Raw genomic sequence first — 67,561 nt, forward strand, 5'->3', positions numbered from 1 at the left:
TAATCGAGTCTGCACCGCATCCTTTCAGAAAGAACGAGAGTTCGTTTATTTTTCGAGTTTGTTGCCCTCGTATTCGCATCTAACGCCCACAATTCACGATAACTTCATAAAAAATAATCATATTATTATATTATTGCTTATGTAGGATAAATCATAAATACCGATTGTATGCAAACGTTGTTGTTGAACCTACTTAATACGTGTATGTTAAAGCTATAGAACCATAAATCCCCATTGCATCGGAAGCTCATTGATTCATTCAAGTCGACAATCGCAGACGTTGTAAATACCTGGATTTATAACAAATATTGTCAAACTTGGTTCAATAAATTCATATTATCTTTTGAAATGTGCTGAATTTTCTACATCCCTGGAAATATTTACAATATAAATAAGCAATAAATTACATAAATTACCAATGAAATATAACTCACATAGAAATTATATAAGAATAGGAATTACTAAAAATTAATTTTATTATTTCTATTAGAAAATAAAACCAACTTATTATTTTATTATGACATTTCATTATTTGATCAATAAATATTATACATTAAATATAATATTTTCTATTGAATGATTATTTTTATACTTAAATAATTTTTAAAAATAATTAAAGAAGTTACTAAAATTTCTTTTTCAAAGACTAGCACATAATAGTAGATATATCTAATGCATGTATGCGTACCAATATTTCACATTTGACAGTGAACTATGAATCAACTTTTACTAACAAACATAACTCATTTATAATTTTATAAAACACCTTTGTGGTTTTTAAACTTTTTAAAAAGGATTTTACCGCACTTGTTACATATTCTTTATAAAAAAACCAAAAGATTACGTGTTCATCGAAAATCCAATAGGAAATATAATCTGTGGTTTCAGTTTTACATTTATTTTTATTTTTTACATTGTTTCCAAATATTCGAAAATATAAAAAAGTATAAGTAATTCTTTTGTAGCCATAAAGCCTTTTTTCTTAGTTTTTCAACCAAAAAATTACTTATTTTAGTACCTACAACCGCACAAAATGATTAGATACCAACAATTATGTACTGTAAAAATGAACAATAGAGTTCGAAGATAATTTAAGTGGTAGTAGAAAGTGCAGCATAACATGCTCATTTGTATATAAAATTTAAATAGGTTTATTCAAAATTTACTCTTGTTGAAATAACATTTAAGCTGTATTTATAAATAAAAATCAACTGATTTCCTTTATTGCTTCTAATCTTATTTCATAATAGTTATATTAATAACAATACTTTGTTTATAAAAATGTAGTTTTATTATAATATGGATGATTTGATATATTTTTAAGGATTACTTATGTAAACAAAGTGAATTTATAAATCTTAAATTTATATTTTTGCTGCGCTTACCTGTTTTTTTATACTCACAAGTATTTAATAATATTTAGCACCATAGTATAATAAATCAAAAATAATTAATTGGATTTAATGATGAATAAGTACAAGGTTGAAATTTCAAAAGTGTAAACTCGAAAGAGAGCCGAAGATTAATTTCCAGTATACGATATCACTTTATTGCAAATTAAAACGTTAAATTTACAATATTTTTATGGTTGTATCTGGTCGTTGAAAACCTAAATCATAAATCGTTAGCATTTCATTAAAAAAAAGTAAAACTACAAATTTCGAGAACAATGTTGAAAAACGACTTCTGGTCGGCTTTCAATAAAACAAAATTTAAGCGCATAAGCACGGGCATCCGGGACTGTATATTTTTATGACATGTTTATTGTAATATGGGACTGTTGTAAAATAAAAAGAAGTAATAATATTTCAAAGAATCTGCGTGCGTTTTGGTAGCTACCTCGTTAAAACATTATTATATTTAGTAAAAACACCGGGAGATTTGGGAGATTGCTGGATGGACTCTGAGTGCCTATAAACGTGTCACTTAAACTGGTGCTAATATAATTATCATAGACTGTGGATTTCAATCCTGTAGGTATATCATTCACTATGGATAACATGTAGAAATATATTATGTAATTTAGACGTCATATTGAGAAGAAGCTACCATTTGGCCGTATTTAATATTTTTATTTAATAAAAACCATTAGACAGGTAAATGGTTAGTCAAATTTGACCAGGGTGGTCTAGACTGTGTAACAGACTTTGACAATTGTTTACGACTCTATAGGTACTCTTAATGTTTAAAAATGAACTACAGTAGCAAAACCGTTCATCTTCACAATTTAAAGAGATGTAGTATTTTTGAACTCTAATGTTAACCTGAAAGCATTCTGAATTTATCACTCATATTAGATACGTAATAGAGATGAAAGTATTCTAGAAATAAATTATTGTTCTTGCACATTTTAAATGGCTGTTTTGAAAAACATCATTGTTAAAAATATCTCATACGCAGCTATATAAAATACTTTGTATAGCCCGAAAACGATTTTGTAATAAAAAAAATATCTATAAAAACGGTACAAATATGTTTATTCTTTGATTGTGCATTTCGTACACATAAGTGGCGTTTAATCATTGATCGATTATGAATAAAGGGATAAATTAGTAGTCATTAATTTTGTAAGACATTTGTTAATAATACTGTCACAATTGTGCGTACGGAGCATACTTGAGTGCTTTTATACAATACACTCTCACACGAATTATTATGCGTTTTAATCAACATTCCAACGTGATTTAACATTTTTTCTTCCACCTTCGCCCCTTATTCTTTTTTTCTATTCTTTAAAATATTCATTGGATATTAAACGGATAACAGTAGACAAAAAGGGCTCAGGTGGCGGTAGCCACTTTTAAGAGCACACTCGGTCGATCATTAAGCACGGCGGGGTGCACGTTCATTAGTTCGTTTTCTCCTTCAGGACAGAAACTGCCGCAAACTTAACATGAAAACGTGCTGTTTGTTTTTACGTCTACGTATTTTTATTTTATTTATTATTAAATATTAGCTCGGGGCACATCTTCACTTGGTTTCAGATACAGTTGATGTTTATTATACAATGCGATTTAATATAAGAATAATTATAATATTTTTTTGAAAGACATCATAGTAACTCAAACCTAAAAATAATGACTGTAATATGATTATAAATTTATGTGGCTTATTATAAATTTTACATAACGCATTTTTCAACTGAATATTTCTGTCGATAAACATTTATTCACCTTATTCGTCTTTTTAACCTTTTTTTTTTATTTTTTTACTCACTCCATATAGACATTATTCTTACACGTATCCTCGTAAACTAATATTCTAGATATATTTAAGACATCGCATCATTACTATTGATTTAGAAGTAAAGCTCTCATTGGTTCAAAAAATAATTATTTATAAAAGTCCAAAATCAAATGAAATGATTATTGCTCCGTGTGATAACATTAAACTATTTAAATTCCGAAAACAATTTTGCAAACTAAAATATTTAAAACGGTTAATTAACATATTTTAAAAACTAATTTTCTTACTTTTTATAAGTTATTAAAAATTACTTATTATATAATATCATATGTAATGATGAATATTTCTCAAAAATTAAAACTTGTACAACAGTTTTTCCAAAAGTTCCCAAATATTCAATAGTAATTTTTTGAAAGCATTTATACAATGTTTGCATCGGCCGTGTGTATTCAAACCTCATAAGTCACAAAAATTACATTTTGGGATTATGTGTAAAAAAACATTGTTATCTATCAGCTATTTAATAATGATATGTTTGTTATAAAAGTAAGGAAGGTTTTTTGAACTTCGAAAATGTTCATTTGCATTAGATACTTTATTTTTACTCTCATGACAATTGTCAAAGTTGATATATTTTATGTTTGCATATTGTATTCAAGATCTATTTGTGTTCTCTCTAAAAATTTTTACTTTCATCATGTCAATACGAAAAATGTAAATTTTTAGATTTTTTAATGCGCTTATAAGTTAGATGTAACTTTTTTATTGAATCTAGTCTTTTATGTTATTCGATATTTCGATTGAAGTTGGAAACTTTAGAAAGCCATAATAATTCATAAAAATTAAAAAGCCATAGATATGAAATAAATAGAGAAGCTATAAAAATTAAGAAGCCTTAGAAATGCATTAAGTAGAGAAACCATAGAAATGCATAGAATTAGGAAGCCATATCTATGTATTAAATAAAGAAGCCATAGAAATTTATAAAAATTAAGAAACCTTAGAAATGCATAAAAATTTAGAAGTCTTAGAAATGCATAGAATTAGGAAGCCATAGATATGCATTAAATAAAGAAGCCATAGAAATTTATAAAAATTAAGAAGCCTTAAAAATGCATTAAATAGAGAAGCCATAGAAATGCATAACAATTAAGAAGCCATAGAAATGTATAGAACTAGGAAGCCATAAATATGCATAAAATTAAGAGGCCTTAGAAATGCATACAATTAAAAAATCATAGAAATTGATAAGCCCGTAGTAAATAAAAAAAATAAGATTTCATATTTATGAAAAAGTACCACACAAATTAATCTTTTATATTAAAACTTTGATCTAGTTTTATTACGTATAAATATATTATAAACATTATTGGATAGGTGTCATATTTTGAAATGATCATTACCATGGGAGTTATAATAAAAATGTGCCAAATTAAAAAAAAAATTATTATTACCTATTAAGCTTATTTATACAAGTTACACATTTCATGTTTTGGTGTTAGCTATTTTACGAAAGAAGCGCAATGTCTAATACTGCAGTGTTATCTAATAATATATATGTTTTTTTGAATCATATCATTCAGCATACTATTCGAAAGTATGATTAATTCAGTGTTTTTCAAAATCAACCACCACGGGCCTCAGGTATTGCCTTCAATTTAAGAATGTATTTATATATTTTGATAATTTCGAGTTGTTTTATTATATTTTATTTTTCATTGTACTGAAGTATTAATACAAAATACTTAACGTTGTTATTATTTTCACAGCATAAACAATTTAAAAATTCTTCGTAATCATAATATTACAACGGTTACCACAGTAGATCGTGGGAATGACGAGTTCTTACGGATGCCAAAGTGTCATATTTATCTCCCTTTCGTAACAATAATAATAATTTTATTTCATTTTTTCTCCATTCGGGTCAATTGACTTATGGAACACAGTACGCCCAGGGGCTGAAGAATCAAAGCGTACTGAAGCGTATTCGCCCGTGTAGATAATGTTGCACAGAAACAATGTAAACCGGAGCCTTGTGATAAATCACGAGTTTTTCGAACAGATACACGATTAAAATAAAAAAATATTCATAATGTATATTATAAATGTACACACACACACGTATTATACGAGTATGTAGTGTTTCAGTGGCCTCGGGCTTTTCGAAAAGGCCCCCCCGGTGAGCTTGTAACCGACGATCCGAATAATTGGAAAATGGTATAATGAACACGGTAATTTATGAGTCTACCGGACAGTCGATACGCAATTGTACTCGTGTTCAGTCAGATATCATTTTGCATGTGCAACAAAATTAATGGTATTAATTGTTTTTTGAATGAATTTGTTTTTTTTTTTTTTTGAAAACCTACTAAAATCCTTTTGATTACTATTAGGCTGTGACACTCTTGTCCATTAAAACAGAACGAATTTGTAATGTGCAATTTCCTAAGAGCTGTTGGGAAAAATGTCTCGCAATTGGATGAGTCACACATTCTTTGTTCAACACTTTACTGATAATCGCTAATAATAGTACCGATATCATCACCTAAATAAACGGGTGGTTGATGTCGAAAATTATGAACCTAAACAGACTAATGTACTACTACTACGTTCAAGATTAATTATTGTAACTGCGTACACTCCATGTAACAGGGGTTAAAAATTGTGAACCCGTCTAGTACATAATGTTTCTTTTTTGTACAAGTCAGCTAGCCCGCTGTTTGTTCCTTATCATTTTCTTTTTACACGCGTATTATACACTACTATAGCTCGACGAACTATTATTATTATTGTTATTACACGCACCTTGATCGATCGCTTATCAAAACAATCAGAAATTAGTGGTCCCATTGTGTCGACTACGGCGGCAGCCAGCGTACTCGTGTATACGTCCCGTGCAAGATAAATGAAAACAAGGTAAAACGATGGGCGGCTGGTCGCCTTTCCCATCTCAACAGCCCAACGATGGAAACGTCATCCATCGGTGGCGGATTTTTTCCTTTATTGCGTTTCGTCGACGACATATGGTTTTCGAGTGCTGCCGTACCAACCGCGTGTAGATTGATTTTTAATGCAATGTCAGACGAGTTACCACCATATTAGCATAATGTTAATCGATACATTCGATTTGAACGCCACGTGTGCCAGAACGTGAACGAATTTAGCACTATGAAGTTTTGTAAAAAGGAGGCATTTGTATGAGTAATGACGACGATGAGCGCCGAGGCGGGTAATGTTTTCGAGCAAATGTTTCTTTGATAGTTGAAGAAATTGCTTCTCTTTTTTTTTTTTTGCGAGAGAACAGAAAAGAAACCTAATTAGAAAACCAGCGGGGAGTATATAACCAGGTGACCACAGGGGTCTAGTTTCTTAGGACCTTTCGTCTGTCCGCGGACACGCCCTGCTACTGTAGAAGCACATTCGCCGATCACAAACGTCTTTGCGACGTGGTTCTGAGGGATCTCTGTGTTTAACAGAACTAATAAACCGTCTACTAATATCTCCTCAATGATGCGATAAAAAGTATTCTTTGTCGGCGGGTGGCAAAACTATTTGTAGGCATTTCAATGATTAAACGATTTATTTTTCGTCTGGTCGTGGAATCCCTTAATAGTAAAGGTAAGACTAAACATGATTTCTCATAACTACAATTGATTTTCACACAGAATAACGAAACATACTCCTGGTGTTATTGAAACTAACCGTTTAAACGGCAGTTTAAACCACAATTTTATTGATTACTCTCAACAAAACGCTATTTTTACGATAACGACACAGTCTGGCGATAAGTCAATGTCATCATCAAAAACATTTTATGCTCGTCAAACAGCTCGTCTAAAAACGACGATAATGAAAGGGTAGAGAGAGGCATCGTGTTAAAAGGAGTATTTTTTCTATAATATCGTATAACACTAATATGTAATATAATACAATTCATAGTTAAGTTTAAATAAAAAAACAAAGATATAATATCGTAGGAAAATAATTAACCGTACCGGAAACTCAAGTTCTGTTAAACAAATGGCGCTTACAAACATCTATAGCTCCACTGTAATTTAATATTAAGTACGACATTGACAGTTATATTAATATTTCAATAAATCTAACGGTTTTTTAATTGCATCCGAGATCAGTACATTTGCATATGGTTAAACAACACGAAACACTTCGGTATTCATCCACTCAAGCAGTGTCGTGCACGCGTTTATGTATCTGCTCTGACCAGTGTACCGGCTCAGTAATATACGTCGCGTGTGCCGGCCTTCGGTGAGTGGGACGATAATCCCATCAGAAGCGGCGACTGCGGCGTCCCGCGTGGCCCTTTCCGGTAGCCTTGTGCACATTATTTGCGTACATGTGTACATTATAATGTCGTACATAGTAACAACAATGTGGAACGACAGAGTTCGTGACGGTGGCCAATAAAAATCCGGGTGACCGCGAACCCGCGACATTTTCCCTTCAGGCACGCGATCTAAATATTTAGACAACACGAAAGCATATGAATTATGGCGTCTCGGCAGCTGTAGGCCATACAGATATGCATGTGGCCCGGTTGATTTAAAACTGTACGACAGCATTAAACAGTTGCCAAGTCAGTAATGCCCACACGAGTGCGGCCGATACATGTAATTTCATATTAAACACACAAACCAACGGCATTTCTGTTCGCGTGGTAGTACAGAAAAACGAATAATAAAATAATAAAAAACGAACATTCGCAAATGCAGCGAACAAGACACTTTAATGACGACCGTATAAACACGATGTACACGGGAAAAACTGTTAAAATTCGCGTTCGATCACATCCAGTACACGTTATATTACCATATAATAGCAATAATTGTACAGACGTGCGGTGTTAGCTAGACTGGAATGCAGTAAACTTATTATTATAATATCATTTTATGTCTTCTGTGCGCCACAACTTGTGCAAAGCCGTTTGACAGCCGTTTGTCACGTACCAGTGCTACAAAAAATGTACGCGTATGTAATAGATGCTGTAAAAAAAAAAAAAAAAAAGAAAGCCATCGTCACCAATCGCACGTTGGATCTTTATTGGGCCGCTATTAAAAATTTACAGCGATGTGAATGGGAAGGCAACAGAATTGCACAAATCTGCTGAAAGTTTAAAAAAAATTGTCGTTAAACTGCAATTGTAAATCCAAACGTTTTCCTTAAGTTCTACCCGATGCCGCACAAAGCATCAACATAAAAGTATTATTTGAGTGGAATACGGCGGACTTATCTACGTTTGTTTAATGTCAGCAAACTGGAAATCAATATTTGCCCTTAACGTCGTAAAACCTATTATTTTTTTTTCTTCAAAATGAACAGCAATAACGTGTTAATTTTGTCTTCTCGGCGACAGTTCCCACGGACAGAGGTGTTGTGTTTACAAAACCGAGCTCACCAATCCTGTGTACACAGACGTGCAGAGTAACGACAATTACCTAAATTGCCGGTTAGACTTCAAAAACTATATCTCCTAGTAAATCCTCGAGAATAATAAACAATAAAAGTAAAAATTCGTCGCATAAATAAGTGAAACGTAATTTGTTACTAGTATTTTTTTAATTTCTCAATCTATTGCGAGGCAATAGATTGTGATCACAGTTTTGAATTTCCACACACCGCTCGATCGAAAAATTCTAATTAAATCATTCTCGGCTTGACTCGATGCGTGAGAAAAGAATATTTTTGTTTCTTTTCACTTCAGCGACAACAATATCATACCGCGTAAATCGAAATCACAACTGACAAGTTGAACTGCACCGAGTGTATTATACTTACATTACATCCAATGTCCATGTAAGAAAATATCTAGACCGTGAATTGTTTTTCTTTTTAGTCCACTATATCATTGGTACTGTAGTATATTGACATGAAGTCATGGGCTGTCCGGCACGAGAATGCTGTCCGTTGGAATGCGCGGACGTTATTAATATTTGACCGCGTACAATAATAATAACATTTTAATACCTCGATAGGATCTGACATATGAAAAATGATGCGCGAAGCTGTGCGTTGTGTGCGCCACGGCGGAGTAGGGGAAGAAAAACCGAAAAATTCGTTCGTTCATTGTTCTTACCGAATTTATTTTTTAACCTGTGTACGATTGCATTATTAAAAAACCCGGTTGACGTCATGTGGAGAGCGACAATATTGTGTTCAGTAGGACCGTTTCATAAGCACCGACCAATAAATCTTGACACGCCAGAGGTCTCCGTTTTGTGAGGCGCGGGTTTCTTTATTTTTTTTTCATTTTTTAGCTGCTGACGGCGTATAATCGATTCGGACATAATGTACCAACTGCAACGGCAGCACCAGCAGCTTGGCCACGACAAAAGGCACCACAATAATCCGCAGTTAATAACGCGGACACGTATCTCGTCAAAAAGTGTACTTCGACGCACTCGTGTGATTAATCGTGTGTCCGCAGACGCCGCCGACGGGGTGAGTTGTGAACGATGGAAGAAAAAGGTGAAAATGAAAAATAACGCACCTTAATCAGGGGCTGGTGTGGAACCATCGGACGCTTCTTCGGCCGATTAAGCAATTTCCACGTGGTCTATTGTTTAAACATTTAACGTGGTATTAAAAACCAGTTATGAAAAAACTCATACGGACGTGATATTTAATGGCACAACACCTTACATTTTTTTACTCGACTACTCGCACCTTTTACTGTACACGGTGCATCAACAATTTTTCTTTGAAAATCAATTGACGTCCACCTTCAGTCTACACGACTCTCACTAATGAACAGTATACATGTAAACTAGACGCACGTAATCTATTTGTTAACGTCTTTTTTCCGCTATGTTTCCAGTTTTATCTCTTAAAAAATGATAATATTTAGACGAAAACGATTAGTATCTGTAATGATAAGTTGCGGAACACACACCGCGTGTATGTTGTGCTCGTAGTCGTACAGAAACAAATGGAAATCCAAAAGGGTGTTGACAACGTTTCATAAAGACTACAATATTATTTTGACGTGAGCCACTCCTACTGGTAATCAATTCTACAACTGGTAGCCGTTATTTAGTTATTTTTGAAGACGTTCAAAATCAAAATCATTTTTCAACCGGTCATTTTGTTTCATTAATCATGACCCAACCGACGACACTGTTAAAACAAAACATAATGTTTATTTATTCAATAACCATGTGGATCTGAAAATCGGATGTTCACTTATTGTCTTACCAAATGACAATATTTAATTAAAAGTAAAATTTATAATAATTCAAGATTTTCTACATCATGGAAAAATCGAGTTAAGAGCAATCTAACTGACGAGTTTAAACTATTAAAACGGTTCATCTTGAATTTCTATAGCCAGTAATGTTTTTTTACGTATTTTAACGTGACGAATAATACAAACGAGTTACGACGAGTTAAACAGTTTGATATTTACAAAAAATTTTGTTTGATAACAATATACCTCAGACCTAACTGACAACACTTATAACTCGAGACACAATTATCATTTTGTTGAAATTTGTTTTATTTTCAACAATTATTGCCTTCGTAAACTACGTTTAAAGCATTTATTTTTTATCACTAATAAGAAAAAATAAAAATATTGTATTTTATATTCTTTCAAGATTTCAAAATAGCAATTTTTCAGCTCCTTTATACAGTTTATAGGTTGATAACAACCTTAGAACAAGTACTCATTGAGTTATAAGTGTTTTAATACAAAAAGAGGGTGTAAAGTGAAGGTTGGTGCAGCTCGTACTATTGGTGGGTATACTTCGCCCTCGTTCTATGCACACTCTATGTATTAAAATGCTTGTAACTCAATGAGTACTTGTCTTAAAATTGTTATTGACCCATAAAAATGTTTCGCTAGAAAAAAAAGTTCTCAAAAATGGCCATTTTAAAACGTTGAAAAAAAATATAAAAATTTTTCTTATTAGTGATGAATAATAAAAAATATGTTTTAACGTAGTTTAAAAACGTAATAATTTTGTTCTGCTTTTATGTTTGTAAAATATAATGTAGAACGAGTGTAAAGTATACGGTTATGATTAAGATTGAAGTACTAATACAATCAAATCAAATAACTGTTGAAGAAGAATTGACCTTGTGAGTTATTGTTATTGTTAATAGAACAAATGACTTCCGGTTTATTTCATTCTAGAGTTGTTTAAACTCGTGGTGATTTGCCGATGTCAAAATACCGATTTGACTTAAAATCTGAAAAAAATACCAAGTGAAGGATAGTAAAAGGGTAGAACACTCCAGAGTAGATATACACGCAATGTGTAAATCACCTACACGTATGATTCATCCGTTTATATCACGTTGCCAGTGCTGTGTACTCTTTATACGGTTAGTAAGATATTAAATTACTCCTAGTTGTACATTTTACATACACAGAGTGTTGATTTATCGTTTTCTTAAATAATAATAATTTCGAATTTTTTTTTTTTCTTATTTAAGTGTTATTTATTTCTCAAATTGAAAAATTAATAATACTAACCAAAAAAAAAAAAAATGTTTTCAATATTATTATTATTCTAGGAGAAATTTAGTGGTCAACGATAAATTAACCTCAGGTCCGAATTACACCCATTTGAGGCCACGGAGCCAGATTTTTTAATGGACCCCAGACATATTGTTTGCATTGAAACTTAAACAATGTTTTTATTACAAGACTAATTAAAAACTGTGGGTGATGTAGTAATAATAATATAACTTTGAATTTTTTTAAATTTACCAATTGTTAAAATTATAAGATCATGTTATTTTTCTTTGTAGATCCTATTACTAGGGCCTGATGTCTCTGTTTAATATTATTATACTTCATAAATGACAAGGCCCATCCGGGAGCCTCCCCAATGGGTTATGTCAGTGGAATAATCGTGCAGAGCAAGTATTTAAGCAATTAATCTTCGGGCCCATGCAGAACGTGATCAACCAAGTCGCTATGCCACCGAACCGTTCGACAACAAGAGAACGTTTGTACAGTCTGTTTATAGACACATAAAAATCATGATTTATTATTTTTCGCAAATATTAAATTTATTTAAAACGTTGTACAAACACCAAATCACAATAAAATTTAACTACGATCAAGGTTGTAAATTTCCAACTGAATAAAGAAATTTGTTTTTAACAATTCATAAAAATAAAATTTAGTTCATTGGATTTGATAATCAGAAAATAAAATTTTAACATGAAAATTGTGTATAATTTATTGTTTATATAAATGTAATTTTTAAATATTCATGATGCTTAGTGTAACATCACCAGTGTATGTACACCACCGAATTTCTAACTAAAAAATTCTAATCTGATTGTAACAAATTGCTATTAGTAGTTTTTATAACAAAGAAAATATCTAAATTAAATTCTACTTAAATATCACAATTTTAAATAAAATTACATTAACTGTATATTCACTGGAAAATTCCAATTTCCAATACAAAAAAATTAATTGAATTTTTTTGTCGGTTAATTATAAATATTCTTACATCAACTATTATAATAGAGAATATTCTAGAGAAAAAATATTTATTACGTGGTTAAACCATATATTTAAAACTTTTTTTATTTTTTAAATCATTAAAATTGAATTTAAATGTCATTTTCAAAAAAAAAAACTGGACTTTCGATTATAACTTTATTGGATTAACTTACAATTATGAAACTTTATCAAACAAATAAATGAATTTATAAGGATTTAAAAAATATTAACTTTATGCATTTTGAGTAGATATAAATAAAAAAATTGCTGTTAATACAAAAAATACAAGAACATCTTAAAAATTCGCAACAAATACTGTTTTTTTTATATACTTTTCCAGTATTGTTTTATTTTTTAAAGTAATTGAGTAATAATATAATACAATCTTACATATTTTATATTTAAAATGTACAAATTTAATATTTTTTAAATTTTTATAAAATAATCTATTTGTTTAATTAAGTTAAACCAAAAATGTCATAGTCCAACGTTTAGCTTTCTTTTTTAAATGGCACTTAAACTCAACTTTTGTAATTCAGAAATTGGATGGACAGTCGAAAATTTTAAACAACTCTTTTTAAACATCATAAAATCAGTGTCGAAATCCCATATAGAATTCAAATAAAATTAACAAGAAAATGACTGTTGTCCTATGTTATTTAAAACTTATATAATAAACATTACAAATTATAATATTTTATATTCAGTAATATATAAAACTTGGTTGTGCTAGAACAGATCCCTTCAATCATTTAAGTCAATGTATGCCGAAGAAAATTAATAGCCTTTAGACTCTCTGACGTTAAGTAAAGACACAATAAGGCGAGTCGTGATAAGAGAAGAAGAGGCCTAGTCCGGACGTTTTGCTAATAAATCGTAGTGTGCCTACAATGAGTAGAAAGAGTGCGACTCTTGTTTCCGTGTACGTACCATACTAAACCGTGTACAACAGAGATCACTTATTGATATTTGAATTGGCGGCGGTTACTTTGGTCGAACGAGCCGCGAGATGACTATACGCACAGAAAATAGTTGTGTTGTCGATGCTTTATGAATAACACAACTGCGAAAGGAGAATAATATATTACCATTATAGTCTACCGTACATGCACTTGATGTAATCGATGGCATACCTACACCTTAGAACGTAATAAAAAGAAGACAAGGATATTTATCCCTTCTTTAATTAAGAAATCAAAAAAACCAAAAATGGCTATGACTAGTGACAATGATTATTTACAGAGAATACCTAATGAAAAAATACGCCTCAAATAAAAATAGTAAATCTGCCAACCATAATAGAAAAAAAAATTGCTCCTAACTAGTTGACTACCATAAAAAATTCATATATAATATATCCAAGTTTTCAATTAAATAACACATTAAATGTGTTAATAAATTTTATTAGAAGGAAAAAAACGTCCTATTTACTTTTGGCTTAGAATATTTTATATTTTATAAATAAGTAAATATTCATACTTATAGTTGATGGTTTTAAGTTATGATTTATGACTAAAAATATATTCTTTTCAAATATTTTACATAATTTCTCTGATGAACGAATTAAACTGATTTATCATAAGGTATAAAGATTGTCTCGCCATATTTTGACATCTTTAATGACTTTTGATCTAGTAAATATTTTACGATACTTTTTTATAATTGTTATTTACAGTTTTGGACGATATTAACAGCATACTTATATTATCTGTCTTTAATAATAAAAAACAATTTTCTATTTTTATTTTAAAATAGCTTTATTTTTGGTCTTTTTCTTATAAAAAATTTCGATAAGTCGATAACAACTTTAAGATAAGTACTTATTGAGTTATAAGCATTTTAATACATAGTGTGGGTATGTGCACAGGTACAGTTTGAATATTATACAGCTGATGTATATTTATAGTGCATATAGTGCGTTACATAGAAACTCTATGTATTAAAATACTTATATTTTAATAAGTACTTATCCTAAAGCTGTTATGAATCCATCAAAATTATTTGTATGAAAAGAGCTAAAAAATAGCTATTTTGAAATTAAAAAAAAAATGTATTTTTTATTTTTAGAGACAAATAATAGAATACATGCTTTTAATGTAGTCCAAAACTGTAAATATTAATTTTAAAAAAGTAATGAAAATTATTTGCTGGATGAAAAGTTTTTAAATAAGTCATAACCTGTTAGAACACTTTGAATAATTCACCCTTAACTCTACTATTATAGTACGATTGTACTATATTTTAAGATTTATATTGACTTTAAATATATGTAACATTAGAACGTAATCAAATTTTTATTTGTGCTGTTAATATATTATAATTAGATATTCGTTCTTTTTAAATCTTCTTCGGTGTTATGAAATATATAATTTAATATCAAATATTATTAACCTTTAATTGTAATGAAATTATTAAAAACGACCAAATGAATACATATTTTTAAAGCCACATATGGCGTGATATGCCAAAATTGCTCCAAAAAATGGTTATACCCGTAGGTTCTGTTTTAGAGAATAGAATCCACCTGTCGATATCAGTAATACTTGAGTATATTTACAGAGAAGTGAAGCCTTTACAATATCTGACGGTATAGTTCGTGATGATGATCCCTAAATGTTTCTTATGGGAACGCTCGTTTGAATTTCTAACTAGCAATTACCCTCTAGCAATAAATGACACAAGATGTTGTTAGCTTTTAGGAAAAAAAACTATTAGAACAATTGATGTATTTTTTATTGTTATTATATAAGTCATACATATTGCTATTCTTTAATTACCTCTAAATTGCGTTTGATTTATAAAAATGATCAAAGGGAAATATATTTATGATTCTTTTGTAAAAATTAGTGATAATTATCATCATCTTTTTAGAATCTATACCAGCTGTTTGCGATTGACTCTACAGCGATTTATTAATATTAGTCATATATTACATGAAAATGCACAGTGTACCTGACTTCATATTTAAAATAAATTCTAATTCAACTTTTAAGTGCTTAGAAATCACACCTGTTTTTTTAGACAAGTGTGATTCTAAAATAAAACTATGCTAATAAATATATTAGCTTCGATGCGAAGCTGAGATGGTATTGGTTTTTTTTTTGTGCCTGTTACCACTTTTTCTTCGCTATCACTGAACCGATTTCTTTCAACGATACGTCAAAAGATCACAAATCGTATCTAGTCGAAGACATTATCCTCAAAAATTGAAAAAAATTCCTTTGTTCCCCGTAAATGAGGAAACCTCCAAAAAAATTACAAATTTAAAAATCGCTAATTTTCGAAATTTTTTCAATTTTTTTTTATTAAAATGTGCCGTAACTTTTTCAAAAATGAACATATCAATATAATTTTTTTTTTTATAGATGCTTGATGTCTTTACCTATCATTTGATATATATTTTTTGTAAATATGAACCTTTATTCAATTGTTCACAATTTATATCTTGTTGAAGATATTACCCTTAAAAATTGAAAAAAATGTTATCAATTAAAATGTTACTTGTCTAACATTCTCCATATAAATAATTAAAATCATTAATTTTTAATGCTTTTAAAGAATATATTGTCGAATTAGGTTTGATATTAATACGCTCAATTGAGTAGATCTTCTCAACAACTTTTTGTTATGAAAGTAAAAAAAAAATATGATAAATCGTTCAATGTTTCTAACATCACAGACAGGTCATCGGGACAAATTTCTTTTTTTTAATTTATAGTACATAATGTACTAAAAATATAATATAAAATATAGTTTTGTACATAATGTACAAAACTTTAATTAAATATATATTTAAAGGAATAATACGGAAAATTTTCATAAGTCAAGTTGAAAAAGTTTTACTTTTTATACACATGTGTTCAAGTTATGAACGCCCTCTGTATAAGAGGAAATTAACCGATTTAAAAGAAAGTATGTCGGATGAAAGAAAAATATATAATGTATTTAGAAAAAAGAATTTGTGTTGATCTATACATTTTTCAAAAATGTATAGCAATATAAAGTTGAAAATTTAAAATAAGGTAATAATTTGTATTTCATTGTATTTAATTGAATTTAATATCAGATTGCTTATCGACTAATTTTGACGTATAATTGAAGTTAAGAAGGAGCTAGATTAATGTAGCCACAGATGAACAAAAGAGAAAAAAAACACATAACAAAATTAATATCTTCACAGCTTTGCGTCAAATCTAAAAATATTAATAGTATTTTTAAAGTACAACACAAAACTTTATTTTTAATAAATACGATATTTTGCATCTATATCTTTTTTAATATAACAAGACTAAGTGTACCATGATACAGAAAATGTCGACCAAGTCAGTTCTTGCCACCTTGCGTTTAAACTGTGCAAAGTCGGTGGATTTGAACTCGTATTATATCTGCAATCGTATTTCTACGAATTGTAGAATATATGAGACCTTACGAGGGGAGATATATCCGATAAAACTCACCAATATGGACATTCTTTTTAATAGTTCATTAGTTTTTATTAAAAAAAATCGTAACTACAATTAACAATGAAATAACATCACAACTTTTTTTCCTATCCAAAAGTGTGTAGTACGAATTGAAATTTTTTTAACTCTTATGGAAAAAAATTAAAAATATATTATAAACAGCCTAATTGTGTATACAAATTATCAATTTATGAAAAATCGTACGTTTAGATTTTTTTAGTTTTTTTCACATTTTAAAGAAAATCTTTCGGACTCTAATCTAATCATGATCCATAAGTATCAAAATATTCATTTGCTTATAGTACTTTCCAAAAGGAAAATTAAAAAAAAATGTTTTTGTTAGTTACAAAGAGGGAAATTATGAAATTTTTAATTTTCGATTTACTATTACTACGTCAATTATTCGAGTGAGATGGAAAAAATTTTGGATGATTTCTTAGCTTCTAAGTTAGTTTCTTGATTAAACGTTCAACAATTCTCTAAAACTGCATTACGTTGTTGAACACGTTTACCAGCTTTCTCCTAATTGTGGTGATTATAATGAAATGTGTGAACGATTTTACCGAGATATCTAACGATCTGAAAAACTATATTCAACAAAAATTATAGCTGATTATTGTTAGACGCTTAAACAAGAAACTAACTTGGATGCTAAAAGATAGTCCAATGTTTTTTTACATCTTACTTAAATAATTGACTTTGCTATAGTTAATTAAAATCAATAAATATAAATTATAATCAATAAATAAGATTGTTTAATAGATAATTTTTTTTACGCTTTTATAATCCATTAAGGGCTATAGCGGCCTTCCCCAAAGGAGGAGGGTTCTTAACCATTTTATACTCCGGGATGGGTGGTTAGACCGTCGTCGGGGAGTGGGATGGCGACTCCAATTACCGAACTGATCTCTCGTTCGGTAAATGAAGTCGCCCGTGACCGAGTTTCGAACCTGAGAGAGTGCCCGCCAAGCACTGCTGTATTACCGACTCGGCCACACCGTTCTACTGTATAAATAATTAAGAATAATAACTCATCTTTTTCAGTAAAATTTTTGTCACTTATAATATTAGAGAATTGAATAAAAATAAATATATTAAAAATTTAATTGCGGCTAATATTATTATAATTGAGAATAAAAAATATAATTATAATAAATATATATATATATATATATATATAAATAAATAATAAACAGCCTTAAACTATATATTTTTTTTACTTTTGGAATTTTCAGCATCGAAATTCTGACCTATACAAGTAGCACACAAATGGCAATCGTCCAACGCTGGTCGATACATACATTGTGAACAAAAATCTAAATTAATTAAATAATAAAAAAATTGAATAATATCAAATTTAAACTTAAGTCTATGTTCTTTAGCTCTAAATGGGCTTAAGTCTATGTATACAATATTATTAATTGTAATAATTAATGCAATATTAGTTCTCTTACTATAGTTAGAATTTCCAGCTGTGCCCGGTATGTCCACTGTGAAATAAATATGATTTTTTTATTGTTATTAATTGTTAATATTATGAGTATTGATTAAAAATAATATCTCATCGTTTTCAGTAAAATTTTTGTTATTAATAATATTATAAATAAATTAAATAATAATAAATATATAACACATTTAATATTATCATTCATTTATAAACTATAGCAACTATTAAGTTTATTGTACCTAAATTAAATATTTTGTTTACAAAGTGTTCATATGTATTATAGACATAAGAAAAAAAATGTAGTTGAAGAACCTTTCAATACTCATAACCTTATGTATTGTTACAACAAAACCCCATACATGTTACAAAGGAACCTGCTCACTCTAGATTTTCGCTCAATTGTTTTTTTTTAGATTTCCATAATTATTCTTATTTTAAGAGAAATTGAATGTATTATTATGGACAAATCATTCAGTATGTCAGTAAATTTATTATATACTATACGTTTTCTCACTATTATTAGACGTCCCAGCTGCTGCAGATATATCCACTGTAAAATATATAGATTTTAATATTTATAAAATATTATCAAGAATTAAAATTTCTATTAATCACGATTAGTTTAAGTACAACTGTATATAAGTTCTAAAATTTTAGAACAAAAATCAGGAAAAAAATATATTAAATCCTTTGTAAATCTTTATAAAAAAAAACAGAGCTTAATCATTAAAACTTTTCATATAATCATGATTATAACAAATGTTATAATAAATCAATGATTATAATAAATGTGATACAAAGACACAGTTTGTACTAAATAAAAAACCTCAAACATATTAATATCATTTATATTTACTTTTGGAAGGTTTGAAAGAACCGTATAGCTCATCATAACGACATTTAACACACATAGAAAAATCCTCAATAGCTTCATTCATCGTACATTTTGAACACATCTCTAGAATCGAGAGTTATATATTAAAATTTGTATAGTAATTGTAAGTATTTTACTATACTACTAATTTTTGATATGAAAAAAATATAATATATTTCTACTTTTAAGATAATACGATTAAATTCATATGTAATCAATCATTCTATATTTACAGAGTGATGATGCATGCCAATATATAAATATGTATTTTAACTAGTTATATACATTATATATGACAAAATAATATTATGTGTATACATCAAAGGTGTAATTAAACAAACACAAATACAGACCGGATAGTGCTTCAGTAAAATAAAAATTTTGTTAATCACAATTAGTTTAAGTACAACTGTATATAAGTTCTAAAATTTTAGAACAAAAATCAGAAAAAAAATATATTAAATCCTTTGTAAATCTTTATAAAAAAAAACAGAGCTTAATCATTAAAACTTTTCATATAATCATGATTATAACAAATGTTATAATAAATCAATGATTATAATAAATGTGATACAAAGACACAGTTTGTACTAAATAAAAAACCTCAAACATATTTATATCATTTATATTTACTTTTGGATGGTTGTGAAGTACCGTTTAGCTCTTCAATATAACATTTAACACACATAGAATAATCCTCAAAAGCTTCATTCTTCGTACATTTTGAACACATCTCTAGAATCGAGAGTTATATATTAAAATTTGTATAGTAATTGTAAGTATTTTACTATACTACTAATTTTTGATATGAAAAAAATATAATATATTTCTACTTTTAAGATAATACGATTAAATTCATATGTAATCAATCATTCTATATTTACAGAGTGATGATGCATGCCAATATATAAATATGTATTTTAACTAGTTATATACATTATATATGACAAAATAATATTATGTGTATACATCAAAGGTGTAATTAAACAAACACAAATACAGACCGGATAGTGCTTCAGTAAAATAAAAATTTTGTTAATCACAATTAGTTTAAGTACAACTGTATATAAGTTCTAAAATTTTAGAACAAAAATCAGGAAAAAAATATATTAAATCCTTTGTAAATCTTTATAAAAAAAAACAGAGCTTAATCATTAAAACTTTTCATATAATCATGATTATAACAAATGTTATAATAAATCAATGATTATAATAAATGTGATACAAAGACACAGTTTGTACTAAATAAAAAACCTCAAACATATTTATATCATTTATATTTACTTTTGGATGGTTGTGAAGTACCGTTTAGCTCTTCAATATAACATTTAACACACATAGAATAATCCTCAAAAGCTTCATTCTTCGTACATTTTGAACACATCTCTAGAATCGAGAGTTATATATTAAAATTTGTATAGTAATTGTAAGTATTTTACTATACTACTAATTTTTGATATGAAAAAAATATAATATATTTCTACTTTTAAGATAATACGATTAAATTCATATGTAATCAATCATTCTATATTTACAGAGTGATGATGCATGCCAATATATAAATATGTATTTTAACTAGTTATATACATTATATATGACAAAATAATATTATGTGTATACATCAAAGGTGTAATTAAACAAACACAAATACAGACCGGATAGTGCTTCAGTAAAATAAAAATTTTGTTAATCACAATTAGTTTAAGTACAACTGTATATAAATTCTAAAATTTTAGAACAAAAATCAGAAAAAAAATATATTAAATCCTAATAAAATAATATTTATGTGTATATATCAAAGGTGTAATTTAATTATATCAATCTCTGATATACAATATTATTTATTGTAATATGCATTCAATTTTTTTTTTAATATCCATAATTATTCTTATTCTAAGAGAAATTGAATATATTATTATGAACAAATCATTCAGTTTATACAGTAAAGTTATTAGATACTATAAGTTCTCTCACTACTTTTAGACGTCCCAGCTGCTGCAGATATTTCCACTGAAAATATATAGATTTTAATATTTATAAAATATCATCAGGAATTAAAATTTCTGTTAAACACAGTTAGTTTAAGCGCAACTGTATATAAGTTCAGAAAATTTTAGAACAAAAATCACAAAGACGTTTTTTCGATGTTCTTCCCATTATAAAACAAAAATAATATTTTAGATCATAAAATAATCGTACCATATGCTACAAGTAATATCAAACAGAAAACCTTCATTTCTATACTCCTAAAACAAAATGAATAATAATTAAGGGTACATTTTTGTGATGTAACCTATAAACATGATTTTCCTCATTTATTTAAGCATATAAAAGTATAAGATAGGGAAAGGGATTGTATTCCTTCATTACCAAGGTTATTAAATTTTATTTTTTTAATTTTATCAATAAAAAATCACAACTTTTTAAATTTTTTTTTTATTATTTGTGTTTTTGTACATTTTTTAATATTTTAAACATTAAAAATTTGTTTTTAGTTAATTAAAAATTCAATGTTTAATACAACATAAATTTTATAATAATTATATTGATAATCTATGTCTGAATTTAATATTTTTACAGTATTAGTCCATAATGCATAAAATATTTTAGCTTATTAATTTTAACGAAACTATTCAAGTCTTCACGATTAAAAGTTAATTACACCTATTTTCCAGTGTTTCACTTAGTATGTTAAATTCGTAGTTAATGAATAGTACAGAATAAAATGCAGTAACCGTTTTATAATTTATATCAGTGCTTTGTGGTTCATAAAAATAATTTTGTATTTTTAATGGTTTGATTTTTCAGATTTGATAGCGTATAACCAACCCAGCTCTGTTATCATAAAATATTTTACGTAATTCTTGTATGAGTTATATATTATTTTATTGTTACAATTTTTTTCTATTAATTAACTCATTCAAATTTTCACTTGTACAATTTAATGACTGGAAATAGGCTTATTAGCATTTTCTGAAGAAAATGGTAATATTAAATCAAATGAGACATCGGCAAAATCTACAAAGAAGGCATATCAGCTATAGTTAGCAAAATGAGGATTATATTATCAATAATTGTTTTGGAACAACTAAAAAAGTAGTTTTCGATAATTCAATGTTTGACAATGACGATATTATTATGAAGGACAAAGCTTATGAATATATAGAAAAACTAAAATAAATATACAAATTTCCCTAGATATAGTCTAGCCTGACAACTATTTTTCTGCGAAACCACTAGTATTTAGTTATTGCTAAATGAATATTTTAAGACTTTTCATGATCATGACTTAATAAAAAATGTTCAAAATAACGGGACTCGCTATAACATCTTACCATTTACTTGGATATCTTATACATCCTAGTTTACGGGAGAAATGTTAGACAAAGAACTGTTATTATTATTTTACTATATCAATATTTGGAGCCCTGATAAGTTTAAAGCAAACATAATAGTATATGTCTTCAAAAACTTGAGTTAAATCTAAAAATAAGTAAGAGAGTTATAATTGTATATGTTTATTTGTTCTATTAAAATTGTTATCATACTGTTTTATATTTTAAAAAATTAGATAGTTAATGTTAGAATATTATTTTTTTTTATTGTTATTTGCGTTCATGTGAGCTGTATTTCAAAAGAAGACTGAATATTTATTTTTATAACTAGTTACAGAAATAAAGAGACAAATATTATGATTTTAAGGTGAATAATTTATATTTCTGACCTTTTGTTATCTTATATTTCAACTTATATACATTAAAATTAAAATCTACAGTTATCACAAAAATTATAATTGTATTAATTTAACGTCAAACGATTACAAAAATATTTCTGTTGGACACGTTATTTATTATAATATTGACTCGGTGTAATTTTTTTCTATATGTAATATTAAAAAAGATATACGTAAAAATCTAAATTTCTAAATATATTCGTCAATTTTCAACTCTTTTGTCCCATTAACAGCCCTAGGTGGGGGGGGGATTCAAAGTAACAAGTTTGGCACAAAAATTTCAACTTAAATAATATACGGATATAAAACTTAAGAATCATTGGGATAATACTGGTATAAAATTACAATAAAAAATTGATGAAAAATTGAAAATGTTTTATAAATAAGAAAATATAATAATTTAATAATAGTTATTATCACTTACTTTTTTAAAAGATCACTATAGTAGAGTTTAAATTTTATTGTAACTTCCAAATATGAAACACTTATCAAACATTATTTATACTTAGAATTATTATTGTGTTTACCTAATCTGCTTGTTCAATAAATTTACGCGTTTCCAATTAATAAGATTTATAGTTAACAAACATCGAGTTATAAATAGACAATTTTTAAATTTTGAATCATTTAACATTAAAATTATTTATACTCTACAAATTTTCTATAAAATATATTATATATAATCAAAAAAATTTAACAATAAAAAAGTTCAAAAACTATGTTAACTACACGCTAATGATCAGATCTATGAAAATTAATGAAGAGTCTCGTAAAATTAGACAACTATCGAACATAAACAGTTGACATCGTAACAAAATCATAATGGTTTTGAAATATTTTTAACGCCAATGTACAAAAATGTTTTGATTTAAAAATTGTTATTGAATAGTTATTTTCTATTTTATAAGCTAGAAAACTAGCTTATAAACTTCTTAACATAACAATTATTTTAAGAAAAATTTAGTGGCGGCTTATATCAATAAACTCACTTTGTATAGGAAAATAAAATAATCCTAAAATCAAATTTTTGGAGTTCGGACAATTGCTGAATTACCTTATTAAACTTTTATTAAATTTTTTCATTAAAAAGATAATCTGTGATAATATTTAATTATTTGCAAGTTTAATAATAAACCATTCTGATTATTGGATTTGAATATAAATGTTTATAATATTGGTGTAAATATCGGATTTCAAAAAATCCCGATGTCGTATATGTCGACCGAATTTAATATCAGATTTCATATCGACCCAGCCCTAATTTTGACGTATCATTCAAGTCCATTAGGAGCTATAAAAATTTAGCAACAAAAGAGAAAAATAACACATAGCAAAATTAATATCTTGACAGCTTGGAAGAGATTTATCTGAATCTAACCTCATAAAAGTTGGACATTCCAAAAGGCCCTTCATTATTTTACCTATACTACCATGACATACCAATGCCAACAAATTCGCAACCAAAGTCGAATCTCTCAATTCTGTTATTAACCTACTCCAAATCTCACTAAACGAAATCACTACACGGTTCAAGAAGTGAAGCTAAACCTAAATCCCAGCAAAACCAGTTCCCAATTAAAAAGATTTATAGTTAACATACATGGAGTTTTAAATCTTTAATTTTTAAATTATGAATCATTTAACACTGACATTCATTATACTCTAAAAGTTTTCTGTAAAATATAAAAATATATTGTATATAAAGCAAAAAATTTAACAAAAAAAAGTTGTTAGTTGCAGAGGTGTGATAGTTCACTTTTAAAAATTTCGATATTAGTCAATGAGTAAACAGTTGTCAGACATTACGGAACATGTTCAAAAATCGAGTTCTAAAAAATGTTTTACAATTACATACATTGTCTTTCATTGTCTCTACCTAACACCTCCTGAATTTAGATTTGGTTGGGCTGATTAAACTATATTAAAACTGTGTTCTTTTAACGCAAAGAGAATGAAATCAGTACAGTGATAGATGAGCATTTTCATGGACAGTCAAAAAAAGGTACACCATTATAAAACTAAAATTTTTTTTGCTTCGCTTCTAAGCAAAAATTTATATTTTAGACTAAGTACGCGCTAATGCTCAGATATTTAGAAATATGCATGTCGTATCTCGTAAAATTAGAATACTCTAGTACGTAAACAGTTGACATCATGACAAAATTCATAATGGTTTTGAACGATTTTTATCACATAAAAAATGATTTACGATATCTAAATCTTGTATTTATAAAAATGACTTGTCGATAACGACTATTGAGCCAATAATTTGTAAGTCATTAGAATTTTAATTTATAAAATAGAGTTAAAGCGCGAATAAAACTATTTTTATCATTAGTTATTTCTCTACCACAATACTCCTAACGACTATGTACAAAAATGTAAAAATCTTCTCTTATATAATCTTTATATATATATATATATATGTATTTATATTATATAGCTCTGGTTCAAAAATCGTTATTAAATAGACATTTTATTAAGTAGTCCATTTTCTATTTTATAAGCCAGTTTTCTAGCTTATAAAATTTTCTTAACATAACAGTTAATTGAGGATAAATCGAATGGCGGCTATATTAATAATGCACAGTAAAATAGAGGTATCGTGTCTATAATTTAAATTAATACCTTCTCGTCAAAGTTAAATATATTAATTGTATTTTTGAAATTTATCGTTATAAAAAAAAAACACAATAATTAATTTTATTTATTTATGTTAAAACTATAATTCATATTTTTTCAGAACCATCTTAAACTATTTTTTGTATCTCTTTTTCAAATATCGTCCAAGCGCTTCTTTCGCTACACGCATTGTGTTTTTACAACGAGGGCACAAGCTGTCAGTAAGTGGATAATCTGTAGTAAACGGAGTTATACACTGTACGCAGAAAACTAAAAAAAAAATGTTAAAAAATATTACAATAATTTGATTAGTAATATAGTTAAATTATTTTTATAATAACTATATTTTACATCTATATCTTTTTTTACTTTGACAAGAGTTAGTGTACCATAATACAGAAAATGTGAACCACGCTAGTTCTTTCCGCCTTAGGGTTTATTTGTGCAACAATCGGTGGCTTTGAACGCGTATTATATCTGCGATTCATATATATACATATTGCAGATCATAGAAGATCTTACGAGGGGAGATAAAACCCACCAACACGGACATTTCTTTTTATCAATTTTTAGTGTTTTATTAAAAGAAATCGACACATAGGCAGAAAATTAAATAACACATTGACTTTTTTTCCTATCCAGAAGTATGAATTTAAACTGCTTTTAAATCTTAAAAAAAAATAATGAAAACATTTTTTAAACTGCCTGACATTGATTAAATTATCGATTTATGAAAAATCGTACGATTCGCTTTTTTTGGTCTTTTTCATATCTTATTTTGTTTAACTTTTATGAGTCAATTATACAAGTAAAATAGGAAAAAAATTGAACGAGTTTTTGGCTTCTATGTTAACTTCTTGATTAAACGTTCAACAATAATCAGCTAAAATTTTTGTTGAATGTCTACCTTGATATAATTTTTTTGATTCGAAATTTATCTTCTATGATAATTATGATCTATTATTAGTATTATTATCTACTATTTATGTATTATTAATTTACATTTTCATGAGTGTAGTTAATTTTTTTCTAGATAATTTTTCATTTATCTAATTTTAATTGTGATTAAGTTTCGAATTATGACAATAGAGTTGTATGAATTCTCTAAAACTGTATTACATTGCTAAATACGTTTACCAGCTTTCTCCAAATTGTGGTGATTATGACGAAATGAGTGAACATTATTATCGAGATATTTAACGATCTGAAAACGATCTTTATTCAATAAAAATTTAAGCTGATTATTGTGAGATAGTTAAATAAGAAACTTAAATAACACATTGACTCTTTTTCCTATCCAGAAGTATGAATTTAAACTGCTTTTAATCCTTAAAAAAATAATGAAAATTTTTTGAAATTTTCGATTTATGAAAAATTGTATGATTAGATTTTTATATGTTTATGTCACATCATAAATAAAATCTTTCGAACTACAATCTAAATATGTTGTATATATATCAAAATATTCATTTGCCTTTAGCACTTACTTGATGCCATACTACTCATTATAAAATTGAATATTCCAAATGGAAAATTAAAAAAATATATTTATTTTAGTTACAAAGAGGAAATTATATAATTTTTAATTTTTGATTAACAACAGCAAAGTCAATTATTCAAGTGAGATGGAAAACATTTTTATGATTTTACCGAGATATCTAACGATCTGAAAAACTATATTCAACAAATATTTAGCTGATTATTGTTAAACACTTATGGAAGAAACTAAATTGGAAGCCAAGAGATAGTCTAAAATATGTTTTTTTACATCTTACTTAAATAATTGATTTTGCTGTAGTTAATTAAAAATTAATTCGTTAATTTTAATTATAAAACTAAATTCAGATTTAACATATTATCATATAATTTTTGAATATCAAAATTCTAGGTATTTGCACTCAGGCCCGGATTAAGAGAGAAAGGCAAGGAAGCTATTTCACACAGACCCAAAACATATCGGGACCAAGATATTATATCTTTATCTTATTTATACATATAGTCAAACATATATGATTCCGTTTAAATAATAAATGGTCACGAAATTTTATGAAAGGAGTAGAGGACATTGACCAATTTGTTTTTGTTTTTTTAATTATAGAACGTAGAATACTAATTTTTGATATGAAAATATTATTAGATATTTTTACTTTTCAGATAATGCGTGTCAATTCATAGTTAACCAATCGCTCTATATAATATACAAAGTGATTATGCATGCCAATATACATAAGTATTTAATCAAATCATATACATGGTATATGACAAAATAATAATTATCTGTATATATCAAAGGTGTACATTAACAAACTCAAATGCAGAGCATACAGTGCGTCATTAAAATACAATTTTTGTTAATCACAATTAGTTTAAGTTCAACTGTATGTAATTATTTTAAATTTTTATAACAATAATTACAACTTTTTTTAAACGTTCTTATCATTATTAAACAGAACAATCATCTCATGTCGTAATTATATACTCTTTCTCTCATTGTATCAATAAATTCATTAAATACTATTAGTTTTCTTACTAATGCTAAANCTCTCATTGTATCAATAAATTCATTAAATATTATTAGTTTTCTTACTAATGCTAAACGTCCTAGGTGTTGAAAATATATCCACTGTAAAATAAATAAATTATTTATAAATAATTTATAATTTGTTAATAAGAAAATAAAATTTCTGTTAATTACAAATAGTTTAACCTCATCTGTATGTCTAATCATTATGATACTAAAGATACAATTTGTAATAAAAAATAGCCTTAAACTATTTATTATCTTATATATTTACCGGAACTTGGATGTTCAGTAGCATTACGTTCGTTCATTAGAAAATTAAAACACATATTTTCTGAATATATATTGTCAGTATTACAATTCATACACATATCTAAATTAATTTAATTATATCAAACTCAATACAATATTATTTATGTAATATGCATTCAATACTATAAGTTCTCTCACTAGTATTAGACGTCCCAGCTGCTGCAGATATATCCACTATAAAATGTATAGATTTTAATATTTAAAAATATTATCAGGAATTAAAATTTCTGTTAATCACAATTAGTTTAAGCTCAACTGTATGTAATTATTTAAAATTTTTATAACAATTATTACAACAACTTTTTTTAACGTTCTTATCATTATTAAACAAAACAATCATCTCATATCGTTAGTTTAAGCACAACTGTATATAAGTTCAGAAAATTTTAGAGCAAAAATCACAAAGACCTTTTTTTTTGATGTTTTTCACATTATTAACTAAAAAAAATTATTTTTTAATATTTATAACAATTAGCTTAAGCTCATCTGTAGGTGATTTTAGGTAACTTTATAATATTAATCTTTTAATATTATAAGCTATTTTTATATTTTTCTCTTTATTAACCACAAAAATTATTTTAGATCGTGGGTAAAACTCGAAGAAAAAAGAGATAAATCGTAAAAAAAAGTTTACTTATAAATCAATGATTATATCAATTATGACATTTTAATAGTTATGACATAATTACAGATGCATTCTGTAATAAAGAAAAAGCCTTAAACTATTTATCTTTTATATTTACTTTTCGAATGTGTAGCAGATGGATATTGATTTATGTCATGATTTACATCCTGATAAAGGCAATTAAAACACATAGGGTAATTGTCCCAAGTTACTGCTAGATTACATTTTGAACACATATCTAAATTAATTAAATAATATCAATCTTTCATAATTTAAACGTTAGTTTATGTTCTATATCTTTAACTAGGCTAAAGTCTTTGCATACAATATTATTTATTGTAATAATTAATGCAATAGATGTCTTACTATGGTTAGAAGTACCAGCTGCTGCAGGTATGTCCACTGTAAAATAAATATGATTTTTCAGTAAAATTTTTATCACTAATAATATTTGAGAAAAAATTAAATAAAAATAAATTTTAAAAATAACATAAAATTATATATAAGAAATTGAATGTTGTCGGCTAATGTTATTTATTATTAAAACTATATTACATTTATATATTTAATATATATTAATCTTAAATAAATTAATAATTAGTACAATTGTGAAAAAAGATAATTCTACTAAATAAATAGCCTTATACTATTTATTATCTTATATATTTACCGGAACTTGGACGTTCAGAAGGATTACATTCTTTCATTATACATTTAAAACACATATTTTCTGAATATATTACGTCTTCATTACAATATATACACATATCTAAATTAATTTAATTATATCAATCTCTGATATACAATATTATTTATTGTAATATGCATTCAATTTTTTTTTTAATATCCATAATTATTCTTATTCTAAGAGAAATTGAATATATTATTATGAACAAATCATTCAGTTTATACAGTAAAGTTATTAGATACTATAAGTTCTCTCACTACTTTTAGACGTCCCAGCTGCTGCAGATATTTCCACTGAAAATATATAGATTTTAATATTTATAAAATATCATCAGGAATTAAAATTTCTGTTAAACACAGTTAGTTTAAGCGCAACTGTATATAAGTTCAGAAAATTTTAGAATAAAAATCACAAAGACGTTTTTTCGATGTTCTTCCCATTATAAAACAAAAATAATATTTTAGATCATAAAATAATCGTACCATATGCTACAAGTAATATCAAACAGAAAACCTTCATTTCTATACTCCTAAAACAAAATGAATAATAATTAAGGGTACATTTTTGTGATGTAACCTATAAACATGAATTTTCTCATTTATTTAAGCATATAAAAATATAAGATAGGGAAAGGGAGTGAATTAAATTTTATATTTTTAATTTTATCAATAAAAAAACTCAACTTTTTAATTGAATTTTTTTTTTATTTGTGTTTATATACATTTTAAAATATTTTAAATATTAAAATTTCTTTTTAATTAATTAAAAATTCAATCTTTTAATACAACAAAAATTTTATAATGATTTTTGCTGATAATACATGGCTGCAGTTAATGGTTTTTTTTTTCAGATTTGTTAACTGATAACCATGTTGTTATCATATAATATTAATTAATTACGTAATTCCTGTTTGAGTAATATTTTATTTTATCGTTACTAATTGTTATCTATTGATTATCCCATTCAAATTTTATTCTGTACAAAAAAATTACTAGAAGAAGGCTTGATAACATTTGGAATAATTTTTCTGAAGAAAATAAAAATATAAAATTTAAGAAAACCATCTAAAAGAGCTAAAAAGAAGGCATTTTAGCTTTAGTTAGCATAATAAATGATTATAGTATCCATAATTGTGCTGGAAGGACTAAAAATTCTAAAGTAGTTGTCGATGATTCAATGTCTGACAATGACGATATTATTATGAAGAACAAAGCTCATGAATACTTAGAAAAACTAAAAAAATATACATTGCCCTAGATAGACTTACTNACGTCACAACTGTGCCGCGACCCCCCTGTGCTGGGTTTTTAGATTATCACTACAGTAAATTATAAATTTTATTGTAACTTCCAAATATGAAAGACTTATCAAACATTATTTATACTTCTTAGAAATATTATTGTATTTACCTAATCTGATTTTTCAATAAACGTTTCCAATTAAAAAGATTTACAGTTAACAAACATGCAGCTATAAAACAGTCAATTTTTTATTTTTTATTTATTTAACACTGAAACCAGTGGTTTGTGAGTGCTGGTGAAGGGGGTGTGACTTTACATATAATACCGCAAGTTATAGGTATAAAAAATTGTCAAATTAAATATAATAAAATAAAAGACAATACACATAGTATTACTTTAAAGGTCGCAGTAGAAAATAGAAATGAAAATAAAAATAACAGCGATTATACTATTAATAGAACCGATAATGTCGAGCTTACACGTTGTTAATTCTAAAAATAAATTACCCAATTTAGTAATACACTAATATTTTACTGTTTGAACGACGCTGCCGGTCGTCAAAACCCGTACATAAGATCGTAACTGAACCGTACCCTCATAAAATGAGGGAAACAACTTTAATGTTCGCACACGACAAATGTATTTTAACTATTTTACCATTTAAATATTTGCATTTTTAATAAAAATGTAGATTTAAGAATATACAATTAATTTTCTTCTTTTAATTAATTTTAATAGAGAGTGTGATCGTCCCGTCGTCCAAGCCACGAGCAGCCACTGACAAAAACATTATACTATAAAATTTTTTTGTAAAATATATAATATAAATTTTATGTTTAATATATATTATATTTATATTATACCAAAAAATCTATCAAAAAAAGTTGTTAGTTACAGATTATATTATCCATAACTGTGCTGAAATGACTAAAATTTCTGAAGTAGTTGTCGGTGATTATTCAATCAACGGCGTCATTTCAGTTTTTTTTTTCTTTGGGCGTGCGAAATATCAAGTAGGCCATTTTGAAATTTCATCAGGTCATATAATATATCTACTTAAGTAAATTACTCTTCTTTTAATTTTTCTATAGATTATGAATCACAATTAACATAATCAGTAAATATAAATTATAATAAAACTTACTATTATATAATATTACGTGGCGTCGTGGTCTTAGCAATCGTTGAATTTTATATGAATTAGTTCATATTAGTACAGTATGGACGTAGCATAGTTAGGACAAGTAGAGATGATATCTGACAGTGATTGAAATCAGTATCGTAAGAAACGCATCCATGCAAATCTGTATTGAATTCTAAAAAGTTGGTGGATTATTCCAAAAGCAAAATTAAATAATTTTTTGTTGTACTTCGACTGCCATTTGTACATAGAAAATAAATCGTTGGCACAAACTTTTTTTTTTTTTGAACTCTAGTACATAAAATAAGCTTTATTTTAATATATATTTAAAAGATGCAGTATTCCCGGAACATTTTCTAAATATAAGTTGAAAAAGTTCAACTTTTTATACAAATTTTCAAGTTTTCAAAAATTCAAAAATGCTTTACTTAACTTTGAAGAGGCAATGTAAGTATACATTTATATTTAATGTAAGTTTGATTCATATAAATTTTATATTTATTGGCTGTCTCATTATTATGGCAAACCCTTATAAGGTATTTTAAAATAAATAAAAAATAATAAAATTTGATCACAAAAATAACATGTTTTTTAACTACTGCAGTTATTTGCATAAAGAAGGTAGGTCGTCGGGACAATTTTTTTTTTAAATTTTAGTACGTAACATAAACTTTAATTTGACATATGCTTTAAGGACGCAATATTTCCGGAACACTTTTAAAACTTAATTTGAAAAGTTGAGTTTTGTAAAAAAAGTTGTTATTTTGAATCCCTTATTGTGTACAGGTAATGATGACTTTTTTTGAACTTTTAAAAATAATTAAAAACTCGTTTGAGTTTTAACTCAATTTAGAATCATTAACTACAATGAATATCAAGGACCTCATCGCTGTAGTTTCCCCTTTTCAAAATACATTTTTTATTCATATTAAAATCAGTTCATGGTTTATTTTTTGTGTATTACATTCATTATTCTCAGCACTCACTAGACAAATTTATTTTAACAATACGTTAAATGATCAAAACTAGTGTCTAGTTGAAGATAATATCCTCTAAAATTGAAAAAAAATTACATTTTATTATTTAAAAAGTTACTTAAATCAATTTCTCTATATAAACAAAATTCAAATCGTTTATTTCTAATGTTTCTGTTTAATATGATTTGATGTGAATTATTACCATAAAAATGCAAAAAGTGATTTTAACGAAATGTTGAGTTTTTCTCATAAATTAACTATAAATTAAAATATTTTCTAACTGCATATTGATCTTAATAGTACTATTTATTTAATTCTCATAAAATCTTCTATTGATGATGTCAATTATAAACTTGCAAATGAGCTAAAAAAAATTATGGTAAAAAGTTCAATCCTATAAAATTATAATTTTTCATAAAAAACAACTTTAAAGGACCAAAAAATTAAATGTGACATTTTGAATCGAAATTTCTTACCAATTTTTTTAACATATTAAAATCGAAATCTATTATATTAAAAAAAAAATTACAGTATACTTTTTACTATCAATCTATGTAAAAACAAAAAAATCATTTTTATTTTAAAACAGCTATTTATCAGTTTTTCCTTATAAAAAATTTTGATAAGTCGATAACAACTTTAAGATAAGCACTTATTGAGTTACAACACATTTTAATACACAGTGTGGGTATGTTTGGCGGGGGGAACGGTTTGTATATTATGCAGCTGGAGTATATTCATAGTGCATATAGTGCGTTACACAGTGAATCTATGTATTAAAATACTTATTTTCCAATAAGTACTTACCCCAAAGTTATTATAAACCCATAAAAATTATTTTTATGAAAAGAATCCAGAGAAATGGATATTTTGAATTAAAAAAAAAATGTTTTTATTTTTAGAGACAAATAATAAAAAATATGTACGTAATTTTAACGTAGTCCAAAAGATATTATAATATCTGACGGTATAGTCCGTGATGATGATCCATCGTTATTATGAAACGCTCGTTGGAATGTCTAACTAGCAATTGCTTGTCTAGAAATAAATGACACAAGTGTTAGTCGTATATGCCCAATTGCTTGGCATACACGTATATCGCATTATAATGTAATTGATAATTATCAATAAAAATACTACAATCTGTATTTTATATTAATACTAATTAAATAAAATTAATTGTCATAATGATCACACTGTTTAATACTATAATTTAACCATTGTTAACAATACTATCATATTGTATTAATCATGTAACATTTAATCTGTAAAATAAATTGACACTCACTAAAAGAGCTGACAACAATATCCCTGGAATGGGGGTACCATATTACACTATATAAAGCACAAAAATCCTTTCAGAGTTCACTTCGATTTTATCGAATATATAAAATGAACAATTGTCAAGCCTGTGTTGTTGTCAGCTAGCTTTTTTTTTACACGTCTTATTTATATACGAAAAGAATTTGTTTTAATTTTTTATCTCGTGACAAAGTACGAATCCAATACCTCTGAGTATATATACGTATAGAAATATTTATCGAATCATCTCATAGCAATTTGCAAAGAAAAGGAAGTAAGTAAATTTATGTTATCCCAATTATTTAGAGTTAATAAATCTGAGTACAGAACGACGAAGCAATAGATCATTCATTATATTAACATTACACAATATTATACTACGCTGGTTGGTTATAGTCTTGTACATAATCATATTACATGGTATCCGTGAACTGACTTGCCGTTCCGTTGCCATTGTGCATATTATTAAATACCAACCAGACTATACTTTATTACATCTCAGCAAAAAAATTATTACGTTTATTATTTTTATATCTACTCGTCTTCATTGATCTAATCCCTCGAACCATACGACCCCGATAGAACCACAACATCAGGTTCTCACCATGTATAGCCCAATCCAATATCCGCCATTTTATTTTTGTTATTTGAAATTATAACATGTTGTTAGGCTTTAGGAAAAAAACTCTTAAAACAATTAATGGATTACTTATTGTTCATATGAGAGTCATACATATTACTTTTCTTTAATTATCTCTAAATTGCGTTTGATTCTTAAAAATGATTAAAGGGAAATATATTTCTTTATAATCTTTTTATAAAAATCAGATAAAATTATCATCATTTCTTTAGCCTCCATCATTGTCGTTTAATATTGACACACCTTGCAATGATTTGTAAATAACAATCATATATAACATAAAAACTCGCATTATACCTGAATTCATATTTAAAATTTAAAATAAATTTAAGCGCTTAGTAAATCACATATGCCTCTTTATGTTGACAAGTGTGATTCTGAAATAAATCTATGCTAATAAATATATTTTTAATTGATTAAATAAGTGCACTATTCTACACAATAAAATGATTTATTTTTTATATTTTTGACTTCACAATTTCTATATTTTAAAACTCCATAAATATTTAATAATTGTTATATTATATGCTTAAATGAAAACTTTGTGTTAAATAATTCTTTTCAATTTACTTTGTCGGCCTATTTTTCATGATAGAACATTCGTCGCGATATTTTAACTTCCATATAAAGCTGTGACGATTTTAGTTTTTTTATGGTGTGCGTTTTTTTATGTCTGTTCATAAATATTATTATCTCCTACTAGATCGATTTTAATATTTGCATAAAATAAACGAAGTATCGTCGAGCACATTATTAATTAAAAGTTATAACGTAAAACGGTTCTTATTAAAATAAAAATTAATTTTTTCAAAGCTTTATATTCAAAAAATAACTTAGTAAGAAAAAATAGGCATTTGACCACATTAAAGTCTGATAGTAAATAATGGTAGTGAATTACGTTTTTAATCCTTTTAACGTTTAACATAAAAATGTAGGAATGTTAAACGAACATATTTAATAACATGTTAATATTAAAAACGTTAAATATAAAAATTATATAATGATAAATTCGACTATTAAATAACGTTATAAATATTTTTAACGTTAAAAAAAATTATTTTTTAATCAAACTCCTGTATAGAAAACAAACCGACAAAACATTTTGTCACATTACGACTTAAGTTAAGCTTTAGTTCAATTCTTGAAAAAAGAATCAGGATTTTAAAATGTTATTATAAAAAAAAACTTTTTGCCATATAACTATAAATATAATACATCTATAGTAATTCAAACTTCAATTTTACTTATGTTATCAATTAAGATTTCAAAAAAATAAGTAAAAAAAAATTAGTTGTCTAAACTCTAGACAATAGTGCATCAAAAAATCTAATGACGAAACTGACGAGAAGTTTTTAAAAGACATTAAGTTCGATTATATGAGTGGCGATGCATGTAAAAAAATTTTCCGGAAGGTCTAAGAACTTTTAACCTATACCAAATTAAAGCTTTAAAAATCTAATAATAAAATAGAAAAATTTTCCAATGAATGTTTTTTGAAAAATCTAGTGATAAAACAGACGGGATGGGATTGAAAATGATCTAGTTGGATTAATATTCGAGTGAAATTTTGAAAATTAGTAATTTTAAAATTACAAATATTCAAATTATTGTTTAGTTTCTCTTAGAAGTTTTTTTTTTTTAACAATGATGTTAATCTCTGTCAATTATCATTAATAGTTGTCCAATTTATGCTACAACTCCATTGTGATGGGTTGGTTTTCTTGCTAGAGAGGCGTAAAATTATTTTTTGTATTATAGTAAATTTGAATTTGCTATAGATTAACAGTTGTCAGACATTCCGGTACATTTTCAAAAATCGAATTGTAAAAATATATTTTACAATTACCCACAATTTCTGGTTGGGTTATTTTTAAACACTTCCTATAATTAGTTTTTTCAATAGATTTTCATTAAAAAAACTATACCAAAACAAAACTTATCATCTCTAGTATAACCTATTTAAGTTTAATTAGGATCAGTATTTAAAAAAAAAAAATTATAGTAATTTTAAAATGCAAAAAAATTGTTTTGAAAATAATTTTTTTTACGATACATTTTGTAATATATTTTTTTAATATTTAAAATCAGAAGATTGTTCCAATATTGAGTAACATTAAAGCAATAAAAGAGATTTTTTTTTAAATTTTTTAAATTCTTTATTACACATAAATACGCTATTATCAGTTTTAAATTATGTGCACTATAAATTTGATCAATAAATTTACATTAAAATCTTAAACTATTTGTTTTCAATATATTCAATTAGAATTTAAAATGGTTTGCCCCTTTTTAATACATTAAATACAGTTTATATATAAATAAAAACTTGTACAGTCCAGACATGACATAAATACAGCCATTATAGAATGAATTATAGTTCTATGGCAGTGTTTAAGACTATCAGGTACCGTGCCATTGATTAAATTAATATCTCTTTCAGTTTTGCGTCAAAGTTAAAAATATAAATTTTATTTTGAAGTATATTTATATAAACAAAAAAAAAACGGTAGCACAGTGGGGTCGAGGCACAGTGTGGACGAGGCATAGATGGGACAAGCATAGATGATATCTGACAGTGATTAAAATCACTATCATAAGAAACGCTTCGATGCAAATCTGTAGATAGTGTTTCCTTTAGAGAAATTGGTGAAATATTTTAAAAGCAACATGAACTCTTATTTCTTTAATTATATCCTGATTAGTAGTTCTTTGATTTTAAAATATAATATATGAATAAATACTAATTATAGTTTTTAAATTTAGTATGAAATTGTGAGGCCAGCTATGATGTATGGTTAATAGTGTTGGGCGGTTGATAAGAAAGTAGAGCAGAGAATAAGTGTAGCAGAGATGAGAATGCTTAGTTGGATGAGTGGAGTGACTAGAGAAGATAGGATAAGGAACGAGCATATAAGAGGAAGTATAGGTGTTGCGTCAATCGTGGATAAGATGACAGAAAATAGACTTAGATTGTTTAGTCATGGTATGAGGAAAGAAGAATCGAAAGCTGTAAGAACAGTTATAGAAATGAATGTTGAAGGAAGAAGAGATAGAGGAAGACCAAAAAAGAGATGGAGGGATGCTATTGAATGCGATTTGAGGACAGCTGATGTGAGCGTAGAAGATGTGGGAGATCGTGTCAAGTGGAAGCTTAGGATAAGGGTGGCCGACCCCAAGTAGTTGGGATTAAGGCAAAGAAAAAGAAAAATATTACCAGAAATTCCGGTGGCAATTGACATAATATGATTGTTGTTTCGGAATGTACAATTTAGCGTTTAGTTGGGTTTAAATAATATAGCGTCAAATCAATTACCTACTCTATCGGTTGTATCTCAATATACACTACACTTTAATGATACAATAAATAAATAAACTCACACATACACACATATGCATTTATAACATTGTGTCTAACGTAAGTGTAACATGATAAAAAGTAACCGTAAAATGAAAAAAATGGAATATAAATTTTACTACTCATATTAAATGTAATGTAACTCGAAAAATATTTGTTTAAATGAAAAAATATATGATAATTTTTTTGTTTATAATTGTCTTTTAAACAACTTTTGTACGAAACTTCTTTTTGTAAGTTAAATATTTTTTGAGAATGTTAAAAAAGCTCATATTTTGGACTTTTGCGAGACTATAAAATAAAAGCTCAATTCCAATCTTGAGGACTATTAGTATGTCATTATACATATTTTAATTCAACTTTTAAAAAAACAAAATTTTTTCCGCAATTTTTCCTTTGTTGACAGGCCTAGATGTCAATTTTAAACTTGTAATTGAGCTAAAAGTTATGGTAATATATTCAATTTATTTTACTATAAACTTTCATAAATCTTTATCAAAAATTTTTCATCAACTTTAAAGAACCAAAAAAATAGGTTAAAATTGAAAATTTGGACTGATTATTTTTAACATATTAAAAATCAAATCAGTAATAATTTGAAAACAAATTTTTTTTTCTTTTAATTATTATTTTATATATATAATTAGTAATAATATAAAAAATTAGAAGTGATAGAAATAGTCTACTTGCAGATTTGAAAACAACGCGAAAATTTGATTTAGAAAAGTATATTTTTGCTTCTGATGAAAGTTCCTTGTAGTCCAGTGCATTTTTTTATAGTAACAAACAGTTTTTATTGAAAATTATTGTATCAAGCCCTTTAAATTTTTATACACGTAAAAGTAAAGCAAAATATAACTTCTTTATTATTTTTATAATTTCTCCGTTTAAATTACAATATTAAATATCAATTTCATACTAAATTTAATAATTATAATTAGTATATATTCATATATTATATTTTAAAATCAAAGAACTACTAATCATGATATAATTAAAGAAATAAGAGTTGATGTTGCTTTTGGAATAATCCACCAATTGCCTAATTAAAACAAAAAAAAAAAAAGTTTGTTGGGAATTTTTTCTGCTATTCTGCAAAATTACTCCTTCGTTGACTAGAATGAATCATTAAATAGAAAATTTTATGAGAATTAAAACAATGTTATTTTTAAGATTAATATGCAGTCAGAAAGTTTTATAATTATTATTTATTGTAAATTTATCAGAAAAACTCATTATTTTTTGCATTTTTATCGTAATAGAACACTTAAATAGAAATCATAGTAATCATTTCTAAGTAATTTTTGATATTTAAAAAGATTCTACTATTGAAATATCCAGAACTGAATTAATTTTAATGATTTACTTTAACTAAAAAAAAAAAAGTTAATATTTTGAATCCCTCTTGTGGGCAGGTAAAGGGTTAGATTTATAAAAAAAACCAAATGATAGATAAAGACATGCATCTAAATAAAAAAAAATATACTGATTTGGTCATTTTTGATAAAGTTATAACAATTAACAAAGTTATAAGTTTTATACACTGGACTACAAGGAACTTCCATCAGAAACAAAAATATACTATTCTAAATCAACTTTTCGCGATGTTTTAAAATGTGCAATTAGACTTTTTCTATAACTTCTAAGTTTTAATATTATTAAAAAATAGTTTTTACATATAAAAAAAAATAATTAAGAACAAAAAAAATTGTTTTAAATTAATACTGATTTGATATAATATTTAATATTAATTTGATTATTAATAAGTTAAAAATAAGGAAAATGACATATTTAACCTATTTTGTTAATCGTTTAAAGTTGATTGTTGTAAATGTTTATAATAAAAAAAAAAAATTTATTTTACCATAACTTTTAGCTCAATTGGTAAGTTTGACATTGACATAATTAAATAGAAAATTTTATGACAATTAAAAAAATTGTATCGTTAAGATCAATATGCAGTCAGAAAGTTTTATAATTACTATTTATTGTAAATTTATCAGAAAAGCTCAATATTTTTTTGCATTTTTATGGTAATAGATAACTTAAATAGAAGTAATAGTAATAATTTCCTAGGAACTTTTGTTGTTTGTTGAAAAGATTCTATAATTGAAATATTGAGAACTTAATTAATTTTAATGATTTACTTTAACTAAATGTACCAATCAAAACAAAGTTGTTAAAAAGATTTACTCAATTGAGTGTATTATAACATTTGATTATATTTGTAAAAATCAATTGTTAATTCAGGAGAAAAAACAATCATTTTTTTTAGAAATGATTTATATAGCAACATGTTACAAAAAAAAATTGTAATATTATAGTCTAGTAGTAGCACACACAAATAGAGTAAAAAAATTATTAAATTACAAAGTAAAATGATTTAATTTTGTAGTTGAAACCTATCATATCAAACTTCATTCGTTAATAAATATTTTGAAAACATTAGAAATTAATGATTTTAATTGTCTTTATGGAGACGATGTAATAACTAACTGTTTAATTGATAAATTAGAATTTTTTTTTCAATTTTTGAGAGTAATATCTTCAACTAGATACGAATAGTCATTGGACGTATCGTTGAAAAAAGTAGGTCAAGTTAGAGCAGAGAAAATAAATGATATTCACAAAAAAACATCTTCTCGGCTTTGCATCGAAGCTAAAACTTAAAATATAGTATAATAATTTTAATACAANAGAAATTAATGATTTTAATTGTCTTTATGGAGACGATGTAATAACTAACTGTTTAATTGATAAATTAGAATTTTTTTTTCAATTTTTGAGAGTAATATCTTCAACTAGATACGAATTGTAGTCATTGGACGTATCGTTGAAAAAAGTAGGTCAAGTTAGAGCAGAGAAAATAAATGATATTCACAAAAAAACATCTTCTCGGCTTTGCATCGAAGCTAAAACTTAAAATATAGTAAAATAATTTTAATACGAATAAGAAATTTCTTCTTGCAAGGGGCGACTAAAGTGATGGGATCATTGATCTTTATTGAAGTTATTGAATCTAAATGAGTTAAAAATTTATACTAACTTAAAAAGAATTAAGAAAAAATGCAAAAAATTTATTGTCATACGCGGGTTGGAACCTCGTACCCCAAGCGTGTAAAACACAAGTTTTACCAACTCGGCAATCGTACTTGGCTATGGCCAATTGAAAAAATTGGGTATTTAAGCTAGTTCAAATTTCAAAGTTATTTTTCTCGACTTAAAAGAAGCAAACAAATTTAAATAAGTTTTACTTTCTATGCTATATTAATTTTAATTTATATAATATTTATGAAAATCTGTACTCCCCTTGTCAGGTATTTTAAAATAAAATAAAATACAAAACCCAGAATTTTAACACAAAAATAGCAAATTTTTGAATACGGGAGTCATTTTTACCATGAAGACAAATCCAGAGGACAAATTTTTTTTTTTCAAATTAAAGTATATTACATAAGCTTTAGTTTAAGATATATATAAAAGTGTCAGTATTTCCGGAATATTTTCAAAAATTAAATTGAAAATATCTTAGTAACAATACGCATGTTTAAAGTTTTGACCCCCCTTGTTCGCGCCGCAGAATAGGGCGACACTGTGGAAGGCTATCACATTTTTCATGTTGTCCTTTTGTGATAAAAGACTGATACCTTTTTTTTCTTTATGGTTATGAATCTACATGTGTCTAGAAGAAATATGTTCTTCTGAATAAATCCTTTTATGTGGATTTTGTTCTAAGGCTTAGAATCTAAGCCAATTGTGGGCTACTCAGATACATGTGTCTAGAAGAAATAGGTTCTTCTGAATAATCCCGTTGTGTGGATTTTGTTCTCGGCCAATTGTGGTTGCTCATTTATGTCGGAATGTGTGTGCCTCACAACAACATCATCTCAAGTAAAAATTGCTAAATTAAATAAAAGAAGTCAAACCATAAAATTTATGGTTTGACTACTTTTATTTAATTTAATAACACATTTAATGTGTTCCTCAGCCACTTATGTATAAGTATTTATTGATGTAAATAACTAGTTCTTTTCTATTGGCAAGTTATAATAATATATTATATCTATATCTAAATTTATATACATTTATACTTTGTGTGAATTGAGATTTAAGTCATTTAATATATTCCTTGAGAAATTAAATATAAATGTTGTTAAATGTTTACTAACTGTTAAGATTATGTATAGTTTAATGTTATAATATATTTTTTTATTAACATTCATCTTTCATTATAGGAAAAATAAATCATTCATTGTTTTATCAGAAAAATTGTTTCTGTTCTTTTACCAGTTAAGGCCTTGTGAGCCCAGTGCCCCTTTCACCCCTTGTTAAAGGGATATGATCCGATTTACAAAAAAAGCGTACCACATGAAAGGGGTATATAAATATTTATTATAAAAAAATAATAATATTGATCCATACATTTTTCCAAAAGTTATATAAAATATAAAATCGAGAATTTTTTCACGGAAATCGTACGTTTTTCTTTAACTTTGATGACCGTTTTCACCATGAAGACAAGTCCAGAGGTCAAATTTTTTTTTTTCAAATTAAATTATATTACATAAGCTTTAATTTAAGATATATATAAAAGTGTCAGTCTTTCCGGAACATTTTCAAAAGTTAAGTTGAAAAAGTTCTACTTTCTATACGCATTTTAAAAGGTTTGCACCCCCCCTGTATAAAGGGAAATGGTCCGATTTTAAAAAAAAGTATGTCGAATGAAAGAAGTATATATAAAGTATTTATCATTAAAGAATAAAGTTGATTCATGCATTTTTTAAAAAGTTATAGCAACATAATGTTAAAAAATGTAAAATATAATATCAAGAATTTTTTCACAAAAATAGCATATTTTTGCATACGGTAGTCATTTTCACCATGAAGACAAGTCCAGAGGTCAAATTTTTTTTTTTCAAATTAAAGTATATTACATTAGCTTTAATTTAAGGTATATATAAAAGTGTCAGTCTTTCCGGAACATTTTCAAAAGTTAAGTTGAAAAAGTTAATTTTTTGTAAAAAAGCTACCATTTTGAAACCCTTCCTGTGGGCTGTTAAAGGGTCAAATGTTCACAAAAATATATAAAATGATAGGTAAATATTTAAGGTATCTATAAAAAAAAAATTATATTGATTCGATCATTTTTAAAAAAGTTATGGCAATTTTAAGTAAAAAAAATTGAAAAAATATCGAAAATTAGCGATTTTTAAATTTGTAATTTTTTGGGGGATTTCCCCCGTTTACGGGGAACGAGGGAATTTTTTTCAATTTTTGAGGGTAATGTCTTCGACTAGATACGATTTGTGATCTTTTGACATATTGTTCATCAAAATCGGTCCAGCGAGAACTGAGATTGAGCGTTCACAGACACAAAAAAAAAAATAAAAAAATAAAAAAACACATCATAGTAAAATTAATACCTTCTCAGCTTCGCATCGAAGCTAAAAACAATAATCAATTTTATTTTATATGTATGAGAATTATAATTAATAATTTTAAAGAAAAATGTTAAACTATTTATTTTGGGTTTGATTTAAAATCTGTAAATACAACTTTTTCGCTTTAGAAGTTGTTTTCCGATTTTTACAAGGAGCACACAAGTTGTTCTCATCTATATAATCTGGAAGTAACGAACTATTACATTGTAAGCAGCAAGCTAAATATAATCTTAAATAATATTACAATAATTTTTTAGTGGCATCATAATTAAATTAAAAGCTATATTTTACATCTATATCTTTTTTACTTTGACATGACTTAGATTACCATAATAAGTGTTAGATTTAAAAAAAAAATTATATCAAATGAAAGGAAATTACCTAAAGTTTCAATATAAAAAAATATTATTTTGATTTGTTAATATTTGAAAAAGTTATGGCAGTTATAAGTACAAAAAATTTCACGATAGTAGGTGATTTTTATCGCAAATATTACATTTTTTGTTGAAATTCGGCAGCCATTTGCACATAGAAGATAAGGTGTCGGGACAAATTTTTTTTTTTCATTTTATAATATATGACAAAACCTTTGATTTGATATATGTTTAAAGGACGTATTATTTCCGGGACATTTTCAAAAGTTAAGTTGAAAAAGTTCTATTTTTTATATAATGTTTCAAGTTTTGAACGTCCATTATATAAGTGGAAATTGTCCAATTTTAATAATAAGTATGTAAAATGAAAGATATACTTATAATGAATTTAGAAAAAAAATTGTGCAGATACATACATTTTTCGAAAAGTTATAGCATTTTTAAGTTGAAAATTTAAAATCGAAAATTTTAACACAAAAATAGCGTTTTTTTAACTACGGCAGCCGTTTACATGCAGAAGGTAAAGTGTTGGGACATTTTCAAAAATTAAGTTTAAAAAGCTAGTTTTTGTAAAAAAGTTGTTATTTTATATCCCCACCTGTGAGTAGGTTAAGTGTTAGATTTTCAAAAAAATCATATTGAAAGAGAGGCAGATATCTAAGGATTACATATAAAAAAAATTAGGTTGATTTGTTATTTTTTAAAAAAGATATGCTAATTTTAAGAAAAAAAAGTGAAAAAAATGACGAAATTTGGCGATTTGTAAATTTGTAATTTTTTTGGAGATTTATCCAATTCGCGGGGAACGAGGGAAAATTTTTCAATTTTTAAGGGTAATGTCTTCAACTAGGTACGACTTTTGATCTTTTGACGTATTGTTGAAAGATATCGGTCTAGTGAGAACTGAGAAAAAGTGGCAATAGATATTAAAAAAAAAAGAAGGGTCGCGGCACAGTGGTGACGTGGCTAGTCGGATCAAGTATAATGATATCTGACAGTGATTAAAATCACTATAAAAAAAAAAACGCTTCGATGCAAATCTTTAGATGGTGTTTAATTTTAAAAAATTGGTGGATTATTTCAAAAGCTACATGATCTGCTAGTTCCTTATTAATATCCTGATTAAGATAAAGTATGTTGAATGAAAAAGGGATTATTAAAAAATATTATTTCTCATAAAAAAATTATGTTGATCCATTCACTTTTCAAAAAGTTAGAGCATTATAAAGTTAAAAAAAAAATGTTAAAAATAAAATCGAGAATTTTCACAAAAAAAATGCATTTGGAAGCCATTTTCACCATGAAAATATAATAAAGTGCGATTTTTTTTTTTCATAATAAAGTACATTACATTATCTTTAATTTAAGATATATATAAAAGTGTCAGACCTTAGGAAACACTTTCAAAAGTTAAGTTGAAAAAGTTAATTTTTTGAGAAAAAGTTGTCATTTTAAATCCCCTCCTGTGGGCTGGTAAAGGGTCAGATTTATAAAAAAAATATACCAAATGAAAGCTAATGATATCAAGCATCTATAAAAAAAAATATTTTTAAAAAAGTTATGGCAATTTTAAGTAAAAAAAAATTGAAAAAAATGTCGAGTATTAGCGATTTTTAAATTTGTAATTTATTTTTGAAGTATATCCCATTTACGGGAAACGAGGGAAATTTTTTCAATTTTTGAGGATAATGTCTTTGACTAGATACGATATGTAATCTTTTGACGTATCGTTAAAAGAAATCCGTTCGGTGAGAGCTGAGAAAAAGTGGTAATAGACACAAAAAAAAAACACATCATAGTAAAACCAATACCTTCTCAGCTTCCCATCGAAGCTAATATATAACTTTGATTATTTAAAATAAAGTTTATATTCTATACCTTAACCCAACCTAATAAATTTATTTTTATTTACATTTATCAACTTTCAAGTTTTATAATAATTGTTATTCGAAACATACAGTGTTTACTAAATAAATAGCCTATAAATAAACTATTTAATATCTTTTATATTTACTTTAGAAAAATGGACTTCATACATCAGAATTTGTATTCTTCAAGGTACAATTAAGACACTTAGGGAAAATGGCCCAAGGTACTAAATTACATATTGAACACATATCTAAATTAATTAAATAATTTCAAACTCTGATTATTTAAACTTAAGTCTAAGTTCTATAGCTTTATCTAGGCTACACTCTATGTATACAATATTATTTATTATAATAATTCATGTATTAATAATTGTTAATATCATGAGTATTTATTAAGAATAATATCTCATAGTTTTCAGTAAAATTTTTGTCATTAATAATATTAGGAAAATTAAATCAAAATAAATATATAATACAAATATTTTTATCATTCATTTATCAATTATAGCAACTATCAAGTTTATTGTACCTAAATTAAATATTTTGATTACAAAGTATTATATGTATTACATAGATGAGAAAAAAAATTTAGTTGAAGAACATTTCAATATTCATAACCTTATGTATTGTTAACCAAAAACCCATACATGTTACAAAGAAGCCTGCCCACTGTAAATTTTTGCTCAATTGTTTTTTTCATTTAGATTTATAATTATTCTTATTTCAAGAGAAATAAAATGTATTATTATGAACAAATGATTTAGTGTATACAGTAAAGTTATTAGATACTATAAGTTCTCTCACTAGTATTAAACGTCTCAGCTTCTGCAGATATTTCCACTGTAAAATAAAAGATTTTAATATTTATAAAATATCATCAGGAATTAAAATTTCTGTTAATCACTATTAATTTAAGCTCAACTGTATATCAGTCCTGGAAATTTTAGAACAAAAACCACAAAAAATGTATATTAGGTCGTTAGGAAACCTAAGAAAATGAGAGCTTAATCGTTAAAACTTTACATAAATCCATTATTGAATAGTAATTCTATAATTAATCAAAGATTACAATATTTATGTCACAAAAGGAACAGTTTGTAATAAAAAAGTAGCCTTAAACATATTAATATATTTTATATTTACCTTCAGAAGGTTGATCGTATATTTCATAATAAAGACAAACAGAACATATAGACGAATTAACAATACCTTCATTCAACCCACATTTTGAACATTTTTCTAGAATCAATAATTATATATTAAAAATTGATCATTTCAGAATAATATTATACGGTTAAACGTCTCGTTTAACCCTATAATATCTCAAGAATAATATTTCAGTAAAATTTTTGTCATTAATAATATAAGAAAAAATTAAATCAAAATAAATATATATTACATTTATTTTTATCATTCATTTATCAATTATAGCAACTATTAAGTTTATTGTACTTAAATTAAATAACTTTTTTACTTAATGTCTATATGTATTATATACAAAAGAAAATAAATTTAGTTGAAGTAACCTTTCAAATTCAAAACCTTATGTATCGTTCCACCAAAATCCCATATATGTTAGAAAGAAGCCTGCCCACTGTAGATTTTCGCTCAATTGTTTTTTTTTTTTATTTATAATTATTCTTATTTTAACAGAGATTGAATGTATTATTATAGACAAATCATTCAGTGTGTCAGTAAATTTATTAGATACTATAACTTCTCTCACCACTCTTAGACGTCCCAGCTGCTACAGATATTTCCACTGTAAAATTTATAGATTTTAATATTTATAAAATATTATTAGGAATTAAAATTTTTGTTAAACACAGTTAGTTTAAGCACAACTGTATATAAGTTCTGATAATTTTAAAAATAAAACAAACATGTTTTATTTGATGTTGTCCCAATATTAACCAAAAAAATTATTTTAAATCGTAAAATAATCTTACCATATGCAATCAGTAATATCAAACAGAAAACCTTCATTTTATTACTCCTAAAAGAAAATGAATAATAATTAAGTATAATTTTTATGTGTTGTAACCTATAAACATGAATTTTCTCATATATTTAAGCATATTAAAATATATGAAATGGAGTGTGAATAAATTGATTCCTTTATTACCAAGGTTATTAATTTTAATATTTTTTATTTGTGTTTTTATTAAATAATATTTTTAAAGTTTTATTCCATATTGCATAAAAGATGTTAGGTTAAGGCTATGTTAGGCTTGATAGCATGTTCTGACGAAAATGGTAATATTAATTAAAATAATAGATGACAATTTGCAATTGGTATTAAAATAAAAAAATGTAATAATGTAATAACAGTTATTATGACTTACTTTTTTAAAACAACAATATAGTAGAGTTTAAATTTTATTGTAACTTCCAAATATGAAACAGTTATCAAACATTATTTATACTCAGAATTATTATTGTGTTTACCTAATCTGCTTGTTCAATAAATTTATGCGTTTCTAATTAAAAAGATTTATAGTTAACAAACATGTAGTTATAAATAGACAATTTTTAAAATTTGAATCATTTAACATTGAAATTAATTATACTCTATACATTTTCTATAAAATATATTATATATAATCAAAAAAATCTAACAAAAAAAAGTTCTAAAAAAATGTTAACTACGCGCTAATGCTCAGATCTATGAAAATTCATGTAGAGTCTCGTAAAATTAGATAACTATCGAACATAAACAGTTGATATCATGGCAAAATCATAATGGTTTTGAAATATTTTTATAACAAAAAAAAATGATCTACGATGAATAAATGTCGTATCTATGAAATTGACTAGTCGATAGCGATTCTTGGGTCAATAATTTGGAAGTTATTAGCATTTTAAAATATAGACTAAAGGTCTATGCAATTTTCATCATTAGTTAGTTCTCGACCACAATCCTCTTAACGCCAATATACAAAAATGTGAATATCTTCTCTTATAAATATATATAGCTCTGATTTAAAAATTGTTATTGAATAGTCATTTTCTAAATTAGTTCATTTTCTATTTTATAAGTTAGAAAACTAGCTTATAAACCTTCTAACATAACAATTATTCTAAGAAAAATCTAGTGGCGACTTATATCAATAAAATCACTCTGTATAAGAAGATAAAATAATCCTAAAATCAAATTTTTGGAGTTCGGACAATTGCTGTATTACCTTATTAAACTTTTATTTAATTTTTTCATTAAAAAGATAATCTGTGATAATATTTAACTNGCGACTTATATCAATAAAATCACTCTGTATAAGAAGATAAAATAATCCTAAAATCAAATTTTTGGAGTTCGGACAATTGCTGAATTACCTTATTAAACTTTTATTTAATTTTTTCATTAAAAAGATAATCTGTGATAATATTTAATTATTTGCAAGTTTAATAATAAACCATTCTGATTATTGGATTTGAATATAAATGTTTATAATATTGGTGTAAATATCGGATTTCAAAAAAACCCGATGTCGTAATCGTCGACCGAATTTAATATCAGATTTCATATGGACCCAGCCCTAATTTTGACGTATCATTGAAGTCCATTAGGAGCTATAAAAATGTAGCAACAAAAGAGAAAAATAACACATAGCAAAATTAATATCTTCACAGCTTGGAAGAGATTTATCTGAATCTAACCTCATAAAAGCTAGACTTTCCAAAAGGCCCTTCATTATTTTACCTATACTACCATGACATACCAATGCCAACAAATTCGCAACCAAAGTCGAATCTCTCAATTCTGTTATTAACCTAATCCAAATCTCACTAAACGAAATCACTACATGGTTCAAGAAGTGAAGTTAAACCTAAATCCCAGAAAAACCAGTTTCCAATTAAAAAGATTTATAGTTAACAAACATGGAGTCATAAATAGTCAATTTAAAAATTATGAATCATTTAACACTGACATTCATTATACTCTAAAACTTTTCTGTAAAATATAAAATTGTATATAAAGCAAAAAATCTAACAAAAAAAGTTGTTATTTGCATAGGTATGAGAGTTCACTTTTAAAGATTTCGGTATCAGTCAGTGAGTAAACAGTTGTCTGACATTACGGAATATGTTCAAAAATCGAGTTCTAAAAAATGTTTTACAATTACTTACAATCTCTTTCACGGTCTTTATTAAACATCTCCTGTATTTAGATTTGGTTGAATTGATTAAATTATATTAAAACTGGGTTCTTTTAATGCATAGATAAACAAAATCAGTACAGTGATTTTCATGGACATTTAAAAAAAAGGTACACACCTTTTTTTTCATAAGATGGTTTAATATGTATATTATCATTAAAACAAATTAAGTTAACGCACTAATAAGGGATGAATTAATAACATACTTAATTATTGATAAATCGACAAATCTATGAAATAAAATTACCAAAAATAATTTTTATTTTTTATCAACAATTGTTATTGAATAGTCATTTTATTCTACTCCAAATCTCACTAAACGAAATCACTACACGGTTCAAGAAGTGAAAGCTAAATCTAAATCCCAGCAAAACCGAATCCAAAATATTCACTCTAAAAAGAAATATTTATCATATCTGTATTAACGAAACAATAAGGATTTGTAAAGGTATTGTTTAAATACAATACGCAATATTCGAATTAGTTTTAGATGCATACTTATAAAAATATATATTTATCGAAACATTTTAACTTAAATAAATGAAATAGAATACCTTCACAGCTTTGCGTCAAATTTAAAATAAATTAATAGTATTTTTTAAGTACAACAAAAAAGTTTTTTTTTCGTAGACTGAATTATAATTTTAGAGGCAGTGAATAACACTGTCATAAAAAGCTTCGATGCAAATGTGCACAGAAAAACAAGGTATCGTGTCAATAGTTAAATTAATATCTTCTCAGTTTCAAAACTAAATATATTAATTGTATTGTTGAAGTATATCTTTAGAAACAAAAAAATAACACAATAATCAATTTTATTTATATGTATTAAAATTATAATTAATATATTTTCAAGACAATCATAAACCATTTATTTTTGTTTTTATAAAAATTCTGTATAAACACTTTTATGCTTCAGAAGTTGTTTTACAATTTTTACATTGAGGACACAAGTTTTCATTATCTGTATATTCTGGAGTAAACGAAATTGAACAACGTAAGCAAAAAGCTAAAATAAATGTTAAAAAATGATACAATAATTTGTTTAGTGACATAATAATTAAATTAAAAGCTATTTTTTATATCTATATTTTTTTTACTTAGACACGACTTTGTGTACCATGAAACACATAATGTAGACCACGACAGTTTTTGCCACCTTTCGTTTTATCTGTGTAACAATCGGTGACTTTGAACGCGTATTATAACTGCAATCGTATAGAATCGTACGATTTGATTTTTTTGGGTTTTCTCACATCTTAATAAAAATCTTTCGGGCTATAATTTAACCATGTTCCATAAATGTCAAAATATTCATTAGTTTATAGCAATTATTTGAAACCATACTACTCATTGAAAAATCGAATATTCCACCAAATAGAAAATATAAAAATATTTCTGTTAGTTACAAAAAGGAAATCACGTAATTTTTAATTTTTGACTAACTATTACTAAGTCAATTATTCAAGAGAAATGTAAAGAATTCCGGAAGATTTTTTGACTTCTACGTTAGTTTCATGATTTAGTGTTTAACAATATCAGATCAAAATTGTCTTTATATGTATCGATCGAAAATGTAATTTAGCGAGTACAAATATTTTTTATGTAAAAGAATACACACGAAAATAAATTAAATATTTAATTAAAACAACCTTTTAAATATTTGCAATCTTACATATCCATCCACCAAAAACTTATACACAATACGCATACTCTCTAAATTTCCACAAGACTGCTTTTTTTAATATTCCAAATTTAATTTTATCTTACAATAAAATGAGTATATTTTCATAACAAATGTATAAATAATATTTTAAATGTTATTAGTAAGAAAATACATTTCTGTTAATCATAAATAGTTTAAGATCAACTATACGTATAATAATCGTGATACAAAAGTACAATTTGTAATAAAGAACTAGCCTAATACTGTTTATTATCTTATATATTTACCAGAAATTGAAGATCCAGTAGGTATACATTCTTTAAATACACAATTTTCACACATATTATCTATATATTTTTTGGCTCCATTACATTTTATACACATATCTATATTAGTTAAATCTTTAGAGAAACAAGTTAAACACGTAGGGTAATCGTCAAAAGTATCTACTAACTTACTTTTTGGACACAAATCTAAATTAATTAAATAATAATATTAGACTCTGATTATTTAAAATTAAGTCTATGTTCTATAGCTCTAACTAGGCTACAGTCTTTGTATATAATAAATAATATTATTTATTAATATATAAACGATGGATTCATAATTATTATGAATCTATCGTTTTCAGTAAAACTTTTGTCACTAATAATATTAGAGAAAAAATAAAATACAAATAAAATTATATATTAAAAATTGATTTTTCGAGACTAATTTTATTTAAAATTAAAACTCTATTAAATTATTATTTTAATTATAGTTTTAAATTTAAATGAATCAATAATTATAATAATTGTGAAAAAAACTAAAGTTTGTACTAAATAAATAGCCTTAAACTATTTAATATATTTTTACAGAGTAGTACGCCCACTCTAAATTTTCGCTCAATTGTTTTTTTTTTAGATTTATAATTATTCTTATTCTAAGAGAAATAAAATGTATTATTATGGACAAATCATTCAGTGTGCCAGTAAATATATTAGATACTATAAGTTCTCTCACTAGTATTAGACGTCCCAGCTGCTGCAGATATATCCACTGTAAAATATATAGATTTTAATTTTTACAAAATATTATCAGGAATTAAAATTTCTATTAAACACAATTAATAAAAGCACAACTGTATATAATTATTTTACATTTTTATAACAATAATTACAACAACATTTTTTTAACGTTCTTATCATTATTAAACAGAACAATCATCTCATATCGTAAGTATATACTCTTTCCCTCATTGTATCAATAAATTCATTAAATACTATTGTTCTCTTACTACGGTTAGACGTCTCTGGTGTTTCAAATGTTTCCACTGTAAAAAAAATAGATTTTATTATTTATAAATAATTTATAAGTTATTAATAAGAAAATAAAATTTCTGTTAATCACAAATAGTTTAAGCTTAGCTGTATGTAGAATAATTATGATACAAAAGATACAATTTGTAATAAAGAAATTGCCTTAAACTATTTATTATCTTATATATTTACCGGAACTTGGATGTTGTGTAGGATTACATTCTTTCATTAAACAATTAAAACACATATTTTCTAAATGAACGTCTTCACTATTACAACTCACACACTTATCTAAATTAATTTAATTATATCAAACTCTGATATATAATATTATTTATTGTAACATGCATTCATTATTTTTTTTTAATATCCTTAATTATTCTTATTCTATAAGAAATTGAACATATTATTATGAACAAATGATTTAGTGTATACAGTAAAGTTTTTAGATACTGTAAGTTTTCTCACTACTATTAGACGTCCCAGCTGCTGCAGATATATCCACTGTAAAATATATAGATATTAATATTTATAAAATATTATCAGGAACTAAAATTTCTGTTAAACACAATTAGTGTAAGCACAACTGTATATAAGTTGAGAAAATTTTAGAACAAAAATCACAAACACGTATTTTCGATGTTCTTCCCATTATTAACCAAAAAAACGGTAGCACAATGGGGTCGATGCACAGTGTGTATGAGGCATCGATGAGACAAGTATAGATGATATCTGACAGTGATTAAAATCACTGTCGTAAGAAACGCTTCGATGCAAATCTGTAGATAGTCTTTCATTTAGAGAAATTGGTGGATTATTCCAAAAGCAACATCAACTCTTATTTCTTTAATTATGTCCTGATTAGTAGGTCTTTGATTTTAAAATATAATATATGAATAAATACTAATTATAATTATTAAATTTAGTATACAATTGATATTCAGTGATTTAATATTGTAATTTAAACGGAGAAATTATTAAAATAATAAAGAAGTTATATTTTGTTTACTTTTACGTGTATAAAAATTTAATGGGTTTGATACAATAATTTGCAATAAAAACTGTTTGTTACTATAAATAAATGCACTGGACTACAAGGAACTTTCATCATAAGCAAAAATATACTTTTTTAAATCAACTTTTCGCGATGTTTTCAAATGTGCAATTAGACTTTTTCTATCACTTTTAAGTTTTAATATTATTAAAAAATAGTATTTACATATAAAAAAAAATAATTAAGAACAAAAAAAAATGTTTTAAATTAATACTGATTTTGATTATTATAATGTTAAAAACAAGGAAAATGACATATTTAATCTCTTTTTTCAATCGTTTAAAGTTGATTTTTGTGAATGTTTATAATAAAAATAAATTCATTTATTTTACCATAACTTTTAGCTCAAATGGCAAGTTTGAATTTGACATCATTAAATAAAAAATTTTATGAGAATTAAAAAAAATGTATCGTTAAGATTAATATGCAGTTAGGAAGTTTTATAATTACTATTTATTGTAAATTTATCAGAAAAGCTCAATATTTTTATGCATTTTTATCGTAATAGATAACTTAAATAGAAGTAATAGTAATAACTTCCTAGTAATTTTTGGTGTTTGAAAAGATTCTGCAATTGAAATATTCAGAACTTAATTAATTTTAATGATTTACTTTAACTAAATGTACCAATCAAAACAAAATTGTTAAAAAGATTTACTCAATTGAACGTATAATATAATTTGAATATAATTGTAAAAATCCATTATTAATTCAGGAGAAACTAACAATTATTTTTTTTTTAGAAATGATTTATATAGCAATATGTTACCAACAAATTTGGAATATTATAGTCTAGTAGTGGTAGCACACACAAATAGTGTAAAAAAATTATTAAATTACAAAGTAAAATGATTTAATTTTGTATTTAAAACCTATCATATCAAACTTAATTCGTCAATAAGTATTTTGTAAACATTAGAAATAAATTATCTTAATTGTCTTTATGGAGAACATGGAATAACTAACTGTTTAATTAATAAATTAGAATTTTTTTGCAATTTTTAAGAGTAATATCTTCAACTAGATACAAATTGAAGTCATTTGACGTATCGTTGAAAAAAATAGGTCAAGTTAGAGCAGAGAAAATAAATGATTGTCACAAAAAAATATCTTCTCAGCATTACATCGAAGATAAAACTTAAAATATAGTAAAATAATTTTAATACAAATAAGAAATTTTTTCTTGCAAGGGGCGACTAAAGTGATGGGATCCTTGATCTTTATTGAAGTTATAGAATCTAAATGAGATAAAAATCAAACTAATTAAAAATTTATACTAACTTAAAATAAAATTAAGAAAAAATGCAAAAAATGCAATGCCATACGCGGGTTGGAACCTCGTACCCTAAGCGTGTAAAACATAAGTTTTACCAATTCGGCAACCGTACGTCACTACCGTCGGTTGAAAAAATTAGCTATTTAAGATAATTCAAATTTCAAAATTAATTTTCTCGACATCAAAAAACAAAAAAATTTAAATAAGTTTAACTTTCTATCCTATCTCAAATTTTTATTTATATAATATTTATAAAAATCTGTACTCCCCTTGTCAGGTATTTTAAAATAAAATAAAATACAAAACCCAGAATTTTAACTNATTTATATAATATTTATGAAAATCTGTACTCCCCTTGTCAGGTATTTTAAAATAAAATAAAATACAAAACCCAGAATTTTAACACAAAAATAGCATATTTTTGCATACGGTAGTCATTTTTACCATGAAGACAAATCCAGAGGTCAAATTTTTTTTTTTCACATTAAAGTATATTACATAAGCTTTAATTTAAGATATATTTAAAAGTGTCAGTATTTCCGGAATACTTTCAAAAATTAAATTGAAAATATCGTAGTAACAATACGCATGTTTAAAGTTTTGACCCCCCTTGTTAAAGGGGTATGATCCGATTTACAAAAAAAGCGTGCCAGATGAAAGGGGTATATAAATATTTATTATAAAAAAATAATAATATTGATCCATACATTTTTCCAAAAGTTATATAAAATATAAATTAAATAATATAACATATAAAATCGAGATTTTTTTCACGGAAATCGTACGTTTTTCTTTAACTTTGATGTCCGTTTTCACCACGAAGACAAGTCCAGAGGTCAAATTTTTTTTTTTCAAATTAAAGTATATTACATAAGCTTTAATTTAAGATATATATAAAAGTGTCAGTCTTTCCGGAACATTTTCAAAAGTTAAGTTGAAAAAGTTCTACTTTCTATACGCATTTTAAAAGGTTTGCACCCCCCCTGTATAAAGGGAAATGGTCCGATTTTAAAAAAAAGTATGTCGAATGAAAGAAGTATATATAAAGTATTTATCATTAAAGAATAAAGTTGATTCATGCATTTTTTAAAAAGTTATAGCAACATAATGTTAAAAAATGTAAAATATAATATCAAGAATTTTTTCACAAAAATAGCATATTTTTGCATACGGTAGTCATTTTCACCATGAAGACAAGTCCAGAGGTCAAATTTTTATTTATCAAATTAAAGTATATTACATAAGCTTTAATTTAAGATATATATAAAAGTGTCAGTATTTCCGGAACATTTTCAAAAGTTAAGTTGAAAAAGTTAATTTTTTGTATAAAAGTTACCATTTTGAAACCCCTTCCTGTGGGCTTGTCAAGGGTCAAATGTTAACAAAAATATATAAAATGATAGGGGAATATCTAAGGTATCTATGAAAAAAAATTATATTGATTCGGTAATTTTTAAAAAAGTTATGGCAATTTTAAGTAAAAAAAATTGAAAAAATATCGAAAATTAGCGATTTTTAAATTTGAAATTTTTTGGGGGATTCCCCCCGTTTATGGGGAACGAGGGAAATTTTTTCAATTTTTAAGGTTAATGTCTTCAACTAGATACGATTTGTGATCTTTTGACATATTTTTCATCAAAATCGGTTCAGTGAGAGCCGAGATTGAGCGTATACAGAAAAAAAAAAAAAAAAACACATCATAGTAAAATTAATACCTTCTCAGCTTCGCATCGAAGCTAAAAATATTTTAGATCGTAAAATAATCGTACCATATGCTGCAAGTAATATCACAAAGAAAACCTTCATTTCTATACTCCTAAAACAATATGAATAATAATTAAGAATACTTTTTATGTGATGTAACTTATAATTATAATTTTTCTCTTATATTTAAGAATATTAAAATATAAGCAAGGGAAAGGGAGGGAATTCATTCCTTTATTAACATGTTTAGTAAATTTTGTATTATTTTCATCAATACAAAAACTTTAATTTTAAAATGGAAATTTTTTTTTTATTTGTGTTTTTGTACAGTATTAAATATTTTAAACATTAAAAATTCGTTTTCAATTAATTAGAAATTCAATGATGTAAAACAACATAAATTTTGTAATGATTTATATTGATAATCTATGGCTGCAGTTAACTTTACATTATAAATTATTTTTTTTTTATTTGTGTTTTTATTCAGTAATATTCTTAAAGTTTTAGTCCATAATGCATAAAATATGTTAGCTTATTAATTTTTACTATACTATTCAAGTGTTCGCTATTAATAAATAATTATATTTATTCTCCTGTGTTTCACTTTGTATGCTAAATTCCTAGGTAATGAATTATAAAGAATAAAATCAGGAACCACTTTATAATAAATTTACAGAAGGGCTGAGTGGTTAGTAAAAAATTTTTTTATTTTTAATGATTTATATTTTAATACTTCACGTAATTTTCGTTTGAGTTATATATAATATATTATTGTTACAAATATTAATATAATATGTTTTTTATTAATTGACTGATCAAGTATAATAATATCTGACAGTGATTTCAGAAAATTGAAAAAATTTCGAAAATTAGCGATTTTTAAATTTGTAATTTTATTGGAGGTTTCCCTCATTTACGGGGAACGAGGGAATTTTTTTCAATTTTTGCGGGTAATGTCTTCGAACTAGATACGATTTGTGATCTTTTGACGTATGATTGAAAGAAATCCGTTCGGTGAGAGCTGAAAAAAAGTGATAACAGACACAAAAAAAAAAAAACACATATTAGTAAAACTGTGATCGAAGCTAAAAATATTTGCGAAAAAAATCATCTTCTCTCATGATGTTTTTTGTACTTAAAACTATCATAATATTTATTATATTGAAACCTTAGGTATTTTCCTTTAATTTGATATAATTTTTTTTTTCAAATTGAACCTTTACTTGACCATAGGGGGATTTAAAATAGCAACATTTTCACAAAAGTCAATTTTTTCAACTAAAATTTTAAACATTTTCAGATATGGCGTCCTTTAAATATGTCAAACTAAAGCTTATGTCACATACTATAAATGAAAAATAATTTTGTCTCGACGACTTATCTTCTATATACAATATTTTGTCGTATTTAAAAACATGCTAATTTTGTGTTCAGATTTTTTAGCTTCGATGCGAAGCTGAGATAACTAAGATAAGATAAGGATAACTCAAATCAATATTAAAAATACTTCAGCATTTTAGTAATGCTTTCTATGAAATTAATATTCTAATGAATTTGGAAAAATACCACTTCTTACATATTTTTAATATCTATGACACACCACTAATTGATCGATAATGTGACAAATTAACTTAAACAATTGTCTAGTCAAATTAATAAATTAAAAATTTGCTAAAAATTGATGAAAATTTGAAATTTATATAACAGTAAGATATAATTACGACTTACCTTTTTAAAACCTCTACTATAGTAAATTATAGCTTTTATTGTAATTTCCAAATATGAAACGCTTATTACACGTTATTTATACTCCATACAATTACTTTTGTGTTTACCTACCTTACTTATTAATAAATCAGTGCATTTCCAATTAATAAGATTTATAGTTAACAAACACGATGCTATAAAACAGACAGTTATGAAATTTAAAATAATATAACACTCAAAAGCATTAAACACTAAAATTTATTTGTAAAATATATAAAATACATTTTATATTAAATATTATAAATAAAAAAGACTAAACTAACCAACCATAAAAAAGTTGTCAGTTGCAAAAGTGTGAGGGACACTTTTAAAGATTTTGTTGTCATTGATTTCAAAAATTCCCTTAGAGTTGCTCCATGTACTCTTATATTTAAAAATAATATGCATTTTTGAATGTATGCAAGATATTATAATTATCTAGCTTTTATAATAACTATCCAAAGTTAAATACATATACATAATTTTAAACTTTAGATGCCTTTTAGATGTCCATAAATCTATATCTAAACTATTTTCAAATTGACTAATTCATACATCAATTATTTTTTAATTTAGATATTTTTTAATACCCGTATTTTTCGATATATCAAAATACCTCCTATTCTAACTTTAAAAACAGCAAGTTATTTTATACTATTCCATTACTCACGATGACTGTTACTATTGAAAACTGTAATTTTATATTCGATGCGAAGCTGAGAAGGAATCAATTTTACTATGATGTGTTTTTTATTTTTGTGTCTGTTACCACTTTTTCTCAGCTCTCACCGAACCGATTTCTTTCAACGATACGTCAAAAGATCACAAATCGTATCTAGTCGAAGACATTACCCTTTAAATTGAAAAATTTTTCCTCGTTCCCCGTAAATGGGGGAAACCTCCAAAAAAATTACAAATTTAAAAATCGCTAATTTTCGAAAATTTTTCAATTTTTTTTATTAAAATGTGCCGTAACTCTTTCAAAAATGAACATATCAATATAATTTTTTTTTTTATAGATGCTTGATGTCTTTACCTATCATTTGATATATTTTTTTTGTAAATTTGACCCTTTATCTGCCCACAGAGGGGGATTTAAAATGACACCTTTTTCAACTTAACTTTTGAAAATGTTCCGGAAAGTCTGACACTTTTATATATATCTTAAATTAAAGCTAATGTAATATACTTTAATTTAAAAAAAGAATATTTGACCTCTGGACTTGTCTTCGCGGCGAAAAAAGCTACTGAATGCTATTTTCGTGTGAAAATTCTCGATTTTATTTTTTATATTTTTAACTTTATAATGCTATAACTTATTGAAAAGTGTATGGATCAACACAATTTTTTTATGAGAAATAATATTTTTTAATAATCCCTTTTTCATTCGACATAATTTATCTTAGTCAAGATATTAATAAGGAACTAGTAGATCATGTAGCTTTTGGAATAATCCACCAATTTTTTTAAAATTAAACACCATCTAAAGATTTGCATCGANTTTTTTAAAATTAAACACTATCTAAAGATTTGCATCGAAGCGTTTTTTTTTGATAGTGATTTTAATCACTGTCAGATATCATTATACTTGATCCAACTATGCCACGTCACCACTGTGCCGCGACCCCCCTGTGCTGGGTTTTTATTTATTCACTTGTACTAAATAAATAGAAATTTTAGAAAAATATTGACTGCAACGTGTGAAAATTAATTTTAACCACTATTAAAAATTATAACTAATTTTATGAATACTTAATACTTTTATTTTCAAAGACACTGGTTAACAAATACACAATGTTTTATTTTACGTTAATTAATTACAATTTTATCATATTATTGCGATTAAAATTTTATTATATTTTTAAACTTATTTTTATAGGCAGGTTACAGAGGGGGCATTCGGCTAATTTTTTCCTAACATAGGATCATGTATATACAACATTTGAAAACGATATAATTTTTCTTTTAATTGGTGTTGTAATTCATTATAAAAAAATTACGTTTAACAATATTGAATGCTTATTGGTTACATATTTGCGGTTTTTAAATATGTAATCAAAAACTAAGACTGACATATCCAAACGTATAGTTTTTACCTCACTAGCAGAGGCGTAGGTATTATATTTCAATGGGGATTTAAATTTTTTCAAATCGATGAGCAAAAAAGGTCTTCAAAAACTGAAAAATCTCTCACACACATAAAACTTAAACATAAACATAATTTTAGATAATATTGTTTGATGTTGTAGTGAATTACATAACAGTCGCATTTTTATGTAATTGAACTACAATACTATTCTTTTTAATTTGAAATTCCTTTTCGAGGCAATTAAATATATAATGCCAGTTTATTGTTACAATTTAAAAATAAATTAAGATAAAAAAAGGAAAATTAATTTTTAATTAAAAAAAGTTATACTGAAAAAACATACGAAGGTTTAAATTTCGAAAATTGTGTAAATAGTCAAATTTGGTATTTTTAAAAGTACATTGTCAGTCAATATTGCTTATGATTTATTTATTTGTTTATGAAAAATTTTATTTTTCTTGTATAAAATTAGGAATAATATTAAAGACCCAAATAATATGTTTTATATATAACATTAATTTCGCAGTAGACTTAACGATGATAATTATTCAAAAATATCATTTAATTTTATGCATACAATAAGGTTTTCTAAAACAAGGCAATCCATTTATCATAACCCACTAAACTATTTATAAAATATTAAAAGCAATCTTAAAGCTTGTTTAAAGTTACCATTGGTTAAAATGTTTAATCCTTTTAAACCGGATTTTTCATTTTAGTTAAGATGATTCAAAAACAATTATATATTGATGGGTGACTCTAAGGCAAACTAAAAAATAATTTTAAGAGAAATATATTTGTTATTTTTAAACTTTTTTATACTTTGAGAAAAAAATAATTATTTTATGGTAGTACAGTGGGGACGTGGCATAGTTAGCACAAGTATAGATGGTATCTATTAGTAAGCTAATAATTTTAGTATGGTGTGTTTTTTTTTTTAATGTGTAATTTCACAAATTTTAATATCTCATAAACTAAACATGATAGATAAATTTTAATGGCACATTTGAAATCAGCAAAACAAATTGAAAGAATAATAAATATTTATTAATGTTGCAAAACACGTGTCAAACTTTTATATTTTACTCCTAAACTTAACCTATATGCCCTTACTGTTGTTTTTATGTGCCAAAGATATTATTTGGACATGAAAATTATGAATATTTGGGACAATGCTGCAATAAAATAACAAAAACAAAAAAAATGATATTGATTTGGTTATTTAAAAAAAAAAACCCCCAGCACAGTGGGGTCGCGGCATAGTGGGGACGTTGCATAGTTGGGTCCAGTATAGATTTAATCTGACAGTGATTAAAATCACTATCATAAGAAACACTTCGATGCAAATTTGTATATATTATTTAATTCTAAAAAATTGATGGATAATTACAAAAGCAACATCAACTTCTATTTCCTTAATTATACCCAGATTAGTAATTCTTTTAATTATATAATATTTTATAATTTTTAAAATTAATTGTTTTCAAATTATTATTGATTTTGATTTTTAATATGTTAAAAGTAATCATTTTAAACCTACTTTTTATTGTCCTTTTAAGTGAAAGTTTTAATAAAAAAATAATGAATTTATTACCATAACATTTAGCTCAACTTGCAAGTTTGAAATTGACATTATTAAATAGAAAAAAAGAAAGTGTTAAGATTAATATGCAATCAGCGAATTTTATAATTACTATTTACAGTACATTTATCAGAAAAGTTAGATTTTTTTACATTTTTATCGTAATAGATCACTTAAATAAAAATCATAGTAATCATTTCTAATTAACTTTTGGCGTTTAAAAAGATTCTACAATGGAAATATTCAGAATTTAATTAATTTTAATGATTATATATCTAAAAAAACCAACAAAAAAAAAGTTGCTAAAAAGATTTACTCAATTGAGCGTATTATAAAATTTGATTATAATTGTAAAAATCCATCTTTAAATTCAAGTGAAACTAAAAATAAATTTTTTTTTAATTTATGATTTATATAGCAACATGTTACAAAAAAATTTGGAATATTAGAGACTAGTAGTAGCACTCACAAATACAGTTAAAAAATTAATAAATTACAAAGTAAAATTATTTATTTTTGTAGTTGAATACTGTTATCATATCAAATCTAATTCGACAATGAATACTTTAATAATATTAGAAATTAATGATTTTAATTGTCTGTATGGAAAAAACTGGTTAAGCTACTTTTTATTTGAATAAGGAAAATTTTTTCGATTTTTAAGAATAATAACTTAAACTAAATACGAATTGTAATCATTTGACGTATCGTTGAAAAAAGTAGGTCTAGTGAGGGTTGGCAAAATAAATCGTAGCCACAAAATGAACCACATAGTAAAATAATATTAACATGAATATAAATTTCTTCTCACGAGGGGAGACTATAGTGATAAGATCCTTTATATTTATTGAAGTTATTGAATCTAAATGAGATAAATATCAAATGAATTCAAAATTTTATTCCAACTCAAAAAAAATGCAAAATATTAAAAGCTACAAACGGATTTGAACCTCGTACCCTAAGCGTGAAAGACACAGGTGTTACCCATTCGGCAACTGTTCGTTGCTTTTATCACAAGATAAAATTGCTTATTAAAGCTAACTCAAATTTAAAAATTACTTTTTCGACTTTAAAAAGTAAAAAAATTTTAATAAGTTTAATTTCTTATGTTTTATGACTTTATTCTATGTCAATTAAATTATATAATATTTATGAAAGTCAGTGTATTCCCCTAATAAGATATTTTAAAATAAAATAAAATACAAAACCCAGAATTTTAATAAAAAAATAGCATATTTTTGAATACGGTAGCCATTTTTGCATAGAAGATAGGTCGTCGGGACAAATTTTTTTTTTTAATTTTATAGTACATGACATAAGCTTTAATTTGACATATGTTTAAAGACGCAGTATTTCCGGAACATTTTCAAAAATTAAGTAGAAAAAGTTGCTAGTTTAAATACACCTTGTGACCAGAATAAGTGTTAGATTTTCAAAAATAATGATATAAAATGAAAGATAATTATCTAAGGTTTCAATATAAAAAAATATTATTTTGATTTGTTAATATTTGAAAAAGTTATGGCAGTTTTAAATACAAAAAACATCCCGATAGAAGGCGATTTTTATCGCAAATATTACATTTTTTGTTGAAATTCGGCAGCCATTTGCACATAGAAGATAAGGTGTCGGGACAAATTTTTTTTTTAATTTTATAGTACATGACATAAGCTTTAATTTGATATATGTTTAAAGGACGCAGTATTTCTGGAACATTTTCAAAAATTAAGTTGAAAAATTTAGTTTTTGTAAAAAAGTTGCTATTTTAAATCCCCCCCCATGAACAGGTTAAGTGTTAGATTTTCAAAAAAAAGATATCAAACGAAAGGTATATATCTAAGGTTTTAGTATAAAATAATTTATGTTGATTTGTTTATTTTTGAAAAAGTTATGGTAGTTTTAAGAAAAAAAACCCAGCACAGGGGGGTCGCGGCACAGTGGTGACGTGGCATAGTTGGATCAAGTATAATGATATCTGACAGTGATTAAAATCAATATAAAAAAAAAACGCTTCGATGCAAATTTTTAGATAGTGTTTAATTTAAAAAAAAATGGTGTATTATTCCAAAAGCTACATGATCTACTAGTTCCTTATTAATATCTTGACTAAGATAAATTATGTCGAATGAAAAAGGGATTATTAAAAAATATTATTTCTCATAAAAAAATTATGTTGTTCCATACACTTTTAAATAAGTCATAGCATTATATAGTTAAAAATGTTAAAAGTAAATTCGAGAATTTTCACACAATAATAGCATTCGGTAGCCATTTTCACCATGAACACAAAATAAAGTCCGAAATTTTTTTTTCCATGATAAAGTATATTACATTAGCTTTAATTTAACATATATATATAAGTGTCAGACCTTCCGGAACATTTTCAAAAGTTAAGTTGAAAAAGTTAATTTTTTGTGAAAAAAATGTCATTTTAAATCCCCCCCTGTGGGCATATAAAGGGTCAAATTTACAAAAAAAATATATCAAATGATAGGTAAAGACATCAAGCATCTATAAAAAAAAATTATATTGATATGTTCATTTTTGAAAGAGTTACGGCACATTTTAGTAAAAAAAATTGAAAAAATTTCGAAAATTAGCGATTTTTAAATTTGTAATTTTTTTGGAGGTTCCCCCCATTTACGGGGAACGAGGGAATTTTTTTCGATTTTTGAGGGTAATGTCTTCGACTAGATACGATTTGTGATCTTTTGACGTATCATTGAAAGAAATTGGTTCGGTGATAGCTGAGAAAAAGTGGTAACAGACACAAAAAAAAAAAAAAAACATCTTAGTTAAACCAATACCTTTTTAGCTTCGCATCGAAGCTAAAACTGTAATACCATTTTCCTTATTTTTATGGTTTAAAACTAAAAAATAATTATTTATAATATTTATAATTTAAACATGTTTTTTTGTGGTATGAAAAAATATTATATTTTGATGTATATTATATCTATAAATTTATCCATTTTTAATGATTCACTTTCCTGATTTTCAAAATTATTTTAGAAAAATATTTGATTTATTATATTTATTTTGAATTCGTTTATTTAATGAAAAGCTCATTTTTTATTATTTGTCTTTATTGAGATTTAAAATAAAAATTATTTTTTCGGAATTTTCAAATAGCTACTTTATTGCCCTGTTCATATATAAAATTTTGATTACAACTTTAAGATAAGTACTTTTTGAGAGCAATCATTTAATTACATTGAATGGATGTCTAGCGCGGGTGGTGGTACAGGTCGTACTAGTGTGTATTTATAATGCATACTCCGCTTAATGGAATGAAATCAGTATTTATAGAAATATACATAAACACATTTTAAAAATATTTTATTGCGAGAGATTAGCATTCAAAGAATTAAAAAAGGTGATGAGCCGGGCAGTGTTTAACGACGTTATATTTTTACTGTAAAGTACAGATAAGTCTTATTCTGCGTTACGCATCTATCTCGGCTTTAATTAATAATAATATCAACTCAAAAGTAACAATACAAAACTGGTTATCGATCAATATATTAATATATATTTAATTTACATCTCGGATTTTAAAATTCAGCCTTTGAAACTAAAGATTATAATTAATTATTTCCATATTGTAACTTGGGAGTTAAAAATGTGAAAAGTTTTATTAAATTAAATAAACACAAATTAGTCTCAAACAAACAATCTTAAACAACTCTAACCTAAAATTATGTAGTAGGCTATTTTTGTGTTATTAGCTTAAAAGCTTTAATATCTATAAATAATAATTACAAAGAAATTACATTTATTTTTTTTTATAATTTATGTTCATGTTACAATCCCATCGTATCCATTCCATGTTTATGCAATGTCTCATGAACTCACGGAATGTTAACATTTTTGTTTTATTTCAGTGACCTTTATAGAACCCTTTACGCTCATTTTTATATAACTTCCGATTACATTATAAAAACCATATAACATTTCTATGTAGGAGGAAGACACAGCTAAATCTGCCACCTACCCCGGCACCTGTAAACTACTGGTTTGGTTATAGGATGTATATAGTGATATGTATTAGGTCTCCCTGTGCATAGGGTATAACAATACTTCCACGGCCCCTCTGCCAGTCGTAAGAGATAACTGATGAGGTAGTGTCAGGTCGACAGCCGGCGTAAAATGTTTGTCAAAAAGTACGAGGCGTCCTGAACAAAACTTAGGCGGATTGGCCGACCCCAAGTAGTTGGGATTAAGACGAAGAAAAAGAAGATAGTGATCTGTTAATACAGATCACTATCAGCCAATCCTAATGGATTAGCTGACCAAAACACAAGAACTCCACTAGAGAGAGTTCGCCTGCGCCTATAAGGGCACTGAAGTGTATCAGGTAACAAAGTGAACAAACTTATAATTTAAAAACCCAGCACAGGGGGGTCGCGGCACAGTGGTGACGTGGTATAGATGGATCAAGTATAATGATATCTGACAGTGATTAAAATCACTATCAAAAAAAAACGCTTCGATGCAAATCTTTAGATAGTGTTTAATTTTAAAATAATTGGTGTTTTATTCCAAAAGCTACTTGATCTGCTGGTTCCTTATTAATATCTCGATTAAGATAAAGTATGTCAAATGAAAAAAGGTTTATTAAAAAATATTATTTCTCATAAAAAAATTGTGTGGATCCATAAACTTTTCAATAAGTTATAGCATTATAAAGTTAAATAT

The 67,561-nt window shown here is 25.9% G+C and overlaps 2 protein-coding genes across 3 annotated transcripts; both read right to left on the reverse strand.

Moving 5' to 3' along the window:
* Positions 1–16,722: 16,722 nt before the first annotated feature.
* LOC126893845 (uncharacterized) lies at positions 16,723–48,678 on the reverse strand. Its single transcript, XM_050664370.1, has 12 exons — positions 48,637–48,678; positions 48,241–48,287; positions 48,018–48,053; positions 47,435–47,530; positions 30,207–30,242; positions 20,733–20,834; positions 20,082–20,183; positions 19,431–19,532; positions 19,089–19,124; positions 18,582–18,617; positions 18,348–18,443; positions 16,723–16,857 (listed from the first exon to the last, which is right to left on the reverse strand). Exons 2-12 carry the CDS (start codon positions 48,275–48,277, stop codon positions 16,766–16,768), a joined length of 771 nt encoding a protein of 256 aa, XP_050520327.1. The 5' UTR covers positions 48,278–48,287; positions 48,637–48,678; the 3' UTR covers positions 16,723–16,765.
* Positions 48,679–51,257: 2,579 nt separating this feature from the next.
* Positions 51,258–59,164, reverse strand: LOC126893836 (uncharacterized). 2 transcript variants are annotated; one of them, XM_050664358.1, is made up of 9 exons: positions 59,023–59,164; positions 57,512–57,558; positions 53,881–53,916; positions 53,605–53,703; positions 53,391–53,426; positions 53,117–53,152; positions 52,573–52,587; positions 52,402–52,500; positions 51,258–51,457 (listed from the first exon to the last, which is right to left on the reverse strand). In XM_050664358.1, coding segments are annotated over exons 1-9 (471 nt in total). In that variant the 5' UTR covers positions 59,025–59,164; the 3' UTR covers positions 51,258–51,356. The 2 variants fall into 2 exon arrangements, with proteins under 2 accessions (XP_050520315.1, XP_050520314.1); XM_050664357.1 differs by having other exon boundaries at positions 52,402–52,515.
* Between the last annotated feature and the right edge of the window lie 8,397 nt (positions 59,165–67,561).

Source organism: Daktulosphaira vitifoliae, unplaced genomic scaffold, assembly GCF_025091365.1.
Source record: "Daktulosphaira vitifoliae isolate Bord-2020 unplaced genomic scaffold, ASM2509136v1 Scaffold_1, whole genome shotgun sequence".
NCBI lineage: Eukaryota > Metazoa > Arthropoda > Insecta > Hemiptera > Phylloxeridae > Daktulosphaira > Daktulosphaira vitifoliae.

What these genes read in the sequence shown, in the direction of transcription:
- LOC126893845 (XM_050664370.1), bottom strand. Translation starts at nt 48,277, where the DNA reads ATGAAGGTTTTCTGTTTGATATTACTGATTGCATATG. An exon ending in TACTTCACAACCATCCAAAA is followed by an intron (nt 19,533 to 20,081) that starts GTAAATATAAAT and finishes TCTCGATTCTAG; the next exon opens with AGATGTGTTCAAAATGTACG. An exon ending in CGATGCTGAAAATTCCAAAA is followed by an intron (nt 16,858 to 18,347) that starts GTAAAAAAAATA and finishes TAATATTTTTAG; the next exon opens with ATTTGACGCAAAGCTGTGAA.
- LOC126893836 (XM_050664357.1), bottom strand. An exon ending in GATATTACTTGCAGCATATG is followed by an intron (nt 53,917 to 57,511) that starts GTACGATTATTT and finishes TATATTTTACAG; the next exon opens with TGGATATATCTGCAGCAGCT. An exon ending in TACTGGATCTTCAATTTCTG is followed by an intron (nt 51,458 to 52,401) that starts GTAAATATATAA and finishes CATTTATTTTAG; the next exon opens with CTTTTTGCTTACGTTGTTCA.